Below are 71,465 nucleotides of genomic sequence, written 5' to 3'. Positions count from 1 at the left end.
TAAAAGCACAATATCACTGGAGTGCCAGGACAGACCCAGGAACTGAGTGGGCCTCTGGCCTGAGCACATCCTCCCAGATCTTGTGTTCCCCAACTCTGCATCTTCTCCAGCCAATTCACAATCAACAAAGAAATCTCACACCCTCTCACTCCTTCCTTGTCCAACCCCTGCCTCTGTCCCTGCCCTAGGGACCACCACCACTCTAAAAACATTAAGTCTGGGGCACCTGGGTGGCTCAGTTGGTTAAGCGACTGCCTTCGGCTCAGGTCATGATCCTGGAGTCCCAGGATCAAGTCCCGCATCGGGCTCCCTGCTCAGCAGGGAGTCTGCTTCTCCCTCTGACCCTCTTCCCTCTCGTGCTGTCTGTCTCTCATTCTCTGTTCCTCAAATAAATAAATAAAATCTTTAAAAAAAAAATAAAAAAATAAAAAAATAAAAACATTAAGTCTGTTTAGAGAGGGGGCAAAAAAACAAAACAAGACAAAACAAAATCAGAGAAAAAACTAACCTGGAAGAAACGAACCATTGTAGGAAGCAGGAAAAAATTTCTCTATTATTATAACTACAGATTAAACATGAGAGAGATATAAGAAAATAATGCAGGGGTGCCTGGATGGTTCAGTCAGTTAAGCGTCCAACTCTCGGATTCAGTTCAGGTTGTGATCTCAAGGTCTTGAGAACAAGCCCCTCACTGAGTGGCACCTCAGCATTGAGTCTGCTTAAGTTTCTCTCACCCTCTGCCTCTCCCCACCCCCCACGCTCAAATGCGTGTGCCCATGCTCTCTCTCTCATTAAAATAAATATATAAGTATTTTAAAAATATAGAAGAAAAGAATGCATCCAAGAAACAAAAACAGGATGTCAGGAAAAAAGGTAACAATTAGAAAAAAAGAAAGAGTCTTTGGAAATTAAAATATGATAGCCAAAATTTTTAAATTCAATGGAAGTGGACTTCTGTTTCCAGGAAGATGGTGTAAACATAGTTTTCCCTCTTCTTCCTTCTGCATTTAACTAAAACTCCTGAACATTATATGTAAAAGAAATATAAGAATACTTGAAAGGTAGAGAGAAGAAGGTCTTGGTTTTTCTTGGTTTTGTCTTGGTTTTTCTTTTTGCCTTATATATCCCATAGTTTCCTGAGAAGACCACAACCCAGAAATGCCAACAGGCATCCCTCCCCCCAAAAAAGAAGAAGAAGACCAAAAAACCCTCCTCTTTAGTCAAAGGACTGGGAGAAAAGCAGACTTGCTAAAAAAATTGAAAGATAAAACTATAGAAATTACTCAATCTGAATAACAGAGAGAGAATGGACTTTAAAAAGAACAAAACCTCAGAGCCCTGTAGGACCATAACAACTTGAATCTAATATTTGTGTCATCAGAAGCCTGATGACATAAACCTATAGATTCAAGTTGTAAGGTCCTCACACAAGATAAACCTAAAGAAATTCACACCAGGGCACCTGGGTGGCTTAGTCAGTTAAGCATCTGCCTTCGGCCCAGGTCATGATCCCAGGGTCCAGGGATGGAGCCCCACATTGGGCTCCCTGCCCAGTGGAGTCTGTTTCTCTCTCTGCCCCTCACCCCACTCGTGCTCTCTCTCTCTCTCAAATAAATAAATAACATTAAAAAAACAAACAAAGAAATTCACACCAAAACACACTATAATCACACTTCTGAAAACTAAAGACAAAAAATCTTGAGGGGTGTCTGGGTGGCTCAGTTGGTTAAACGTCCGCCTTTGGCTCAAGTCATGATCGAGGCCCTGGGATTGAGCCCCAAGTCAGGCTCTCAGGTCACCAGGGAGCCTGCTTCTCCTTCTCCCTCTGCCTGCCGCTCCCCCTGCTTGTTCTCATTCTCTCTCTCTGTCAAATAAATAAATAAAATCTTTTTTAAAAAAATCTTGACAGCAGTGAGAGAAATGACATATTATCTATAAGGGAAAATTTGAATGTTACATATATATAATGTAATAACCATCAAAAAGAGCTACTCAAAAAGATACACTCAAAAATACTATAAATAAGTCAAAATAGAATTCAAAAAATGTTCAAGCCACCAACAGAAAGGAAAGGAAACAGAGAAACAAAAAACAGAGACAGCAACAGAAAATAAAAATAAAATGGCGGATTCAACCCCTAGCATATCAATAATTACATTAAATGTAAATGATCTAAATATACCAATTAAAAGACAGAAATTGGTAGAGTGGATCAAGAAACATGACCCAACTATATGCTATCTACAAAAACAAAAAACAAAAAAACTCATTTCAAATATGATATAGGCAGAATGTAAAAGAATGGGAACAGATACATCAAAAGCCTCTCCCCACCCCTTAGAGTTACACTGGAAATGGTTAAAGAAATGGTAGTACATCCATACCATGGAATACTACTAAGTATGAACTATTGGTACAATCAATAACCAGGGTGAATCCCGATTGTGTGATTCCATTTATGATTCCATTGTTGAAATGACAAAATTATAGAAATGGGTTAAGAAAGGAATGCCTGCAAGAGGCAAGGGGGTGTGCTTCCACTAGTGCTACTAGAGAGATCCTTGTGGTGATAGAAGTGTTCTGCATCTCAACTGTAACAATCTCAATGTCCTGACTGTGGTGTTGTACTATAGTTTTGCAAGACATTACCAATAGAGAGAGGGATAAAGTGTACACAAGATCTATCTGTATTATTTCTTACAATTACATGTGTATTTAATTGAAAAAATCCAATAGAAGCATTAGAGGATGAAGTTGATGACATTATCCAAAAATAGAACAGCAACAAAAAATGATAACCTGGAAACCAGGAAAGAAAATATAAGAAAACTACAGCATTAATTGAGATGGTCTGACACCCAGCTAAGAAGAGTTCCAGAAAAAGAACAGAGAAAACAGTGGGGGTTGGAAATTATACAATGAAACTACCAGAATGGAGGGAAGTGATTTTTTTTATATTGAAAGATTCATATAAAGGTAAATCATCACAAAATGTCACAACTCTTGGGTCAAAGAACCTGGAGAGGAGAAAATAAAAGAGCCTTTTGGGGGTTCTGTGGTATAAGTCGTGTAACTTTTCACTTCCCCACTGCCTCTTGTCTGCTAAGTCCATCAACAACTCCTCCATTAGCCTTCCAATTCCATTCTTTCCATCTTTGTTGAATTTTGTTTCCCTTTACTGTCATTTGAGCCAAGATTCGGGAGGGAGCCAAGACTGAATACCTGCGCTAAATCTACCCTTAGCTCAGAAGTCAGATGCTAGAGTTTTACTTTATGTTTGAATCTAAAATCCAGATTCTTCCTTCTGTCTCTGGCCACCTCACAGGGGGCCCATATGCAACCAACCAACTAGTCCCTCTCTCAACCTCTCAGGCTACAACTGGGGCCAGGGTGCCATCTTTTTTATGGGAGTTTGCCCTTCATACTTACTATTCAATTCATAGTGCACCTGCAGAGCAGAGCGGATGGTGTGTTCCTCTCTTGGGAGGTAGGGAAAAGTTCCCAACATTTGGTTTCCAGTGTAACTTTGAGGGGTTGGGGAGAGGCTTTTGCTTGCCTTAGATCAAACTTACCTAGATGTTAAATTTGTTTTAATTATGCAAGTAATATTTAAATGCATTGTTTTCATAAAAATTAAAACATAACAGGGGTGCCTGGGTGGCTCAGTCAGTTAAGTGTCTGCCTTTGGCTAGGGTCATGATCCCGGGATCCTGGAATTGAGTCCCATGAGCCCCCACTTCGAGCTCCCTGCTCAGCAGAAAGCCTGCTTCTCCCTCTCCCTCTGTTTGTGCTCTCTCTCTCTGTCAAATAAATAAATAAGATCTTAAAAAAAAAATTCAACCTTACAAAAGATTCCCCTCTACCTACCATTCCCAATACCAGAGGCATGCATTTCCAGTCCCTTTCTATTATTTTCATTCATATTTATGTACCTATAGAAAATATAGAGTGTTAAAAGAATATATAGAGTGTTGTTTGTTGTTGTCTTTTCCCACTCAATGTGTCTCAGCCACCTTTCCATGTCAAGTTTCATGTCTTTATATTTTACTATTACACAGATTTTACAGTATGAACATAAAATGTTTATTGATAAATATTTAGGTTCTTTTTGATTTTGTTTGTTTTGCAAGAAACACAGCAGAAGAGCTCTACCCAAAGACTGTGATCTAGCACGTGGTGCTGGCCCATGAGCTGTTTATCAGCAGTCTATGATGGGATACAAATAGAAACCGAAGTTAAGCACTGAGGTAAGCACTTTTTTTTTTTAAGATTTTATTTATTTATTTGACAGAGAGAGACAGAGCGAGAGAGGGAACACAAGCAGGGGGAGTGGGAGAGGGAGAAGCAGGCTCCCCGCCGAGCAGGGAGCCCGAAGTGGGGGCTCGTGAGGCTTGTGGGGTTCGTGGAGTTCGTGGAGCTCGTGGGGTTCGATCCCAGGACCCCAGGATCACGACCTGAGCCGAAGGCAGACACTTAACCAACTGAGCCACCCAGGCACCCCAAGCACTGAGAAACTTCTATTTGACAGAGTGATGTTATGTTGAATCCCACAATAAAAATTGCAGGCTTGTATTTTGTAAGTCTTGAATTTAGAATTTCATTCTCTAGTAATTCATTCTTATTGTAAAATAAAAAATGTGCATGTTTGCAGCTGATCGGAAATTAAAAGCCTACAGATGGTTGAGAAGCGCAGCTTTGGTGAACAGCCTCATGCATACCTACTTCCTTATGCTTGTGTGCAAGGAGGGGTCTCTCTGCAGTAAATTTGAAGAAGTGATTCTCTGGGTTTTGGATGTGAACACTTTTTATTGTATGGGCATACCTCAAAGGTATTACTGGTTCGGTTCCAGATCCTGCAGTGAAGTGAGTCAAATGAATTTTTTGGTTTCCCAATATATATAAAAGTTATGTTTACAATATTCTGTAGTCTCTGAAGTGTGCAATAGCATTATGTCTAAAAAAACAATGTGCCTAGCTTAATTTGAAAATATTTTATTGCTAAAAAATGCTAACCATCAGGGAGTTGGGTGAGGGTATGAGTAAAATAGGCGATGTGGATTAAGGAGTCCACTGGGTGATGTATGGAAGTGTTGAATCACTGTATGGTACACCTGAAACTAATATAACACTGTATGATAACTAAAATGTCAACACTTAAAAAATTAAAATTTTTTTTAAAGATTTTATTTATTTATTTGAGAGAGAGAGAATGAGAGATAGAGAGCACGAGAGGGAAGAGGGTCAGAGGGTGAAGCAGACTCCCTGCTGAGCAGGGAGCCCGATGCGGGACTTGATCCCGGGACTCCAGGATCATGACCCGAGCCGAAGGCAGTCGCTTAACCAACTGAGCCACCCAGGCGCCCAATTAATAAAAATTAAATAAAAAATGCTAACCATCATCTGAGCTTTCAGCAAGTCATAACCACTGATCACAGATCACCCTAACAAATATCATAATAATGAAAAGTTTAAAATACTGCTCGAATTACCACAATGTAATACAGAGACACCAAGTGAGCAAATGCTGTTGGAAAATCGTGCCAATAGCCTTGCTTGATGCAGGGTTGTCACAAACCTTTGGTAAAAAATACACTACCTGCCAAGTGTCATAAAGCAAAGCACAATAAAATGAAACATGCCTGTAATACCTAGTGTCAGCTTACTAGCTAGACACCCTCTCCCCATCCCTAGCATCTTGCTTTAATTCCCGTGTACCTGAATACCCATGAGATGGAGCCTCTTTTTATACGCTTATTGTCTGTTTATAGGTCTCTTGAAGCCTCAAGCCCAGGAAGTCAGCCAGGCTCTGGGTGGTAACGATTCTTTTGTAACCTCATTGGCTTTGATGTTCCAGGCATTTCTAGGAGGTGGGCTGGGGAAGGGTAATTTCCCCTTCAACACTGCGATTCCTCCCTCGGGGAATGGAGGCTGGTGTTCCACACGTGTATCTGTTGGCAAAGCCCAGGTCCCCTGGCCCAGATGTCCCTCTCCGGACTCAGAAGGATGGCCCAGGTGCAAAAGTTCACCAGGAGAACGGCTGGGAATATACAGAGGGTCAGGGAGGGCCGGGGAGGGTCAGGGAGTCAGAATAAGAACCAAGAAGTAGATTTGGGCGGGGCGGGGGGGAGGGGGAGAAGGGGGGGGGACAGTGAGAAACTGGGACACACATCCCAGTGCTGGGAAATTGCAGCTCCTGGAGGTGTCAGAGGAACCTGGGACTAGAGATTAAACGGGTTCTCTGTCTGGCCAGCAGTCTAAGCAAACAAAGAAGCCAGGAGTTTCTTCCGCCTATTTGCCTAATCTTTTAACACAGCTTCTTGGTGGGTTGACATAACTCGAGCTTCCCTGAAACAGGACAGGAGCAAGTCCCCATCCAAGTCAAACAATGAATGTACAATTACCAAGACATTAGGCTGAACCAACACTCATTCTGATGGGATGTGACATTGTGCAAACATGCACCCATTTCCGAGCCAGTCCACCTTGTGGCAAGTGAGCAGGCAGCAGAGGAGGAACTCGCCATGAGAAGCAGAGGCAAAGGGAGAAGATTTCAGGGTCGGATGGAGACTTAGAACCATTTAACGCAATCTCTACCCGAATCACAGCGCTCAGTACCGTTTCTGTGAACCTCAGTTTCTTCAACTGTAAAATGGGGATATGCCTGTAAGTGGGAGCTATTGGTGCCCCACCTGTGTCCTGTAGAAGACCCTTACCATCTCCAAGCACAACTTTGCCTGAGGGACTTTCTCTAGTAGCAAGAGCCCACTCTTGCCTGCATGCTTAGAAGTGCTAGAGAATTAACATGCCCAGGAGGAACCCTCAACCGAAAACTGACAGGAGTTGGTATATAAATACCCCAGCTCATGAGGGACAGGAAAACTCTTACATACATGTTCTATATGGTCTCCCTCGAGGTTATCCAGTGGGATTGAGCTCCAGGGGCACGTAGTGATAATGTGCTTGATAATACGACAGCTACCTTCCACTCCCTGTCTCACTTCCCCACACCCCATCGAGATCACGTCCCAAAGCGAAGACTTGCACCTGAATCCTTGTAACAAGGTCAGCTTCTGGGAGAACCCAAACTAAGAAACTTCCCAGCTTTCTCAGTTGTTGGTAAGATCAGGTGAAGCTCTTGGACAAGGGTCAAGTTTATCATCATGAAATCTTGGTGCTATTCTGTATGCCAGGCAAAGGGAGCTAAGGTCAATATGAGCTGGATATTCTGAGGCTTTTGAACTCTAGGTTTTCACTGAACAGACACTAAGGTAGAAGGAACATAATTTGTAGAAGACAGTAGACGTGGAGCCTACTGGGTCCTGCCTGGTTTTACCAGCTCCCAACACAACAATCATAACATCCAAACTCCAAATGGTGGGAATTTCTTCCAAAGAACCAGGTCTGCCAACACACCAGTCAACGAAGGAGTAGGTTTGGAGCACAATCTGGCCCATAATTGATATCAAACAGAAGATGTAATTTGTGACCACAGTAGATCACAGTCTATGCAGAACACAAAGGATACCTAACAGGGGCGCCTGGGTAGCGCAGTCGGTTAAGCATCTGACTCTTGGTTTCGGCTCAGGTCGTGATCTCAGAGCTGTGAGAGGAAGCCCCAAGCAGGGCTCCGCACTCCGTGCTCAGGGTTGTCAGAGACCACTTGACCACAAATCTAGGCCATCACTGTGGAGTCTGATTAAAAGATTCTCTCTCTTAGGGCACCTGGGTGGCTCAGTCGTTAAGTGTCTGCCTTCCGCTCAGGTCATGATCCCAGGGTCCTGAGATCGAGCTCCTCATCGGGCTCCCTGCTCCACCGGGAGCCTGCTTCTCCCTCTCCCACTCCCCCTGCTTGTGTTCCCTCTGTCGCTGTGTCTGTCTCTGTCAAATAAATAAATAAAACATTAAAAAATAAAATAAAAAATAAAAGATTCTCTCTCCCTCTCCTTCTGTCCCTCCCCCCCACCCTGCACTCGTGCTCTCTCTCAAATAAATAAATAAGTCTTTAAAAAAAAAAAGGGTATCTAACAGTTAGCTGAGTGAGGCCAGCAGCAAATTCTGGAACTTCATGTGAAACCATAAAAAGGGGGCCTGTTGAAAGAACACAGGAGCTCTGAGCAGCCAGGGTTGGAATCATCTGAACAATAAAATAAATAATGATGGTATTAGAGTATAACCCACAGAATAAAATATCCATGAGTCCACACTGATATAAATAACTACTTGATTAAATAAATCGATGGAGCAGAAGTGACAGGTCTTTCTTGCAATGGAAACTCAGTGAATAAATGTGGAAGGAAGGAGAGAAGGAGAAAATCAGCACTGGGCAAACAGACACCTGCTATGGACCAGATCTGCTGATAGATGCTAGAACCTGTGGAAGGTTTAAGAAGAAAAGGGATTTGTGTAGCCTCAAGGCATCTCTCCCAGTTTGTTAACTGGGGGTCAGGGGGTAGTGAGTAGATATAATCCTACAGAAGAAAAGCTCCTCAGAGACTACCTGACCACAGATCCAGGCCATCAGTGCAGAAGTAAGAGGCGTCAGTGCCATGACCCCGCAGCATGGCGCCTTGAGCAGCACACTGCCCTTGCCTGCGATGCACGACCTCCACCCAGTTGTGAGAAGCCCCAGACAGGCCTGCACTGAGGGGCGTTCAGCAAAGTAACTGTTCAATAACTCTCTGTGGGCGTCCAGGTCCTGAAAGACAAGGAATGACCCTTGCAGACAACAGCACACCAGAGAGAAAAAACCAAGTGAATGCCAACATGGGGTCCCAAAGGACCCCATGGTCCTTGGAGCAAAAGACGGATGTTAGTGCAAAATCATGGGAGGTTCTTACAGGGGCTTTAGTTTGATTAGATGTTAATACCAAGGTCCATATCCAGGTTGTAATCACTATGCTATGGTTTTGTAAGGTTGGGGGAGGTTGTGGGAAGGACAGAGGGAAACTAGGATTTTTTTTTTAAGATTTTATTTATTTATTTGAGAGAGAGAGAGAGCGAGAAAGAGCACCAGCAGGGGAAGGGGAGGGGCAGAGGGAGAAGCAGACTCCACATTGAGCAGGGAGCTCGACTAGGGGCTCCATCCCAGGACCCTGGGATCATGACCTGAGCCAAAGGCAGACACTTAACTGACTGAGCCACCCAGGTGTCCCAGAAACTTGGATTTTTGTCGATAAGTACAGTACAGGACTGTAAATATATTTCTCTTCCTTATGATTTTCTTTTATTATTATTATTATTAAAGGTTTTTATTTATTTTTTGACAGAGAGAGAGACAGTGAGAGAGGGAACACAAGCAGGGGGAGTGGGAGAGGGAGAAGCAGGCTCCCTGCAGAGCAGGGAGCCCGATACGGGGCTTGATCCCAATACCCCGGGATCATGACCTGAGCTGAAGGCAGATGCTTAACCACTGAGCCAGCCAGGCACCCCCTTATGATTTTCTTAATAACACTGTCTTTCCTCTAGATTACTTTAATTGCAAGAACATAGTATATAGGGACGCCTGGGTGGCTCAGTTGGTTAAGCGTCTGCCTTCGGCTCAGGTCATGATCCCAGGGTCCTGGGATTGAGTCCCACATCAGGCTCCTTGCTCAGTGGGGAGCCTGCTCCTCCCTCTGCCTGCCTCTCTCTCTCTCTCTCTCTGACAAATAAATAAATAAAATCTTTAAAAAAAAACACAGAAAACAAAACAAAAAAAAAGAATACAGTATATTATACATATAACCAAAACAATGTGTGTTAATCGACTATGTATGTTATTGGTAAGGCTTCCAGTCAACAGTAAGCTATGAGTGGTTAAATTCTGGGGGGAGTCAAAAGGTATACATGGTTTTTGACTGCACGGGGGTTGGAGATCCTAATCTGCCACCTCGTCCAAGGTTCAACTGTATTTCAAATTCCAGGAGTGGGGAGGAAAGAGCCAAGGCATTCTCCCTCTGAAACATGCCCCTGAGGTTCAAAGGAGACAAAAATTAGATCTCAGCTGAACGGATTTGGAAAAAAATAAATGCTCAGTGACCTGTGTGAGGGCTTCACACATTTATCCATGGCTCCGTGGCTCCATGGCTCTATGGCTCTAGCTTGGGTCTTCCTGGCCTCTGCCAATGCTGGGATCTGATTTCACAGAAAATGATGCTCACATCTGTCTCAAACCACACAACCTTTCACCACAACGACCTCCCTGGGGCTTGTTCGGACTTGGATCTGGAGCCGTGCTGCAGCTAGGAGATTTGGGGAACATTTAGAATGTTCTGAGTTCTAGGTCCATAGTGCAGACACACGACGCGTATGGAACTAGAGGACAGGTTTGGGGGGTCTCTGAGGGGAAGTGGAGTCAAGGGTGATGTGAGAAAGCTCTCCTCAGGCCTGGAGTCCTGCGCTGGAGCCAGGGGCAGAGGCGGGCTGCCCGGTGAGCAGAACGTGCCGAGGACCAGGCAGCCGCAACAGAACACCAGGAAGCAGAGCACAAGGTGTGCCACGTCTGTTCCTGCCCTTTAAGCAAATACCGGGCTGTTGGAGGCTGGGGAAGAAGTAAATATTGACAAAGGTGATGCCCGAGGCCTGGGGGCTGAGGCCGCAGAGAGAAGGTGGTCTAGAGAGGGTCCCCTGGAGGGAGCTCCCAGAAATCCCCAGGCCACTGAGCTCCCCTCCCCTCCCCGAGGTCCTTGATGCCTTTCAGCTGATGCTCCAGGACCCTGGTGGACTCTGCATCAGGCCTCCAGGATGGGGAGCCGTGCCAGGGGCTCAGCAGCTTGTGTTTGGCAAAGGTGTAGCCTCAAGGGGCCACTTGTAATCTCTGGCGAGTGCCAGGGCTGGGAGGTCCTGGGCAGACAGTGCCCCTGCTGCAGCTGGGTACTTGGTGGATCCCGGGTCCAGAGGCAGCTAGCAACCTCAGTGAGTCAGGAGGAGCTTCTCAAAGCGTGGGTGCAGTGCTGTCGTAGAGGCCTCTGGGGTGCTAGGTGAGCAGGCACATTCCGAGGATGCTTCTACCCCACATCATCCCTCGAGACACTCAGGGATGAAGCCCAGGAATGCGCATTTTTAGCACCTTCCCTGGTGATTCTGATGCCCATTCAGCTGTGAGGCCCATCAGACCCGCTTGACAGAAGAGTAAGCCAAGGCCCCGAGCGGGGGTACAACTTTCTTTGGCCACACAGGGAGTGAGGGGCAGTGAGGGAGGACAGCCCTGGCTTCTTCCTCTCTCCACAGCCCCACCGAATGGAAGAGTCAGACCTGCTTTTGTCACTTTGGCTGGGAATGCTTGCCCCTCCCTCCCACCCAAATTGTCCAGTAACCACCACCAAATAACCACTCCAAGCCATGAAAGTCTCAGCCCCTTCCCACAGGAAGGCTTCCCTGATGCCCCCCGCCCAACCCCTGGGCTTCCCTCTCTCGCTGGAGTGTGACAAGCCACCGACCCTTGGCTGCCCCACAGCAGCATGGTGCCTGGCAGGTGGACACAGGGGCAGGGGCGAGGTCACCAGGGTTCTCTCTGCAGTGGCCCACAGGAAAAGCTGGGGTGAGGACGTTTACTCGGGGTAGGAGGGGCATCACCCAAAAGAGAGATGGAAGATGGTAGGCAAAGCCAGCACACATCAGCATCCAGCCCCACTTCCCCTCCTCCCCTCCCCCCACCAGGGAGCCTCATCATGAGAGCTGTGCTGGTGATCAAAACTCTTCAGGATTGAGTCCACTCCTGTCTCCCTGTCTCTCTTACACCTCCTTCTGCCTTTTTAGGGCTGCCCAGAACAACCTTTCCCTTTGTTGGCCTGATGACCCTTCAAGGGTTTGCTGACAGCTCTCAAGTCTTCCACCAACCACCCAAATGCACTCCCCTCACATGGGTGATTCCCTGGCCCTGCACTCCCACTTCCTCTGCCCAAAATTCCAGACCCTTCCCATGCCAGCTGCCTGCCCAACCCTGGACACTTGCTGTTCATCACACACAGACCACTCCCCCTGCTCCAACCCTCAACAGTACCCCATTCCCTGCCATCCCAACCTTCACTCTAAAATCCATCTAAACCTGGCTGGCCCCCCAAATAGAACTGGCAGTTAGTCATCCCATAAACCTGTTCTGATTATTTATAATGAAAAAGGTAAATATCTCCAAATTCTCTGACCCTCCTGGAGACTGGACCCACTCGTGGGCACTCTTTTCTTGGGCAAGCTCCCAAGACAGCAAGTGGAAGGTCCTGGGAGCTTGCCTGTCTGCTGAGAGCAAAAGCCTGCTCTAGCCCTCTGGGGGGGAAGGGGATCACATGGAGCCCAGGTGAGCCATCCCAGGTGGGGCCATTCTAAACCACCAGCCCCAACCCACCTGGCAGGTGACCTCAGACAACCAAGGGACCCCAGCTACCAGAACTGCCCAGCTGGGCCCATCCATTCAAAATACACAGTGCTATTTTAAGCACTAGGATAGTTTGTTATGTAGCAACAGCTAACTGAGAGCACACTGGAAATGTTGGTCTATGGCATTGCCCCAAGGTCTCGGCTCAGTGAGGTCATCCTGGCAGGTCCATATAAACCACCCCCACTCACTCTCTCTAATAGATACCTCGTTGATAGCCCGCATTACTTCACCTCTTATATTGGCCTATTGTTTATTGTCTCTCCTGCCCCAACGCTCACAGTAGAGACTAAGCTCCATGAGAGGAAAGATACTATTTTCTCTATGCTAGCCCTGGTGCCCAGCACATAGTAGGGGCTCAGCTGTTGTGGAATGAACGAAGGAGTTCGTCTCACACCCTGGTGATTCCAACCCTCTGGGCATGGACCACCATTCTGGGCATCCCTGCACCTGCCCGCCTTGCTCTGGGCCCTCAGCTTCCCTGAATCACAGTGGTCCTTGCATTTAGATAATCCTGTTAGCGTGTAAAAGGGCCCTCCGCACTTCTCTGTTTGGTTCCCCCTTTCCTTCAGTCCGCCAGTGGGGGACACTCTCACTCCTACTTCTCAGATGAGAAACCAGAGGCTGAGCGGCTTGCATAAGGAATATTCTGAGGCTCATCTTGCCTGGAGCTCCCTCAGATCACCAGACAGAGGTACCTCCTGCTACCACCCGGGCCCCCCCCCAACCAAGACTCCCAGTTAGGAGACCTCGCTCTGAGCCTCTCTCCTCCTCCCAGCCTGTGCGGGGGGGTGGGGGGCCTGGCCTGGCCCTCCAGTGCAGACGAAAGCCCGCCCTCCCCCTCCCCCCCGCCCCAGTAGGAAGCCGCTGACAACCCCAGCCCCTGATTAAATGGACTTTCATTTTGTTTAATGCGAAGCGATCAAAGGAAAAGGCAACAGGGGGCTACCAGGTCTTGGCTGTGGGCCCCTCCACTCAGAGCTTGACGGACTAAGAGAGAGGGGAAAGGAGGGGGCTCCCCTGCAGCCTCAGGTGGCTCCCACCTGCATCTCAACCTCCCTCACTCCCTCGTGGGCGCCTCAGGGAGAATGCTGGGAATTTGGGAGGGAAGCCACAGAGAGCAAGTGTCTGGAGTTTGCTGGTAACGTTTGCCTTAGTCTAGGCTCTTTCCAGAGCGGACACTTTGCTTGGGAGGTAGACCCAGGAAGTCCTGGCAGGGTGGAGGGACTGTGGAGAATCCACGGTCAAGTCATCCCACCGAGGGGCAGGGCGAGGACCCACCAGCTCCCGCCTCCAGCCAGGTGGGGTCACTCCTGGGCGCTGCAGGCAGGCGTGGCCTAGGACTGAGAGCCAGGACCTGTCGTAGGGCCAGGCTGCGTGTGCAGGGACAGCTGAGGTGGCCGAGGTGGCCAAGGCCCAGGGGTGGGGTGAGGGGGGGGGACTGAAAACCCCGCGGATGTATCAAAGAATGGCTCCCTAGGGGGTCTTTCTGCAGAGAAGGCCAAGGCTTGGCCCTGGAGGGCTGGGGCAGGTGACTCTGCACCCTCAGGCTGGGAAGTAGTGCATTGTCCAAGCCCGCCGGCCCACAGAGGCACCTACGGGGTCCTGGCTGCTGCAGGAGCTGCCTGCCCAGCCATAGGAAGTCATGACCTGTTGCCTCCAGTTATATTCTGGAAACTTCTTGGGCAGAACTGGAATTTCTAGAATTAGCCCCCAGGTAAATGGCTCCAAACCAAGGGTATGAGCACTGAGGGAGAGTCCGCCTGAGCACAGCCTGCACCGCCCACAGCCAGGAGAGGGCAGGGACCGATCGTAAGACAACAGTCCCATTTATTAAGAACTGTCTGCCGAGTGCTGTGCTTAGAAGGCTTTGCGTTGGGCCCCTGGGTGGCTCAGTTGTTAAGCGTCTGCCTTCACCTCAGGTCATGATCCCAGGGTCCTGGGGTCGAGTCCCACATCGGGCACGCTCCTCTGAGGGAAGCTTGCTCTCCCACTCCCGCTGCTTGTTTTTGCTCTTGCTATCTCTGTCTCTGTCAAATAAATAAATAAAATCTTAAAAATAATAAAAATAAAAACGCCTTAAAAAAAAAGAAGGCTTTGCGTGGACTCCCCCGACTTTTGATCTCACAGCCCCTCAGACTCGTCTGAATTATTCATCACAGAGGGAACCGATATTGCAAATGCCTCTTAGGTGCCGGCGAGGGGGCCAAAAACGTCACCAGAGACCCTCTGCCCGTGCTCACAGTTCCCCCACGTTACGGATGCTGAAAGGAGTGTGTCCCTGGCCACCGCTGCCGGGAAGGGAGACAGCAACCCACCCCTGCAAGGCCTGGATGATTCCAGAACGCCACAGAATCCTTTCCCGCGGGAGCCACGGGTCGGTGGGGAAAACCGGTGGGGAAGACCCAGAGGAGAGCGCACAAGAGAAGTTAAACCCCAACACAGAGCCTTCACACGGGGACGGTGAGCGCCCAGGTGTCCTAGCCGCTTCTCCCCTGGTGTGGGTGGGGGGGGCTGCTCTCTTTACATATTCTGGGAAGTTTCTAAAAAGGTGTCTGAAAGACTTACTCCCGAGTGGCACTTGGTGGACGGAAGGGGTTGTGGCTTTCTACTCTGAAACATTTGCTACCGGATTTTGCCACACCCCCTGTAGGGCTTTAGAGCTGCTACTCCCCTCCCCCTGCCCCCCTCCCCCCACCCCCAGGACAGGCAGCCAGCTGCAGGAAAGCAGCCCCTTTCATTAAGTCAGGGAGGGGCCTCCCGCTGGAAACGGAGCCCCCAGGTCCTGGGAAACTGCTGAGGAGGCAATAAAATTAGAGGGAAGGGTGGAGAGCAAATTACAGAGGGGGGGAGTGGGCGGGGCCAGAGAGCCTCTCATTAGCCTGATTAGCTACGGTTGAGGGCCCGGATGGAAGGGAGGGCCGGCCCTGGGGGAGGAGGTTATCGGCCTCCTGTGGGAATAGAGGGCTCTTCCAAAGAGCTCGGGCCCCTAGCCCCAGGCCTCTGCCTTCTGGTCAGACCCTGTCCAGTCACTGCACCGGGGGGGGGGGGGGGGGGGGGGGGGGGGGGGGGGGGCAAGAGACTCCCAGATGCACCATTTCTCACCCTTGGCCTCCGGGTACGCGGCAGAGCCTCTGAGCCCCATTGTCCTCATCTGTAGAATGGGGCTGGCTCACGGCAATAACCAGGATTCATGTAAACAAGTGGTTTTATTTATTTATTTATTTATTTTTAGTAGGCTCCACCTCCACGCTGGGCTTGAACTCACGACCCTGAGATCAAGAAACGGATTCTGGAGTGGTTGGGGGTGGGAGGGATGGGGGTGGCTGGGTGATAGACATTGGGGAGGGTATGTGCTACGGTGAGCGCTGTGAATTGGGCAAGACTGTTGAATCACAGATCTGTACTTCTGAAACAAATAACGCAACATATTTTAAGAAAAAAGAAAAAGAAGATAACAGGAGAGGAAGAAAAGGGGAGTATGTCAGAGGGGGAGACGAACCATGAGAGATGATGGACTCTGAAAAACAAACTGAGGGTTCTAGAGGGGAGGGGGGTGGGGGGATGGGTTAGCCTGGTGATGGGTATTGAGGAGGGCACGTTCTGCATGGAGCACTGGGTGTTATGAACAAACAATGAATCATGGAACACTGCACCAAAAACTAATGATGTAATATATGGTGATTAACATAACAATAAAAAAATTAAAAAAAAAAAAAAGAAAAGAAACGGATTCTTAACCGACTGAGCCACCCAGGCGCCCCTAAACAAGTGGTTCTTCTAATCCTGCCTGAACGTCGGAACAACCAGGTAAATTTTGTAAACTGCCAACATTTGGGCTGTACCCTGTACCATCGAAATCGGAAACTATGGAGGTGGGCCCAGGCACCAGCTTTTTTAAAAAAATCTTCCATGGTGACAGGCTGGGACAAGACCATGCCTAGGAAAGTGGCTAAGGTGCTGCGTTCATGTCACCAACACCAAGTTAAACCGCGATTCACCCTCTGGGAACCTCACCCTCTTAGAGGAGAGACTACTTGAGGACAGGGCCATCCCCTGTCATGGGCACCTCTGTATCCCCAGGTCCTGGGACAGTACCTGGCATGGAGTGTTTGTTGAATGAATACTCTTAACAGGGAATCTAGGGACAATGAACAGCACAGCCATACCTGAGGGGCATCTGGGAAGATGTCACCCCCTCATCCACTTAACATTCGTTCACTCATTCCACAAATATCTACTGAGTACCCATTGTGTGAAGGGCACTCTTCTCAGCATCTGGGGCACACCAGAAAACAGGAAAGGTGGAGAGTCCTGCCTACCCTCCTTGATCTTATGGTTGAACAGAAATAGTTGGAAAATAAGCTGTATGTATAGAGTCAGGATGGAGAGGTTTGTGAACATTTTTTATATAGAGTAAGGTAAAATGAATCAGGAATTAAATAGGGTTGTCAGGGAAGGCCTTACTGAAAAGTAAGCTTTGAGCAAAGATTGGAAGCAGGTGAGGGAATGAGCCAATATAAGGGAGAACATTCCTGCACAGGAAGGGGATGAAGCAAAGGGCCTGAGGCAGAAGTGTGCCTGGAGTTCCCTAGAGTAGAATGAGGGAGGGGTCTAAGGAGAAAAGGTTGTGGAGAGGACAGGGGAGTTCTGCCGCTATTGCTGAGAGCAAACCACCACGATGTCATTGCTTGAAACCACCACTGTCATGCTTCAAGACAGGGTTTAGTGGTTACACAAAGTCTGAGGCTTCAGCTAGGGAGATGTGATTGTCTTGGGGTGACAGGAGTGACTGGATCTGGAATTCTCTAGAGTGCTCTATCCAATGCAGTAGCCACCAGGCACATGTGGCAAATCAAATAAAAATTTAAGGGGGCACCTGGGTGGCTCAGTCGTTAAGCGTCTGCCTTTGGTTTAGGTCATGATCCCAGGGTCCTGGGATCCAGTCCCACATCGGGTTCCCTGCTCGGCGGGAAGCCTGCTTCTCCCTCTCCCACTCCCCCTGCTTGTGTTCCTGCTTTCACTATCTCTCTTCTGTCAAATAAATAAAAATTTAAAAAATATATTTTTAAAAAATTTAAATTAAACAAAATGTAAAGTCGCTTTCTCAGGGGCACTAGTCACATTCCAGGTGCCAGACTTAGCCAATAACCATGCAGGATGCCCAGGTAATTTGGATTTCAGATACACAATGAATAATTGTTTTTAATGTAAGTATATTCCAAATAGTGCATGGGACATACTTTTACTACAGAAGTATTTACTGTTTAACTCAAATTCAAACTGAACAGGGTGTTCTGTGTTCCCTCTACACCTTAGCTAACATGCGGCTAATGGCCACTGTATTGGACAGCACAGATATAGAACATTTCCATCAGACACGAAGGTCTATGGGACACCGCTGATCCAGAGACTTCTAAAATGGGTGCATTCCTAGAGATGTATCAACTACCAAAATTGAACCAGGAAGAAATAGAAAACCTGAACAGACCTATAACCGCTAAGGAAATTGAAGCAGTCATCAAAAATCTCCCAACAAACAAAAGCCCAGGGCCAGATGGCTTCCCAGGGGAATTCTATCAGACATTTAAAGAAGAATTAATACCTATTCTCCTGAAACTGTTCCAAAAAACAGAAATGGAAGGAAAACTCCCAAACTCATTTTATGAGGCCAGCATTACCTTGATCCCAAAACCAGACAAAGACCCCATCAAAAAGAATTACAGACCTATATCCTTGATGAACATGGATGCAAAAATTCTTACCAAAATACTAGCCAATAGGATCCAACAATACATTAAAAGGATTATTCACCATGACCAAGTGGGATTTATCCCTGGGCTGCAAGGTTGGTTCAACATCCGCAAATCAATCAGCGTGATACAATACATTAACAAAAGAAAGAACAAGAATCATATGATCCTCTCAATAGATGCAGAAAAAGCATTTCACAAAGTACAGCATCCTTTCTTGATCAAAACTCTTCACAGTGTAGGGATAGAGGGTACATACCTCAATATCATAAAAGCCATCTATGAAAAACCTACAGCGAATATCCTTCTCAATGGGGAAAAGCTGAGAGCTTTTCCCCTAAGGTCAGGAACGCAGCAGGGATGTCCACTCTCACCACTGCTATTCAACATAGTATTAGAAGTCCTAGCCACAGCAATCAGACAACAAAAAGAAATCAAAGGCATCCAAATCGGCAAGGAGGAAGTCAAACTCTCACTCTTTGCAGATGATATGATACTGTATGTGGAAAACCCAAAAGACTCCACCCCAAAACTGCTAGAACTCATACAGGAATTCAGTAAAGGAGCAGGATATAAAATCAATGCACAGAAATCAGTGGCATTCCTATACACCAACAAGACAGAAGAGAGAGAAATCAAGGAGTTGATCCCATTTACAATTGCACCCAAAACCATAAGATACCTAGGAATAAATTTAACCAAAGAGGCAAAGGATCTGTACTCAGAAAACTAGAAAATACTCATGAAAGAAACTGAAGAAGACACAAAGAAATGGAAAAACGTTCCATGCTCATGGATTGGAAGAACAAACATTGTGAAGATGTCAATGCTACCTAAAGCAATCTACACATTCAATGCAATCCCTATCAAAATACCATCCACTTTTTTCAAAGAAATGGAACAAATAATCCTCAAATTTGTATGGAACCAGAAGAGACCCCGAATAGCCAGAGGAATATTGAAAAAGAAAAGCAAAGCTGGCGGCATCACAATTCCGGACTTCCAGCTCTATTACAAAGCTGTCATCATCAAGACAGTATGGTACTGGCACAAAAACAGACACATAGATCAATGGAACAGAATAGAGAGCCCAGAAATGAACCCTCAGCTCTATGGTCAATTAATCTTTGACAAAGCAGGAAAGAATGTCCAATGGCAAAAAGACAGTCTCTTCAACAAATGGTGTTGGGAAAATTGGACAGCCACATGCAGAAGAATGAAACTGGACCATTTCCTTACACCATACACAAAAATAGACTCCAAATGGTTGAAAGACCTAAACGTGAGACAGGAGTCCATCAAAATCCTAAAGGAGAACACAGGTAGCAACCTCTTCCACCTCAGCCGCAGAAACTTCTTCCTAGAAACATCGCCAAAGGCAAGGGAAGCAAGGGCAAAAATGAACTATTGGGATTTCATCAAGATAAAAAGCTTTTGCATAGCAAAAGAAACAGTCCACAAAACCAAAAGACAACCGACAGAATGGGAGAAAATATTTGCAAATGACATATCAGATAAAGGGCTAGTATCCAAAATCTATAAAGAACTTATCAAACTCAACACCCAAAGAACAAATAATCCAATCAAAAAATGGGCAGAAGACATGCACAGACATTTTTCCAAAGAAGACATCCAGATGGCCAACAGACACATGAAAAAGTGCTCAACATCGCCCGGCATCAGGGAAACCCAAATCAAAACCTCAATGAGATACCACCTCACACCCGTCAGAATGGCTAAAATTAACAAGTCAGGAAACGACAGATGTTGGCGGGGATGTGGAGAAAGGGGAACCCTCCTACACTGTTGGTGGGAATGCAAGCTGGTGCAACCACTCTGGAAAACAGTATGGAGGTGCCTCAAACAGTTGAAAATAGAGCTACCATACGATCCAGCAATTGCACTACTGGGTATTTACCACAAAGATACAAATGTAGGGATCCGAAGGGGTGCGTGCACCCCGATGTTTATAGCAGCAATGTCCACAATAGCCAAACTGTGGAAAGAGCCAAGATGTCCATCGACAGATGAATGGATAAAGATGTATATATACACAATGGAATATTATGCAGCCATCAAAAGGAATGAGATCTTGCCTTTTGCAACAATGTGGATGGAACTAGAGGGTGTTATGCTGAGTGAAATAAGTCAATCAGAGAAAGACATGTATCATATGACCTCACTGATATGAGGAATTCTTAATCTCAGGAAACAAACTGAGGGTTGCTGGAGTGGTGGGGGGTGGGAGGGATGGGGTGGCTGGGTGATAGACGTTGGGGAGGGTATGTGCTATGGTGAGCACTGTGAATTGTGCAAGACTGTTGAATCACAGATCTGTGCTTCTGAAACAAATAATGCAACATATGTTAAGAAAAAAGAAAAAGAAGATAGCAGGAGGGGAAGAATGAAGGGGAGTACGTTGGAGGGGGAGAGGAACCATGAGAGACGATGGACTCTGAAAAACAAACTGAGGGTTCTAGAGGGGAGGGGGTGGGGGCATGGGTTAGCCTGGTGATGGGTATTAAAGAGGGCATGTACTGCGTGGAGCACTGGGTGTTATGCACAATGAATCATGGAACACTGCATCAAAAACTAATGATGTGGGCGCCTGAGTGGCTCAGTTGGTTAAGCGACTGCCTTCGGCTCAGGTCATGATCCTGGAGTCCCGGGATCGAGTCCCACATCGGGCTCCCTGCTCAGCAGGGAGTCTGCTTCTCCCTCTGACCCTCTTCCCTCTCATGCTCTCTCTCATTCTCTCTCAAATAAATAAAATCTTAAAAAAAAAAAAAACTAATGATGTAATGTATGGTGATTAACGTAACAATAAAAAATTTAAAAAAACAAAAACAAAACAGAGACTTCTAGAGACTTGTCTGGTTCCTGGGCTGGGATGACTGGAAGGCTGGCCTTAGCTGGGACACATGGCCTCTCCCAAATGAGGCTTGGCTTCTCCTAGCATAGCAGCTGGATTGAGACAGAGAGAGGCCCCGGGGGAACAAGGGTCATCCAGAAAGCGAGGCTTCCTCTGGTCTATTTTGGAAAGGTACCTCCCCACGTCACTTCTGTCCCATTCTGTGCCTTACACGTGTCACTAAAGCCAGCTCAGATTCAAGAGGGCAGGGAGAGGAGATTCACTTCCTGTGACAGGGAAGCAGCAAGGTCCCATTACAGAACACATGGGATTGGAAATAACGTCTTAGACGGCTTTGGAAAACACCTCTGCAGGGCAGGGGCAGGGATTCAGGCAGGGCCTTGTCATTGGAAGGACTTCGGCTTTTCTATTGCATCAAATGGAGAGTCATGGAAGGTGGAGGGGCCATAATCGGACTTAGGTTTAAAATACAGGGTAAGGGGTGAAGGTAGGTATGGGGACTTATCTGAAATGGAGCTAGGCTGCCATGCCAGGACCCGAGATGCAGGCACTGCAGGACCGTCCCAGACCTGCACCCCTGCACCCTTCTCCCTTCCCCGCAAGGACCCTTGCAGCCCACCACAGAGCATCTCCATCTCCTGTCCCCAACTCTGAGGCAAGTCACATCTGGCCAGCTCCGTGTCCCCTGCCCCTCCTAGTGGGATGAGCGCTTTAACAGACAATGCAAGAGCTGCAGACACAAACCAGACCTTGGAAAAACACTGCAAACCCCGTAGGGACCCAGCAGGCGTTTCCAGCGTTTCCCTCGAGACCGCTCAGACGGGATTTCCTGTCTTCTGGGGCATTCGCTGAGCAGGCCAAGATCAGCTTCACCGAAGGAAGGAAGGAATGGGGCTTTATCCATCGCCTATCTGCACACGCTCCCTGGCTCCTTCTCCTCTGCCCCCCTGAGGATCCTTTCCCTGTATTCTTCCTCCTCTTGCTGCCCCTTTTTCTGCCCCTGAACACGGGCTCAGCCACATGCCTCCCAGCAAGACCAAATTAGGGGCTCGTGTGATACCAGCAGCCGCTCCGAGGGAGCCAGCTGCAATCCCGAAGGCTGCCTCTGGCTGGAAGCTTCCACACTGAGCAAACCCCTTTGCAGAAACCTCCCTTGCGCTGGCAGGACGGGGCAATGGGGAGTCGCAGCTTCCACCAGCTTTGTCAGAATGACCATGTGTATCGGACCGGAATCAGGACTCACTGGCAGCCCTATTTGCTATTCTGGAATCTTGCCTCATCTTGGGTTCATCATCCAGGGCATGAAAAGTTCCTTCTGTGGCTTTGTGGTGTGGAGGGGACATGGCAAAGAAAGGACAAGCCATCTCCATTCCATCTGCAAACAACTCTAAAGTGACTGGAGAGATCCACGTGGCAGCTAAAAAAACAAGACCAGTCACAGACGGTTCCTGAAACACAAGCAGCCCACCAGCCTCCCACCACGCCCCCAGCGCCCAGATCCCTCCCCTCTGAGGGAGGCTAAAAATTCTCCCCACCCCCACCTCCACCCCCGTGGCTGAGGGCACACCCCATGAATTAATGCAAGGGCTGGAAGGCAACTGTCAGAAACAAAAATGGCTGTGGGCTGGGACTATGGGTCTCCTTTTCCTGAGTTTTGAATATTACAGGTCCCACAGTTTAACAAGCTTTAAAGTTTTGTAAAGCATAAAAATAAGACCCAATTAAAATTAAAACCCTCCTAAAATGACCACAGACTTCATTCACAGTCTCAGTAATGAAGCCTTTGCAGAAGGGGGGATGTCTGCTGACAGAGGGCTGGGGGCAGGGAGATGGGCAGTAAAGACAAGATGCCAAAGAGATGTTCAGGGCCATGGAGACCATTCCAGAGAGATACTCAACAGCTAGGAACCTCCAAAAACCACCCCAACCCTGGCATCCCTAAATTGCTTTCCGTAAACCACACTACATATATGGCTAGGGGGAAAAAAATCAGAAACCTATTTAATAACTTTTAAAAAAAGTTTTTAGTTTTTAGTAACCTCTATAACCCAACGTGAGCCTTAAACTCACAACCCCGAGTAGCACACTCTTCCAACTGAGCCAGCCAGGCGCCCCTAATAATGGACTTTTATGGGATTCGTAAACTAGAGAACTTTTACTTTCTAGTTTATACGTATTTGTATTGTTTGGGTCGTTTCTAAGTATGTATTGCTTTTATAGTCAGAAACAGATTAAAATCAAAAAGTAAATGCCTTTGGATGGTGACCAAACAAATCTCTGATAAGGAATCTGCTCTGCCCACCCAGGCAAGGTGTTCAGGCGACAGGATGGGGAACGGTTCTCCTGGCCTTCCTTCCAGCGAGGTCACATTACCTCATGGCTGTTTGACACCAGTCCCAGAGGCGAATCTCCAGAAGGAGCAGCCTCAGCAAGATGTTGTGTCGTGGGTCACAAGGGATCAGGGGCCCACGTGAATCCTGGAAAGGAATGCCGGTCTGGGAACACACCATCTGGAGTCACTGGAAATCTCGGGTCCCGAAACATTTTTTTTATATGTTTTATTTATTTATTCATGAGAGTGAGAGAGAGAGAGAGAGGCAGAGGCAGAGAGAGAAGCAGGCTCCCCGCCTAGCAGGAAGCCCGATGCGGGGCTCGATCTCAGGACCCTGGGATCATAACCTGAGCCGAAGGCAGACGCTTAACCATCTGAGCCACCCAGGCGCCCCGCCCCCCCCACCCCGTCCCCGTGAGACATTTCTCTTCCTGCCTCAAGATGATCCTTTGAGGGGCGCCTGGGGGGACTCAGTCGGTTAAGCGTCTGCTCAGCGGGGAGTCTGCCTCTCCCTCTCCCTGCCACTCCCCCTGCTTGTTCTGTCAAATAAGTAAATAAAATCTTAAAAAAAAAAAAAATTAAAGGGCTCCTGGGTGGCTCACTCGGTTGAGCGTTTGCCTTCGGCTCAGGTCATGGTCCCAGGGTCCTGGGATCAAACCCCATCGGGCTCCCAGCTCAGTGGGAGCCTGCTTCTCGCTCTCTCCCTGCCCGTGCTCTCTCAAATAAATAAAATCTTTTTAAAAGATTAATTTAAAAAAATGATCCTTTGAGCAACTGTGCAGAACCACCAGGCTTTCCTCCCCCTCAGTTGCACCCAGAGAAGAGGCCCCACAAGAGGGCGTGTGGCCGCCCTGGGAGCCTCTGCCGCCTACAGGCAGAAGGCTGATGGTGCAAGGCGCTTACTTTCCCGTCGGCAGGGAAGGGCTTCCAAGAGAAAATCCTTACAGGGCTGGGTCTAGGCCTTCTCTCAAATGAAACTTTTAACCCCAAAAGGTGGGCAAGGCAAATACTGACACCCAAAAAAATGGGGTGGGTCATGTGGGGAGGTAGCTGTCCCACAGCTTGTGCTAAGTGACCAGAGTGGTCTTCCCTTGCCTGTGCAGGCTACGCCCTGCAACACCCCTAGGATGGCCAGCAAGCAATCTCACTGAAGCTTTACTGACACCCCCACACAGCATTCTGAAGCAACCCCAGGTCACCCAGTGGCCCCTTTCACACTCAGAAGGCTCCTCAGCAGCTAGTTTGCCACTGACTTTCCCCCTGCAGAGGCCCACACAGAAACATTCTTTGCTCTGCACCACGTGGGAGACACACCGGCACCTGAGACACTGCCACGCCTTCAGGTCCCAGGATGTTGGCTACCTCTCTGCGGGTCCGCCTGGTGCCTCAGGAATACTGAGCACGGGACAGCACAAAGGCAGGGATGATTCTGTTGACAGACACCGGTGGGAAAGGACTGGAAACACCCCTCACCCACTCAGAACCCATGGTTTCATGGAAATGACTCAGACCCAGTTGTGACTAAATTATTCTTGAGACCAAGACAGTGCAGAAGGTGCACACCTGGAAATGTGCCCAAGATACTTGGAAGTCACTGGTAGAAAATTGGGGAGTACCTAAAGAATTGCTTCTCTCAGCATGCAGGGCCAGGGCTTAGGACCCCAGCATCCTGGCTGCTTATCTGACACCCCGCCAGACCTAGTCCAAAGTGCAACAAGGCCCCAGTTGAGCGTTGAAGCATGGGAGGCCAGCCGCTGGAGCACCTTAGACCAGTTGTGACCCACCCCAACCACACCTAACACTTGTGCTACCATGAACAGTATAGTATGGGGCTGTCAGGTAAGCAGGAGAGAAATAGGGTCAGGAACCCAGACTGGAGTTTCAGCTGTTTAAATTCATTTTGTGCAGCACCATGCTTCCTAAATATGTAACATGGAGAAGCAAGCGGCTGTGTCTGGCCCGTTTAGTAAATTTAGGTATCTGGCTCCTTTTATTAACTGGCTGGGTGGGGAAGCTAGACTTCAATGACAGTTTAATAGAAGAAAAACTGCTCCCTGTGGTGTTCAGACATCAATATTTTGCAACTCTTTTACCAGCTACAGCTAATCCAAGAACAGGATGAAAGTGGTGGGTAAACATCTCTCACAACTAAGAGAAAGAAAAGCCCACAAAACCAATTCTCAAAGGATCTTCCCAATAGTTACCTACAAAGGATAAGATGTAAAACTTCACAGGGGAATGCCTGGCAGGTACTAGTTATCACCAGCTTAGTTATCACCAACAGGATTGATGCAGCCTTTCTGAGGACATAGCATCACTTATGCTAAGCCTGTCAAAAATGCAAACCCGAATTGAACCCATGAGCAAGCCAGACAAACCCGATCTGGGGACCTTCCAAAAAAAAAATGGCCGTTATCAGTAGTCTCAAAAGATGTTAGGATTAGAACAGAGGCTAGGACTGTGGGAAGAGAGACCTTGAAGCCCTCAGCATCAGAGGGTTAGTACCAACCGCAGTCTTGGGGCACACCTGGGCCTTGTTTTCCACAAAAACACTCCATATGGTAACATGACTTATTATTTTATTATACAAAGTACACACACACACACACCTCCCCCTACGGTCAGGAAGGGGGCTCACATCTTAGACTGGCCATCTTCTAAAGTAGGCCATATTATTTGTTTTTATACCCTAAGATATTTCTCTCCCCTCAAATATTTATATCCCAACTACAAAAAATGGAGCTGCAAAGGGTATATAAATGAGATTTTCTCGCTCTTGTTATAGTACAGTCACTTAAGGTGACTAAAGAACCATGAGTATAAGGGGGGGGGGATCACATTAAGGAATGGAATGTATATGTTACCTGCAACAAGCAGCTGACTTATTTGTTGTCAGTGGCACCTACTCTAAATTACCGGTTTGGAGGGACATGGGCACATGAAACCATGAGACAACATGTGCCAAGCCATTGCTTGTACTTGGTTCCAGAAGGCACATGTTCCCTGCACTCTTTATAACTAAAGACAAATTACAGGAGAACTCAGCATGTAGATTCTGCCCACTTTGAGGTATTAAATGCATAAGGAAAAGATTCGTTATGTCCAATTAGCATGCAATAGAAATATTTTTAAACCAACATGGTTAAGTGTTAAGATTTTTAGAAATAAAAATATTTATTCACATAATTTTAAACTAAAGTCAAAGGTAATAAATCTTGTGATGATTTAAGTGCAAGTGATGCTGGCTTTCTTTCACATTCGTGTCCTTCATTCAGAGAAAAGGCAGATCAGTTGTTCTTGAACAAGTCAATGCAGCTCTGCAGAAGGGAGACATTGTTCTGGAAGAAAGACAAAAGTCGAGGCAGACCAATGAATCTCTCTATATATATAGAGTCCAGACCTACATATCTGTAAGAATTCAACTCAAACCCAGAACTTAAAACTTTTCACAAGAGATTTAAAGCCAGCCAAACTGGGTTGGGTCCTTTTCTTCATTAAATCTCAACTGAACCTCATCCTACAACCTGCACCCCAATTTCATGTTAGTGAGTTCCCTCTCCCTCTGAGGGTCTGGGACTGCCACCTGGAGAGGCTCACAGCTCCACCGCAGATCTGCTCTCAATGCAATCCTGCCCATTTTGCTTACTGTGACGTAACCTAAATGCTATAGAAGAGTTGTTCTTTGAAACTGAAGGCCTTGGAAAGACCGGATAAAAAAAGTGCTAAAAATTAATTGAGATTACAAATGATAAATATTCGTAAAGAACTTAGCACAAACTTCTTTACAAAGAGGAACTGAGAAAACTCAGAACACCCAGAACATTACGGGTATGATTTACATATACAGGACACTCTAAAACCCCAATTTAAAAGGTCATACACAGCAGGACCTGGACTTAATCAAAAAGTAAATAAATGTTGTAGTCAAAATAAAGAAATTCAAAATACACACATATGTTCAAAGTCTTCCTGCTTAACCAATGCTGATGGGCCAGACAGCACTTCTGGGAATCACACGCAGATGTACCTAGGAACCACCGGAAGAGCCATGCCTAGAAACTGAGCCAATTGCTCTGGGCACCAAAAAGTCTTTAAAAGCTCCTTAAGGAGATTCTAATGTATACCCAAAATTGAGAACCATTTTTCTCCATCTTTTCTGTACCAAATTAAGCTACAGACATTAAATACACAAGGAAGTTCTTCCTTTCTAAACAAAACAAGAAATTAATATTAAGACACTAATATGCTCTTCTCCAAAGCAGTATTTCATCATGATGTTGTAGAATTTTGGTTTGCAGCAGAAAAAAATCCAACAAGTGACTCCCACCTACATCACAGGAGATTAATTGCACAGGAGATTAATACCACAAAGCAAAGCTCATCTGCCCAATGATAGAGAGATAGTGAACTGGGAAATAACCTGAGGGGGGGAACCCTAAAAAGCTTCTGGCTTAATTTGAAGGAAAACACTTACCCTGGCATGCTTTATTTCCAGTTCAGACATTTCAATTAGATTCTTTCTAAATGCTGCCACTCTCTTTCGTTTGAAATTGATTAGTTCTATAAAAGAATGTATACCAACAAAAGCTGAACAATTTCCATCTTTAACTTCTAAATATCATCCTTACATATAATATAATCTCTAAAGCTTTGATACATACATTTTCTCATATTCTTACTATTTCTGCAATTGGGACATATACCTGACATTTTATGGACAATGTAGTGATATGCCTGCCATTGCCTTTATTTATTTAAAGATTTTATTTTTTTCAGAGAGAGAGAGAGAGAACATGAATGGGGAAGGAGTGAGAGAGGGAGAAGCAGACAGACTCCTCTGCTGAGCAGGGAGCCTGATGCAGGGCTAGATCCCCGGAACCTGGGATCAAGACCTGAGCCGAAGGCAGACACTTAACCAACTGAGCTACCCAGGTGCCCACCTGTTTTTTAAGATTTTATTTTTAAGTAATCTCTACACCCAACATGGGGCTTGAACTTAGCAACCCTGAGATCAAGAGTCCCATGCTTGACCTACTGAGCCAGCCAGGCGCCCCTGCCATTGCCTTTAAAATGAGCACTAGCACTGCACCCAATTATTGGGCATCAAAATTCAGAGAATGCGACGGACTCGTTGGATAATCAATGAAATGAGCAGTCTTGCCCTGAACTTCTAGCTACCAGTACTTGTAGAAAGAAGGCTGGGGAGGTAGTGAGCCACATATACATACCCACACCAATGGCTATTTCTTTAATGATTATTTTTAAATTTGTGGTGAAACTACTGCTTATGTTCAGACTGCTTTTCTGTAGATATGATCTATACAACATGCCACCTTTACATCTATTATTTCCTATCACCAAACACTATTCAGGATTAATGCCCCATTAGAAATTAGGGTAAACCAAAAATAAGTACTTCCTCCCTTGGACTCCTTTCATGAATGTGTAGTTCTGGTCGTCATTCTGTTGGTCAAAACCCTCCCCAGCTCAAGCTGGCGCTCTAGTCCTCAGGAGCAAACTTACCCTCCTGTACCAGGTCTATACAGCACCGACCAAAAGAAAGATGAAGCAGCCAACATTAAAAAGTGAAAACTTACAAATCTTATCATGAGGGCTAATGACATTACCTCTGATATACTAAATAGGTCTTTCCCAGAGGTCAGGATAAACTCGTCTTTCCTCTAGGCCTGCACCCAGGACCAGGACCCAACGCTAACCTGTCTCATCTCCCGTGATGCCTGTCCACACCCCCACCTTTTGTACTATGCTCCCATTCAATGCAGTATTCTACACAACACAGTACTTTTAAATATAGCATAACCAGGCTTATTTTGAATAAAAAGGATAAAAATCTAACACAGGAACAAACCTTAGGTAAGGACAGGCCTAAATTGGCACCATTTTAAAGCTTTGTGGTTTTTCTTTAATCCCCTCAGAAGTTGTCAGGGCTAGTAAAGTTTGGCCTATGTAATAACCTAAGATTTCAACTCAGGAGTTTTGAAGTTTGTTCTTTTCCTCATAAATTTAAATTAGCTAATTAAAGTGCAAAAATTTATTTTACCGTGGCAGCAAGGAGATTCCTTTGAAAGAATCCAAAAGACAGCCAAGCGAGGATATGTGCATGCCCCTTTCAAGATTTTTGTACAGAGAAGCTCTGTCTCTTACAGCTAAGGAATTATAGTACTGAAAACAATGCGCCAACACACTCACTGCTATTATCAGAACGTTTTCAAATAATGCTTAGATTCCGGAACCATAGGGGAGGGGGAAAAAGTTCTGAGAAAACAAAGTCTTAAAACAACACAGGGGGCGCCTGGGTGGCTCAGTTGGTTAAGCGACTGCCTTCGGCTCAGGTCATGATCCTGGAGTCCCAGGATCAAGTCCCGCATCGGGCTCCCTGCTCAGCAGGGAGTCTGCCTCTCCCTCTGACCTTCTTCCCTCTCATGCTCTCTACCATTCTCTCTCTCTCAATAAATTAAAAAAAAAAAAAAAAAATCTTTAAAAAAAAAACAACATAGGGATTTCTCACAGAAACTCAAGTTTGGGGGTGAATTCGGTACAGACTATCAGTATAATTACATTCACATTCAGGAAAATACATTCTTTACTTTTTGGCGTGTTCCATGTCCCCTGAGAACTGCCAGGTAGTGAGACCCCCCCCTAAGGCGAAGACTACAATTTACACTCCTATTCTGTGGAAATGGAACCCTATCTCCTGAATTAAGGTAAGCCATATTCCCCCCTACTCTGGAATTGGGTAGGCAAGAAACAACCCAAAGGCTATAGATTGGAACTGAATCACCACCATGGACTCATGATTTCTGAAAAGAGAGTTACACACCCCTCCATTTCCTGGCTCTGTCTCCTGAAGGGCCTAGAAGCAAACATACCCCAGGAGGAATGAGCACTTAGTACCCAAATCTTGTCACAATTCTGTAAATAGAAACCCAGGGGCGCCTGGGTGGCTCAGTTGGTTAAGTGTCTGCCTTCGGCTCAGGTCATGATCCTTCCTGCTCAGTGGGGGAGCCTCCTCCTCCCTCTGTTGCTCCCCCTGCTTGTGCTCACTCACACACTCTCTGTCAAATAAGATCTTAAACAAAAACGAAAACCCATGACTCTAATAATGACAAGGAAGGAAATGTGGTAAAGAAGGGAAGGCTTGTGTTTAAAGGATGATGATGCCAAGGCTTGGAAAGAGAATGCTAGAACTGGGGGAGGGGAACTGCCTTTTCTGCCACCATCACCGTAAAGGCTGGCGCAGACAAGAATCAACATAGACTAAATTTAGGGAGAAAGTATGATGAAGAGCAAGCTATCTGCAAGGTCTAAAACTGTCTCCCCACACACTGCTGATTAGTGGCTGGCGGGGGGGATTAACTATACAGTGGAGAAATTGGGCAACACCTTGATTGGGTAATCAAAATTAACACCACAAATGAGGGGAAAATGGGACATAGGTGCCCTCAGATGCGACACCTGAAAGACATTACTCAGACAGTATTCTGCTGGAAACGCATAACCAGAACCTATTCATAAGGGAATAGACATTCCGAAAATGAAGGACACTATTTGTAGAGACTGTGGTCCCCAAAAAGGCAAATGCCATTTTATTTTAATATATATGTATTTTTTTAAGAATTTATTTACTAACTTTTCAGAGAGAGAGGGAGAGAGCACAAGCAGGGAGAATGGCAGGCAGAGAGAGAAGCAGGCTCCCCCGTGAGCAAGGAGCCTGATGCGGGACTTGATCCCAGGACCCTGGAATCATGACCTGAGCCGAAGGCAGACGCTTAACTGACTTGAGCCACCGAGGCATCCCTGCAAATGTCATTTAAAAAAAAAAGGCAGGGGCAGGGGTCCCTGAGAAGGGTTCCTTCCAAATTAAAGGAGACATAAGAGCTATGGTAACCTAATGGCAACCCTAGAGAGCAGGACGTTATTGGGACAAACAAAATGAGAATATAGACAACAGGTTGGAATGTATTGCATCAAAGTTTACCAAAGTCAGTAAAAATACTATAGGGATGTAAGAGAAATACACAACCAAGTTTTTTTAGGGATAAAAGGACAGTAGATACAACTTAATCTCAAATGGTTGAAAAAGGAAAAGAAAATTCCACCCTGTGTGCATTTATAAACATACACGTGCCACTACATGTGTGTGCAAGTGACAAAGCAGAAGAGGCAAACTGGACAGCTAGGGGACTCCAAGCAAACAATGCACAGGTGTTCTAGAACTGCATTATCTGTGCAACTTTTTTTTTCTATAAGCTTGAAATTATTTCCAAATAAAAAGCAAAAAGTAAAGAATAGCCCTGCTCAACCTTCTTTTGCGGATTCAGAAAGCTGTTCAAATTTCTGGCAGCATTCCTGCTGGTTTGCCTCAGCCAACTTAACATCTTTGCTTTTCAAGCGGGCCTTATCCAAGGCTTTGTTTGAGTTCTCATAGTCAGTGAGGGCTTTGGTGCGTCTGTATAAGAGATCCTGAGAAAAAAATTAACAGATAGGAAATAGTAGTTAAAGTTATCCTGAAAAATGGCTAGAGAACAAAACAGGAGGAGTAATTATCTAAACTACTCTAAAATTTCTAAAATTAAAAAAAAAAAAAAAGGCCCAAGTATCACGGTGCCAATGCACTCTCTGAAATGTCAGAAGGCAACAATCTAGTCCACTTCTACCTCCCCCTCTTCCATTATGTTTTTTATTTCAAGATTATCCTAGGAACAGCAATTCTTGCAGCACTGTTGAGAGCTTTTTGAAATTTATATGGATCAAAAAAAAAATCCAAAAAACCCCCCAAAAACAAAACAAAAACAAAAAAAACACCCAACAGTGAAAACTAAAGGATCGAATTTCCATAATTCACTCATGGGAAGCAGTTTCAGAAAATTAACCACCTTCTACCAAAACAGCAGGCACTGCTGGGTGTGTCAAGTGATGCTACTAGAACACAAGTGAGGCAGCAGGAAGAACATTCTTCTAACCTCACCCCACCACAAGCCCTGCCTCAAGTCCGACAGAGGCTCTCACATGCGAAAGAAAGATTATTTGCAATCTCCAGCAATGTACAACTTACCTCCGTATTTAAAACAGAATAGATACGGGAGGCTCAACATACATGATTTTGTGTGCACTCAAAAAACCTGGGTTTATAATCAGCTCTCAAGTCCATTAAAATACTAAATAAGAAATACAGTCTGAAGTATATAAAATATATCCAAATATAAGACTAAGGAAACATGCCAAAAGACAAGTTAACTAAAAATGAAACTATGAGGAAAATCATGAATTTCTACTTCCTAATGACATTTCAGGGCAGTGTTACGGCCAGTGAAAGCATGTTTCATTCCCAAAGGTCATTCTGCTTACCACTTAGTCTTGGTTTTGGTTGAGTAATGGTTTATAGACTCAAAAACTGCAATTCAATAAAAAACTCAAAAAACCCAATAATCTCTTCTCCCTCAGAGCCCTTTTGGAATGTGTTCAGTTATACCCGCATCCAATAACCTATAATCCCCCAAATTACTATCTGTCCACTCAGCACCACTCCTACTGCTCCTGATACGAACTAAGGACACAATGCCAGAAAAAGGTATGTTACTTGTAAAAAGATTTCAATCTAAAATGGAACCAGAGGCTATGAAATAGAGAATCTCACACACATGCCCTCAAATGAATGAAACCTAAGAACTAAGGGACTGATTGCAAATGCCCAATTTATAGAAGACCCAGAAGATACTTATCTCCTGTCTGATCAACTCACTTCTTGGCACAAACATCCTCAAGCCAATGAATTTAACTGCTTGGATGTCCCTCTCTTCACACTCCTACTAAATACAAGCCCAGCCCAAACCCTTAATGCACTTGCCTGTAGCTTGCTACAGCGTGTGTTTCCTGAACTGCAATTCTTCTGCTATTCCCAAATCAACTCAATTTCTGGTCAAACCTGTCTCGGTTTACCTCTTTATTTAGTATTACTTACACAAACAATCCTGACAAATTCCTAACCTTCTTTCATTTTCAACAACACAAACAACAACAACAACAACAAAATAATACATCTCTAACAGGAGACCTCTTCTGGGTCATGGCAAGGTGGTCTTGTATTGTTCTGATGAGTTAAACACCTGCTGCCTTACCTTAGCAGCCTCTATGTTGAGCATGTAGTATCGGAGAAGCTCTGTCAGCTTTAAGTCTTCATCTGAGGAGACTCGACTTTCTACTTTCTATTAAAAAAAGTAAAGGTCACCATCATCTAAGCAAAAATCTACAGATTATAAAATATATAATGAAGACCAACATAAAAATCCTTACCCTAAGTTTTTCAAATAGCTCAGCAACCTTCAATAGGTACCTGAAAAGATACACATGATTTTGTCTTAAGGTCTTAAAATCATGTATGAAACAGGACCTTCTCAGTAAGACATGAATGAGTAAATGCAGGAATCTGAGCATTTGGTGCTTTAGAATTAATTTATCAAAGTAGTACTTTCATCACCAACTGGTCCAACCTAGTAGAGAAGATGGTTACAGAACTGAGCACATCTACAGTGCCACACTCGTGGCTATCAACCTCTCTCAGTGCCCCTCAGCCACCTTGCCATGCCGATACTGTGTCCCTAGATAGTCTTTAACCAACGTCAACGCTGTGTTAACTAAGGGCAGGTTCTAATGAGCTGCCACCATGGGTGTCCCAAAACCATAAATACGCTATTTAAATAAAAAAAATAAAAATAAAATTTTTAAAAAGCTACTGTTTCATTTTGACATTAGCCTGACGTCCATCTTCAAATCAGAAATACCACCACCACCACCTGTTATACCAAGCCTTAAGTGTTAAGTAGAGTGCAGTCTCACACCAGAAATACCCAGGATGGAGGAACTGTGAATTCATATAAAAAAGCTCAAACCAGACTGGGGTCATTGCATTACCCTTAAGACCACCTTAACCAAAACAAATTTCTTAAGTCCAGGGCTTTACCAGGTGAAACACCACTTGCCAGAGAACATAGAAGGCAAACATCATTCAGAGACAACTCCAGAATTGAATCAAAAAAAGGAGACAGTTTGACAAAAATAAGTTCTTTGACAATAGCTACCACGTTTGGTATAGAAGTGCCCTCTGAGTACCCCACAAACATCTTAAACTGTGTCTATGTTCAGATAGTATATAAAGATTTGAGTGCTAGAAACTATACTATCCTCTACTCTTGATGAGCTGGTACTCAAAAGCAGAAGTGAAACTATACAGTCGTTCCTCATTATACCACTCAGGACTTTTCAATTAGGGGAGCAGGGAAAATGCTTTTCCAACAAAAACTTACTTTTTGATGACCGTGGGCTCTTCTAAAGCCAGGCTATGCAGACAGGCTGCAGTGTGGATATAGTCATCTGCAACATCTGCAGAAACAAGGACAGCCCTTTTTATATGAACAGAGCTAGCACGTTAGCAAAGCTACGTGGCTAGTGGGCGAATGGTATTTACTTTTATGAGATCGGGTCATTTTGTCAGCTTTTGCACATGAATCCTTGATCCTATTGTAATAGTTAATAAGGAAATTCTTCTCTTGCTCAAAGAAGTCATCTACCTCCTAAAAGGGGAAAAAAGAAACTTAAGAAGCAAAACTCTTAAAAATACGAATGTATTATGCATTAAAAGAAACATTAAGGAAATAAGCTCATGCATTAAAAACTTTAACTTCTATGGACAAGGAAAGCCAAACTGACAAAAGACAGCATTTCATACCCAAGATTAGCAAACCTCAAGCGCTGGCAGGAAATGTCAACAGAGAAAACAATTAAAGAGCCATTCAACAATGCCCAGGAAAACTCTGGTATCCTAACATCCAGCAATGCTGGCAGAGAAGTGGTTCTGGCTGGCAGGTTGCAACTCAGTAGTGGATACCCACATGTTTGTATGTGGGGGTATATTTGGTGGGCACCAGTCAGAGATGCCAAACATCCCGTGATATGTGGGTATAGGACAGCCCCATACACCTTAAAATGCACCAAAGAGAAATTCCTAGAGTTTCCAAATTCCTGACAATGTCCACTACTCAGCACCTATAGTCTGGGCCCCTTGCTCAAGTCCTCAACAAGTGGCAAAGCTAAACACAAGATGGTAACTCAGTTAAAAAATGGAAGGGGCTGAGACGTGAGAGATAGTATCACCCTGAGGGTAATGAGAGACCTGTTTGTTAGTCTTTTAAAACAGCTCTGTCCAACAGAAATATATGAACCACATGTGCTACTTAAAAATTTTCTAGTAGCCACATTATAAAACAAAAACAAAACACAGATGAAACTACTTTTAATATTTTACATTCTTTTCTTCACATCAGATCCTTGAAATCTGGACATACAAATAAAATTAAAAATCTGGTGTGGCTGGGACTACCAAAATGGACAGTAGTCCTGGAGAATGGCATGAAATACTAATCTTGTAGCTTATTTTCTTCTTAAAAAATAAACTGAGTAACCGCTCTCTGTACAGAAAAGGAGAAAATGAAGAACTAAGTGTGAGACTGTTCTTAACCCCTCACTTAAGAGAACAGGATATTTTAGGAATATAAGCAAAAATTCAGTGAGTAGATAAAAATAACCAAAATTTAAAAAATTATTTACATTTCTGTGAGGTTAATACTAATACCATTTGTTTTACAAATCTCTTGTGAAGAAATGCAGCAGCAGAAATAAAATGTCACATGAAGAGTTTTCTACAAACAGCTAAAAGCCCTTACCTTAACTCCAGAAAAAAGGACCTCATCAGCACTTTTCACCACACTTTTGAAAAAGCCACCAAACATCTCTTTGGTATTTTTCCGCCTAACACTTAGCTGGAAAAAAAAAAGAAAATTAGGAAAAAATAGTTTACGGTATACATATTTCTCTAAGTACTTTAAGCTCTAAGTATCTTCCAAGTGATACTGTGTACTAGCATAGGAACACACATAAGATACCTTTTAATTCCATCTTAGCCACCAAATCTAAATAGGAATAAACAGCAAAACCTAAACACAGGTCATAATTCTAAAAGCGTGACCTAGGGGCGCCTGGGTGGCTCAGTCGTTAAGCATCTGCCTGCTCCTTGGAAAGCCTGCTTCTCCCTCTCCCACTCCCCCTGCTTGTGTTCCCTCTCTCGCAGTCTGTCAAATAAATAAAATCTTAAATAAAACAAAAGCGTTGACCTAAAGATATTTTGGAAATAATACCTGGCACTAAGTCTCAGTGGCTTTTATTTTATACCTTATTTTTAAGTAGGCTCTACACTCAACATGGGGCCTAAACTCACGGACCCAAGATCAAGAGTTGCATGCGCTTCCAACTGAGCTAGCCAGGCATGTGTTAGTGGCCTTTAAATCCTTGGCTGAATTACTATACTGTTCTATGTTGTTCACTGAACTTCACTGGTTAGACGATACTGAGTAACTTAAGTCAGGGCTTGCCTCACACATATTAATTAAAAAAATTAAAAGAAAACAAGGCCAACAGGGCACCTGGGTGGCAGAGATGGTTAAGCATTTGCATTCAGCTCAAGTCACTATCTCCAGGTCCTGGGATGGAGCCCCATGTTGGGCTCCTAGCTCAGCAGGAAGGCTGCTTCTCCCCATCCCTCCTTCCCTAGCTTGTGTGCGCACGCACTCTCTAACAAAATCTTAAAAATAAGGCAAAATATACAACTCCTTCCAACAAACAGGTAACCAGAAACAAATGTTAATTGAAATTCCTCTTAATCCCAAAACTGGGGTGCCTGAGTGGCTCAATCAGTTGGGTGTCTGACTTTAGCTCAGGTCATGATCCCTGCACATCAGGCTCCCCGCTCAGTGGAGTCTGTTTCTCCCTCTCCCCCCACACCCTCTTGTTCTCTCTCAGATAAAACCTTTCAAAACAAACAATCCCAAAATTAACTGAAGGCAAAAACTGGTCCTTTATTAAAAGGGGAGAAAAGTAATCTACGCATTTTATAAAAATGTCTTGAAATGGATCTATGGGGGAGGTGGAAACAGTATCTAAAAAAAGGATTCCATTGTGCCATTAAAAAATTCAGTACTTTAAAAGTCAATTTTTCAGAAAATGTATCAGGCCATCAAGTATATTTATTTTTTTAAAGCAATCTCCACACCCAACATGGGGCTCAAACTCATGACCCCAAGATCAACAGCTGCATGCTTTTCTGACGAGCCAGCATGGTGCCCCTCAAGCGTATTTTTTTTTTTTTAAATAGTCACAAGTGGGGGCTCCTGGGTGGCTCAGACAGTTAAGCATCCATACCTAACTCTTGATTTCAGCTCAGGTCATGATCTCAGGGTTGTGGGATTGAGCCCCGCATCAGGCTCTGTGCTAGGCATGGAGCCTGTTCCGGATTCTCTCGCTCTCCCCCTGCCCCTCCCCCGACCCCCTTCCCTAAGTGGGGGGGATAGAAAAAAACACCGTTATGCGCATTTTCACTGGATCATGGAAATGGAACAAAAATGCCTTACATCCTGATCATATTCCAGGAACACATGGAAGTTGCGATCTTTACTGAGAACAGGGTGAGAAGAGAGCCGCTGTAGAAAGACTTCATGGGAGGACACGGTCTTCTTAAAGACCGCAAGATACTCACTGGAAGAGAAGCACACAAGGCATTCAGCTGGCACCGCTCAACTAAACCAGTATTGGTCCTGATTATCACCATTGTTCTCCTCATGCTACTAAGGGAAAACACCTGAACTGGACCAAAACATTTTGGTATAACCTTTTATCTAATTAGTAATAAGGCATTTGCCATTTGGGAACCTGTGGAATAAACCAAAGAAAGGGCAAAGTAATATTATAACCGGAGTTGAGAGAGCAAGTCTACAAAGCCCAAACCTACATGCAATTACTGCTAGTATTTAGCAGCCACAGAACACTGGTTTCTGTCAAACAATGAAGAAAACGCCTTAGTCCTGCACCCACATACATAGCACTGAATGCTTGGAATTATCACACATTATAAAGTGACTTTATCTCAACCTAGGTATTACAGATCACTCTAAACTTCTCCTTGGTAGGACTTCAGTCTGTTGTGCTGTATCTTATTCTCAGAACAGGCCATGACAGGTACTCTAGCATGTGCGGAATGACTTAGTACCTGGAGGTGTGTGAACACTGGCCCTTGAGAATACGGCCATGGGGCAGAGCAGAGGACAACTGCTGAGATGGGCACCACACTGATGATGGAAGAGGGGGGAGGGAGCCAAGTTAGAGATGTAAGGGTAATTTAGTAATTTTAATGCAAATCCCCAACTGTGATACAGTTTTGTTTGAAATAATTACAACCAAATTAAAACATGCTTCCTGTGAACCTAGGACTTCTTTCAAACCATCAATGTGATTACTATTCAGAGTGCTTCTCCGCAACTGCATCAGTACAGTCTAGTTTCAGCTATACTTTAGTCAGCGAACTTCAGGGAATAAGACTTAGTACACTATCAGCAGCCTGAAGAGTTCTTTATCTATAAAGACACAAAGGCTTACTTCTTCACTATGCCAGACCAGCATTCTAGAACAAGTAGTCCACATGGGGGAAAACAATCAATCTATCCAGTGTCCCCCATCCCCGCCCCCCGCCCAAGGGAATCAACAGCAAAACACAGTTCTACAGGACAGCGCACTAGGCAACTAATTAGCTGCCAAACTTTTAGAAAACCGCCAGCTTCTCCTGATTTCTGTACACATCACCACTTTGGTTCTTCTCAAAAGATACAGCCCCATCAAGAAAACCCACTTACGCTTCCAGCTCTTGCTTCATCTTAGCAAATTCTTCTTTGGTCATAGACCCTTCACCCTCTCCCAATTTCTGCATCTTTTCTCGAGGGCCATCAAAGTCAGGCTTTGTAGGAGCGGGCGGAATCTGTAGGAGAGGCAGGTTAACTCGCAAGCATCCTTGTCCCGGCAGCGATGTTCTACTCAGTGCCTATGCACAAGGAGGCAGCCACCCCAGTGGGGCTAACAGGTCAAGCACTGTTTTTCTCTTAACCTTATTCCTTTTGGCCATATAAAAGAAGTCTCCTCCCCACAACTGGGCACTCAGACTGTAATCATTTGTTCAGGTTATCCATTACGGATGATCTGTAGGGGATAATAGTGTTTAACCTGCTCAATGTCAGTTTAAAATGTATATATGACAATCAGTGCTAAAATGAAGTCTATGAAGCACCATCAAAATTAGTCTCTAGACATCAAAGGCAATTTTTAATTCCACAGGATAAGATTCTAATTTTGAGTGAACAGAATATTCTCAAACACAAGCTTCAACACTACTTTTATTAGCACAAAGACAACTGCTTCCTCTACTCCTTGAGCGGAGGACACTTTTGAGAAATTTATTGTACACCATTACCATTTTGAGGTTTTCCTAGAAATCAATTCTACCTGATGCCTGGAAGTACCAGAGAAATACCAAACCCAAAGGTAGAGAAGATTCAAACCATGAAACCATTTAGTCTATCATACAGGTCTTAAGAGTGTATGTACGCTTCACCTCACAGCTACAATACGATTCTCATGTAGTTCAGCCTTACCAATAGTACATCGTCTAGTTGGTAGATGAAATCAGACAGTTTTCACAATCCATTATAAAAAAATGGGTAAAAGTCTCAAACAAAATGAGTAAGAAGGTAGAAGAAACTGGCTTCAGTGATTATTTGATTTTCCAAAATGCACTTACGATAAGCCCAGCATAGTCTGCAGTTTCAATAAGAGTGTCATGTAGCCACACAAAGTCTTCATGTTGCCTTGTAACAGAAAACTCTGGGCTCTGAAACGTGGGCAGCGTGGTCTGTGAAGAACAGAGTAAAAAGTTAACTGGTAACCACCACTTTCTGATATAGCAGTTTGGGTTTCCTGGGCTGTGCTATGGGAAAATTCTGTGTAACAAAACAGCTCAGTGAGACCCAGTCAAGAACAAAAGCAGCAACACCTGATCTCCTCACTATAAAAGTCATTGCTGAAGATTCAACATGTTCTTTAAGGAATTCTTTTCACAAAACTCCACCTCTCAGGTCAACTCAGGCAGATATAATCACATAGTCGTCACACTGTCTCCTGAGCGAGGTACGCTAATCAAGCCACCAAGGTATTAAAAGAAAACCACATGGGGGAGGACTGTACAGACAGCGTGTCTATATGCGGGAGATGGCATGTAACCCAAAAGCTTTGTACAGAATCAAACTGCTCAATTCAAATTGTGCCTCAGCCATTTATTTTACTTAAACCTGTGGCTCGGTTTCCTCACCCATATAAGGGAATAATACGATACTATCATAACGTTATTAAGAGAAAATTAAATCTATGTAAACTCTTTACAATGCCTGGTGTAAGACAAGCATTCAATACATTTTAACTAGTATGGAAGGAGAAAGGATACTGAAAATGTTCCCGAAAGGATGGATTCTGAAACATTACATTTACTCTCCACATTTTTCAGATTGGCATTATTGCCTTTGTCAAGTTAAAAATTTGTACATGTGGGCGCCTGGGTGACTCAACTGGTTGGGCGACTGCCTTCGGCTCAGGGCATGATCCTGGAGTCCCGGGTTAGAGTCCCGGGTTCAAGTCCCGCATCAGGCTCCCTGCTCAGCAGTGAGTCTGCTTCTCCCTTGGACCTTCCCCCCCTTTCATGCTCTATCTCATTCTCTCTCTCAAATAAATAAATAAAATCTTAAAAAAAAAAACTTGTACATGAGGCATCTGGGTGGGTCAGACTGACTCGATTTTTGGCTCAGATCATGTTCTCAGGGTTGAAGATGGAGCCCTGCATCAGGCTCCAGGCTGGCTCAGTGGGGAGTATGCTGAAGATTCTCTCTCCCTCTCTCTCTCTCTGCTCCTCTCCCTGCTCATGCTCTTTCTCTAAAATCTCTAAAATAAAATCTTTTAGGGCACCTGGGTGGCTCAGTCATTAAGCGTCTGCCTTCGGCTCAGGTCATGATCCCAGGGTCCTGGGATCGAGTCCCACGTCAGGCTCCCTCCTTGGGGGGAAGCCTGTTTCTCCCTCTCCCACTCCCGCTGCTTGTGTTCCTGCTCTATCTCTGTCTGTCAAATAAATAAATAAAATCTTTAAAATTAATTAAATAAAATCTTTTTAAAAAATTGTATAAGGAAAAAAGTGTTTTGATTACAAGAAACAGGAGGGGCTAAGGCCAATAACTTACTAAATATGGGAAAAAGCAAGCACTTCTCACTCATGCAAATAAAAACAAAGGTGGAAGATCTGAGCTGTGTAGGAGGTAGTGGCTCCACACATCACTATGCCTGGTTTGCTTCCTCATAGAGCAGAGTATATAAGCCACACAAACATCAGCAATACCCACACCCTAAGGCTCCACCACAGTGGAAAATGCTGAAGCAAAAGAGCACTTATCTGATGCTCACTACAACCAAGATGAGGGATGTTCTCAGCAGTAGTGCTATACTGCAAACAAACAGCAACCATTTCGGTTCAGGACATCTCTTCTTGCCCACTGTGAATCACAAAGCTACAACATAGCACTGCTTTGATTACTGAAGTCATTCTGTCACTTACCTTGGTGTGCACTGTAAATTTGACCTTATCTCTCTCACTCAGTGCATCGGGTATGTCAATCTGAAGCGAGGGATCAACATTCAGGTCCACAGATACAGATCTCAGCTGAAATACATTTTTTGGCTATTAGTCTCAATTTCACTGTAGTGTTAAAAAGTATCCTTCCAAAAATGGAAGCTAGGAATTAAAAAGCATTCTATATAAGATCATTTATAACAAAGTCAGTTTAGATATCTCTGAAGTTTATTTGAAATTGTGGGGAAACCTCTTTAAATGAATGGGTAGGTCCAAAATATTCCTGTATTTCTGAACAAAGCAACCACATGATTTTAGGTCTACACGAAAAATACACTTAACCAAATATTTCAACTAAAGCGGCGTGGAAGCAGACAGAATGAGATCTTGAACTTCTCACATAAATGCCCCAACTACAAAGAAGCATTACCAGATAGTACACAGAACTGAAAGAAGTTAGAAACTAAGAAAAAGAGAAGATACAAGAGAACAGGCATGCGGTATAGGGTTCCTAAGTAGAAGGATAAGAAAGAAGGATAAGAAAAATCAGCTCGAGAAAACAATTTATAGTCAGGGATTGTTTCAAAGAGATGAGAAATCTAGACACAAGATGTGATTTATTATAAAAACAAAGGTCTCAATTAGGAGAATCCCACTGTGGTGACACATAAGGACAAAAGTGTGAACACTGCCCTGGAAGCAAAAGTAACAGATTTGGTGATCCGGAAATTCAGAGGAAAAGAATCTCAATTTCCTTTTCCCAGTTTAAGAAGAATTTTGGAAGAACTAGACCGTTGGGGGTATGTGGTTAAAATGGCTTTCCTATTAAATTTAAAACATAATAAATTTCCTAATTCTGAAAGCAGACAATGATGGTCAATCTGAAGATCTGACACAAACACAGCATGGCAGTGTATGTGGAATAAGCAGCTCATCCCCCTCTCACCCAACTAGTAATCTAGTGCTGAAGCATCACAACACTGATTAATGAACCCGGTGAATGCCAAGTGAAGACTGGCATTAAGGGGATGACAGAGCAAATTCCCTCTGAATTTCCTTTTGGATTCTTTGCTTCAAAATTTGAAGTTCAACACCAAGGTTTAACTTCTGAAACTAGAAAGTCTGGTTCAATCAGTTCTATAAAGTTTAAATATATTCACATACAAAAAATGGATTATTTCTCTCCCCTATCTTAGAAGCGATCATTACTCTCCTTTCCCAGTGAGCACTGCAACTAAAAATTTTAAACTGTAAAAACCAGTCAGCCCTAGAACAATGGCTTTCCTCTAAGAAAGAAGCTTCGAATAATAAAGTTATTATACAAAGAAAAGCTTCAGGTATTAATAAAATACAGTATACTTAACAGTCCCTGACATCTCAACCCCATACTTCTTCCAAATGGATTCTTGATGACTCCTAGGAAATATTTGCTTGTTTGGCTCAATTTCCACATGTCCATTTATGAGATCTCTGCAAACAGAGATAAAGTTTCAAGGTCAGGGATACTTCATTTTATCACAACTGGGACTCCAGCTCTGACATTTCTGATAAAAGCTTCCTTCCTTCTGTTCATTTACCACTGGGCAAATACAGTGTTGGAAAAGACCTCAAAATACACACAAAATTTGATTGCAGAGAATACTGGCCATCCCAACTATCTTGTGTTTTTATCTGGTAGTCCAGGAAATATAAAGTAGGCCAGGTACAAAAGAGACAAGAGATACTGCTGGGAAGATAGGGTAGCCCATGGGACAGGTCTAAGGTGCATTTAAACTGTTCTTTCCTAAGATTCCAACTCCCAAGTAACAAATCCTGGTTTCTAGCCAGCTCTCAATTTCTGAACACTGACAATTCCATTTTGGCCCACTACAAGTGAAGCAAACTCCATGAGTCTACAAACTCCACATGGACTACATTTTGAATTAAGATTGAAGGACCCAAGGGGAACATAATCTAGTAAATGGTTCATTTAAGCACCTCAGTCAAAGCTACAATGGACTTTCCCAACTGCTTTTTGTTCCACTCAACAAATTATTCTCGTTTCCTCTCTTCCCATACTTTCAACCATGGAGAGGTAAAACCCCAGACTATTTACTATTATTACCACCTTCCTTTTTTGTCAGCACAGAAATAACGGGTTTTGGTTTTTGTTTTTTGCAACGAGGACATAAATAAATAGCAAAAACCACTGGAGGTTTCGAAATACTTTCCATCATAGGATACCAAGCATCCAAGCTTCTTCAGCACGTCATCATTTTTTGCAGAGACAAGGGATTCAAACAAAAATCCAACCACCTGACATGATAGTCTTAACCACCAAAAAACCCCAGATAACACAGTAAGTCTGCATTTGAGCCTTAAAGAATTGTTGTCTGAAAAAAAGATACTAGCAGAATTCTAAGCATTCAAGCCATCACCAACTCAAAGAGTTCTCATTCACAAGTTAAATGAACTTTCTTGTACTGAAGAAGCATATAACCCTCCAGATAATGAAGCAGATACATCATCAAGGAGTAAAACACTGTGAAATGTTCAAAGCTTCTAAGTCAGCACCGTATCCTGACTCGAGAAGCACAAGTGTGAATGAATAAAAGGTCAGCATTCCTTCTGCTTAGTCAACAAAAACAACACCAGACAGCCCCATGCCACAGTACTTGCTAAATAAAACACCAGGATGGAGGGTATAAGGATAACACCCCTCCATATATTTTTCCCACTCATGCACCTCCATCCCCTATCCTAAATAAGTATTCAGACTACTGCTTAGCACTGCAGGCCAACACTGTCAGTCTAACTTGGGCCACAGAGGCCAAAATGCCTAGAATGGCTGTTTAAATCAGCAAGGAAACGGACTTCAGAACTATCTGACCTTAGGCATATTAATTTTTGTTTCCCAGTTCCCTTAGGTACCTCCTGAGAATCGAATTCAAAACGTTATCTACTCTCAACGAAGTTTTAAAACTTTCTTCTGGGGCGCCTGAGTGGCTCAGTAGTTAGGCTTCTGCCTTCGGCTCAGGTCACAGTCCTCGAGTCCTGGGATCAGAGTCCTGGGAACCTGCTTTGCCCTCTCTCTCTCAAATAAATAAAATCTTTAAAAAAAAAAATCTGAATGCTTGTAAGAGAACCTGAAAAGGAGAAAAACTTGATACAGAATTCCTGTGCATTTCCTCACCTGTTTATCACCTTTACAGCTGAGACATCTGATACTGCTTGCAGAGCTCTGAGCTGCTAAGGACCACTTTTGGTCCAAATCTTACTTATGACTCACCCTGGTACAAGACAATACCACTGCAAAGCTCTCTCTTCAAATGGCTTAATGGCTTACAGATGGCAAAGGGTACCTACCTCTGTGACTGGACAACACAGAAGGCTAGATTCTGAAATTCAGAATCACCAAGAGGAACAGAGAAATACTTACATAAGGTATATGTTATGGTGACTACAGACTCCAGTTTACACTACCACCATACAACCAAAATGACAAGACACAACACAATGGGAAGAAATTTATCTCACAGTAACTCTGTTCTGCTATAATGGGGGCTAGCTGAATAGCCATTTACATCGAACTTTTAGGGCAGGGGATGGGCTAAATAAATTGATGGGTATTAAGGAGGGCACTTTCGATGAGCACTGCATATTATACTAAGTGATGAATCACTAGATTCTGCTCTTGAAACCAATGTTACACTGTATGTTAACTACAATTTAAATAAAATTTGAAAATAAAAAGTAAAACCAGTTTTGCACACAGGAAGAAGTTGGATATGCTAGCACATGTGACACTAGTGAGTCTTCCCTTTAAACTGTTTCTATCTCCTAAGGATTTTGCCTTGTTATCCTTCCTACTGCCTAGGAACTAAGACCCCTTTCAGGGAGAGGGGCAATATGACATGTCATCCATGAATGGTCTGTTAACATGAGCCAAAACAGGCAAGAAGCCTGCCTTGTAAAACAGATTTTCATTTTGATCACAAGAACCAAGAAACGAGGGATTTCAGATAGAAAAGTATGTATACCTTGCTCAGCCCAATATTCATTATTGAGGAAATAAAAAAAATGCTCAGCTGCAGACTTACTCTAAATTTGTATTAGTTCTGAAAATAAGACTCACATGATCCTACTTATGAAACACTTTGCCATTTCAATTTGTAAGACGTGCTCTATTAGAAATTCTAATACCATATCCTCCTCCAAACCCCTCTTTATGGTTCAAGTATTGCTACTCCAAGTCTTTGTTACGTTTTCCTCCATCCTGAAAGGTAACCACAAGCTATTTATTATCTGAATTCAATTCCAGCTTTTCATCATAGCACTGGTGCATGAAAAACAATTCAATCAACTATAAGCAATGTATGAGCTCTACTTTTACAGATATTTGTCCTCATCTCCTGCCTCCCTCCCCCCACACCAACTGGATCTCCCCTTCCTATAATTCAGGCCTGCAGTATCATCTTAGTCCTCAAAGATAACAGAACCACAGACTTCTGGAAAATTTCAGTCTACAAACACAGTAACAGCTATGGAAGTCATATGCTTTTAAAACTAAATAAAGGGATGCAGCAAGTGATCAGATTTCCACCACTCATCTTGGTGAGATGGGACCGAGAGGGACCCATCCCTGCTGACACCAACCATTCTAACCGGTAGTCTACCAACACACAAGCTGCCCACGGTAGAACACCGCAGACTGCAGGGCATTTGGAGGCTACGTAGCCCCAAGTTCCTAGAACAGGAACCGAGGCTTGGAAGAAGGTCAGTGCAGCGCACTCAGCGAATGGATAAACTGAATCATCACTTCACAAAGCTGCAAGCCTATGAACTAGTCAAATTCCAACAAGGAACCAGAAAGATTAAGTTGAATTACTGGCTTAAATACATTAATTTCAAGAAATCCATCTATATGCCAGATACCTGAAGTATTTTGAAATGAGCTCACAAAACAAATAGGTTGAACTATATGATCTGTAATGATCTTGTAGCACAGAACTTTTACTAGGAAGCAATAAACCAACACTACAGAGGAAGTAGCTCCAACAAATCCATTCAGAGCTCAAGTCCTTTGCCTCCCCACCAAGGCTGCTCCCAGCAGTTTCCTGGTCTATCAAGTCCAGGGCCCTCCTGAAACAAACCTGGCATTTTACACGCTAGTTATGTTGACAGGGTGTTTAGAAACATTAACTACCATGCTTGCTTAGGCAGCACATATACTAGAAACATTCACTACCCGATCCTCATGAACTTACTTTATGATCAACCCAAGATGAAAGACACAGGTTTGAGAATAAAATTGACCTTTACAACCAATGAAGGGGTAGAGCAACATGGACAGAGAACTGTCTGAAGTTAAGCTTGTGTCATCTAAATTTGAGACACAAATGGTAGCATACAAAGAGAAGGCAGCCTGCTTTGTGGTGGTGTTTCTTCTGCTTTGAGTCAGAGGTAAGGCACATTTCCCAGATCATTCAGATGCAAAGAATGCAATACCAGCTTTTAAAAATTTTATCATTTACCAGCTCTCTGTATCCATCAACACAATGTTCAAGCTTTGTAGTGCTCTCCGTGAAAGGTCAAGTGAAAGCCTTGGAAGTTGGTGACATCTGCATTTGTACTCTTCACGATTTACATGGACTAGAATGAAAACTTTTGAGTCTGCCCCACCAAAACAAGTAAACCGTAAACTCTTCGGGCAGAAAACGCACAGCGCAGGTTAACATAAGCAATTATCTTGAGAAAATTACCCTTTCTCTCCAGACCATAGTAGTACTTTAAAAAATTACACCAAATTTGTGAAAGGAAAAGCAGGAGGGAATCAAGCCAAGGACACAATTTCTAAAGTGAAGTTCAGTCATTTCTCTGCTCCTCCAACTACAACTTACACACTCCCCCCTGTGGTATTTATGGTTTGCATTTGGGGTGTGAAACAGCTGATGATTTCCACATTCCTCTTTTGGGGGAAGATCTCTTTTTAAGAGTTAACTCATTGGCCAATTATAAATAGGTGTAAAGAGGTAAAGAAATAGCTTTTTGGAAAGCTAGATCATGCAAACTTCAATTTATACTTGTGAGAAGTTTGCCACATTCATGTGAGACAAGATGTCCTGCAGCTGTCTTCCTGCCGTTTCAAAAAGTAAAGGCAGAATTTTACAAAGCTCTGAAATACTTTCCTCAAAAGAACCGGGTTCATTATAAGTTAGGTCGTTTCCTTAAATACTGCCTAACTTCACTGCATGAGCCTTTCACCACTGGCTATTTGAAGCATTCGGAGTACTAACCTAAAGAACTACTCTTGCCTAATTTCCTCAAGCACTCAGGCCCTGACAAAGCAAGATGTTCAAAAAGCAGGATTTTACAACAGTTCTACCCACAGCACACTTCTCAGTGAGCTTGCATCTCGGCCCACAACGCTCTGCAAGTGCTGTGTCAGAGCCTCAGCAGCCTCAGGTTTCCGAAGTGGCACTGAACTCCACCATGGTAAACAGAGCTGCCCCTGTAACCTTCAACTGCCCAGAACCTGCTGAAGAAAACCACCTTTTTTACCATCTTTTGATATGGTTCCTCAATACTGGTAAGAAAGCTAATTCCAAAGATGATCAATAATGCTTATGTTTTTATACAGCATATTATTTCCTTAGGATTTATCAATCCTAGACCTGACAAAATTTGAAATGGGCTTACTAAATATTAACCTCTGTAATACAACCTGACCCACACATACTACACATTTTAGGGAGAAAAGTTACCAACTGATTCTCAAGGGACCTTTGACAATGCATAATTTTACTCTCACTACTGGAGGGAAGGGAGCGATCACCTAATAGAGGCCAGGAATACTGATGAACACCCTACAATGCACAGGACAGTACACCACAACAAAAAATTATCAAGCAAAAAATGTCCACAGTATTTAGGTTGAGAAATCCTGCTTTAAAGTAAAGCTCTGTATTAGATGGTTAGGTCTCACCAAATGAGAATCTCAAAGTGTAGAAAATTCTCCTCTAGCCATTTTTTCCTCACAGCCATAAAAAAAAATGAGAGATTATGACCTGCCAAAGTAGTATTCACAAATAAGGATCCTAAGACACAGTGTACAAGTTACTGATCCAGAACTAAGGTTTGGGCAGCTCTGATTAAGTCACACTTCTGGGGTGTAGAAAACAAGGGAAAAAATGAAGTCAACCATCTAGTATAAACTTCAGTCCGGAAGAATTAGTAAATTTGGACTTGTAATATTATTAAAAGTTCAAGACTGTTCCTGTAACAAATTGTAGGTCACTCTTCATTCAAGCTGAAAGAGGACAGTGTCCCTGCAAACGTCCACAAATAAATAAAATCTTTAAAAAACAACCAAAAAACACAGGGCGCCTGGGTAGCAGTCTCTTAAGCATCTGACTCTTGGTTTCAGCTCAGGTCATGATCTCAGGGTCCTGGGATTGCACCCCCCAGTCAGGCTCCACTCAGGTTCCACACTGCGTGGAGCCTGCTTAAGGTTCTATCTCTCCCTCCCCGTCTGTCCCTCCCACTCGTGCTGTCTCCAAAATAAAAATCCTTAAATAAATAAAATAAAAACAACTAGTTGTAAACCAGAGCAGCACCATAAACATTAATGACTGGCTGAGAAGACCCCATTCAACCAAATTCCACATAACCAACTAGTTAAGGGGCCAAGCTGTAATGGCAGTAGATGGGGAGGAGTTATCACCACAGCTTTTGTGTGTTAAACTTAACTACACTCTAGTAGCAATTTGTCATTAAAAAAAAGTCCAAGAGGCAATCAGGACCCACAATTCAATTTACCATAGGTTTGCTAGACTAACAGGAATGAGACTCATCAACTTAGAAAGATACAAAATGACACTTTAAGTAGAAACTCAAAAACATGCTGTCCACCTATTTTAATGAATTTTTGGCAAAGGGAAGGCCCAGAAAGCCTAGAAAAGCACAAAATGACTGAAGGCCAGGGTAACTAATTTGTAAGAACAAGGTGCTGCATAATCTCCAATTATTTTTGCCTATCTATGAAAAACTCCAAGACACCAGAGAACTCTGGAGGAATGGGGAATCTCAGTACTAGTTTATCATGACAATAAGGCCTAAAATGGTGTTAATATTTTAACCCTTTCAGGAGCTAGACTGGGTAAAACCTTACTTTTCTAAAGATCAAAATACAATCTTCTTATCACTAAAGGTGGAGTTAAAAACAACAAAATTAATCATGTATCTCTTTTCCTCAGCTGTTTTCTGGGAAAGGAGACAAATCCCAACACCCTCAACTAACGGATGTAACTAAACGGAAATATCAGGCTACCAGATACAAACCAATACTCCTTTTAGTTTTGCTGAACAAGCTGAAAAAAGTACTTGCTGCATGAGCATTCAAAATCCTCAAGAGTCTTGGGGCGCCTGGGTGGCTCAGATGGTTAAGCGTCTGCCTTCGGCTCGGGTCATGATCTCAGAGTGCTGGGATCGAGCCCCGCATGAGCCTCCCTGCTCGGTGGAGCCTGCTTCTCCCTCTCCCACTCTCCCTGCTTGTGTTCCCCCTCTCGCTGTCTCTCTCTGTCAAGTAAATAAATAAAATCTTGAAAAAAAAAAATCAAGAGTCAATTACGTTCCCTACCTTACTAGTGGACCTAAACCCCATGAACCCTTATCCTCATGTAAATCCCTAAGTAAGTGGGAGGTTTACACTTAAAACATTTTCTGTAAAAATGTAAAATACTTCACTTGACTAAAAGCTATATTATGGCAAGAAAATAGTTTGCCCAAGATTTGACTTCCTGTTATTTCACATTTGTCCCAAACTCCCTTTTGCTTAACAGTGAAAACCACCTAGACTCAATCCATAGCACAGGGCTAGCATCACAGACATAAGAAAGCAAAATGAGGGTGCCTGGGTGGCTCAGCCGGTTAAGCGTCTGCCTTCGGCTCAGGTCATGATCCCAGGGTCCCGGTGAATCCCACATCGGGCTCCCTGCTCAGCAGGGAGTCTGTTCACCTTCTACCTCTGCCCCTCCCCCTGCCTGTGGCTTTCTCAAATAAATAAAATCTTAAAAAAAAAAAAGGGTAAAACAAAGCTATGAGTTAGAGTAGTATTTTATTAAGTTTTTTTATTTCCTGATTTCTGTAACTTAATAATGCTGTATAATCCTTTCCTGTATCCGCTAAAACTGGGAGGGAATAGCCTTTATAATCTTCCATGGAGTTCAGAGTGGTGGGAAAATTACTTTAAAAGCCCGCTACAATATAGTGCAGTAACATGAGAAGGTCAGTTGAAGGAGTTAAGTCCTTTTAAATAGCTGTATAAAACAGATTCTGGATCAAGAGATGAGGTACCAGATGGGGGGGCTCGTCAAATTGCTGTCAAAATTCCTATTCAGCGTCTAAACTTCTATAGAGAAAACTCTGTCTATAGTATTCTAAGAAGAATCATGATCAAGCTCCCACTTTTAGTTAAAAAAAAAAAAAACACTTCAACTCTCAAAAAATAAAAAATACCCCAATCAAGAACCCTACCTCACAAAGTTGCATTTCAATAACTAACGCAGCAATGATACCCTTGTTGGAAGAATTCAGCTAGCTGTGTGTTAACTTCGGTACTTCCTAGATGAAAAAAAGGCTCTCCACACGTGCTGTGTGGATCAAAGCCTGCCTTTGACTTCTAAGTAGACGGAATTCTGTAAGATGCCCTCCAGGTTACTTACTTGAGAGAGCTTTGTATTCTTAAATTTTATTTTCTGTCAGAAAAACTTTCACGGTGATGATTCGGCACTTAACCTTGTGGCTCGAACCCACCTCTATGAATTGCGAAATAAGTGTAAACGACCAATGAAAGATAACCTGAACTTACTGCGTTAGTTTCTAGACCTCAAGATTTAAGAAGCCTAGGGCTAGCTTACATAAACATGCAAGTTTTTGGAGGGCAAAACTTAAGTTTAACAAGTATTTGAGTACCTACTAAAAATGACACAATTCCCGCAGTGACGCATTTGGCGTTTATAAAGTTCTAAAGAACATGCTTCAGATTTGACTTGATGGAATTTCCTCAGTATATGGGCCAAAAGGGGGGGGGGGTGCAGTTCGAAGGCAACAAAACCAAAATACACCATTTACTCCATGTCAAGTGGATTTCACGTTCACCGTCAAATCTTTACAAAGCTAGAGTTCTCACAACTTTTTACGTGAGAGTACTTTCTCGAGTCTCCAGAGAAAAGCTCCAGAGACTCGCCGCGCGCCCTCGGTACCGGACACGCCGACGCGTGCTACCAGGACCGGCCCCGCGACGCTTGCTCTCGCCTTGGGTCCGCAGCCCTCAAAAAGGAGGAAACAAAGGGCACAAGGGGTCCGATGGGTGTCTCCGCGTGGCGGGGCGGGTGGATTTCGCGGGGAATGAGAACTGCAGGAGTGGCCCCTGAGGAATAGGGGAAGGAATGTGGGGCTCCGGGAGGTCGGCGGGGCCTCCCGTCCTGGGGCATGAGGGCGAGGAGGGCCTCACCTTGCTGCGGTCCTCCTCCTGCTGCTGCAGCAACTCGGGAACCGCGGCCATGGCGACGCGGGCCTCGAGCGGCGGCCTTCTGGCTGTGCGAGGAAAGAAGAGGCTGGGCCGCCGCCGCCTCCGGGGCGCCTCTCAGGGGCGGCCGCGGCCCCGCCTCCGCCAGCCTCCCTGCCCGACGGCGGCGGGAGGCCTCCGGACTCCGCCACCATCCCAGCAGCCCCGGGAAAGGCCAGCAGCGCGCCACGTGCTCCCCCAGAACGGCCTCCCCCGTCCCCGCTGCCGTCCATCTTGGAGCCGGGCAAAAAAGCTACGCGTGGCCTACCCTCGCTCCGGGCCACGCGGAAACGGCCGATCGCAGGGCCGCGACAAGGACTCGGAGCAACGAGTACTCTCAGCAACGCCCGTCTCAAGAAATCCCGCGCTCTCGTGCGGGGCAATTTATTACTCAGCCAGAGTCCAAGATGGCGACAGGCTGTGACGTAAACAAGATATCGTGAGAGCGTAAGGGCGCGATTTGGAGGAGCCCGCGCTAACGCCCGAGGGGAGGGACTCCCCAAGGATCTCGGGAGTGTCAGTAGCAGTGAAGAAGAGGTAGCGGCGCCGCAATGCATGCCGGGACCACCGCCCCTTAGGCGGAGCCTAACTCGAGATCAGAGCGCGGGACCGAGGAAAGTACGGGTCCCGAGAGGTTGACGGCGCTCTGGCAGTTGAGTGAAGTCTGGTGGCTCCTGAGGTATCTATCCGGGCCGTGAGCTGGGCTTCTATTTAAGCCATCTCTTCCTAATCCTGACTCCCACGCCAGGGGCCCCAGCCGTCCTGTCCCCACCGTGTTTCCCCACGTATGGCGGAGCGGGAGGGCCCCTTCTGGGGATCACGATGATGGGCCCCGCTGACCACTGCTTACCCGCTCTTTCCTGGTGGGACCCTTCAGAAGCTCAATTTCCACGTCTGTAAAACGGTGTCGCAGAAGTAACCACCTTAAAGGGTGTGAGAGTTTAGTGAGAAGTCTTCTCCTGGAATACTTAGTAGGGAGCCTGGTATCTAGGAATCAGTGGTTCACCGTGACCGTCGTGGCCGGTATAGGACGGGTTGTAGCGTTCTGTTTTTCTGTCTCACACATGCCTCCCCTCCTAGGCTTCCCAATTCTTCTGATTGAATATTGGGGACGTCTTGCCCCAAGCTGTACTATTTCACATTTAACAAGTGCTGGTCGTTCTGGCTATTGAAGAGAGTCTTTCTTTGGAAATAGCTTTGTCCAAACATGTTGAAAAAGCTTAATGGAATGCAGGTTAATGCGCCTTATCGTACTGATGCAGCTTACATTTTAGCCGTTCAAATATTTAATACATTGGTATCTAACTCCACTTTTCTCTTTACTAGGAGTGCAAAAATAAAAAGGCCCTCAACATTGCAAGTAGCCTAGAGGGAAGTGAGAAAGCATCTAAAAATGAAGGCTTTTCAGACCATCTGCAGACAGCTCAGAAGTTCAAAGGGGTTTTCTCTAGAACCAACCGCCCATGTGGATTTTTCCACTTCCTCTTACTTTTGTAGCCGGAAGAAAAAAGTGAACCCTTATAAAGAAGTAGACCAGGAAAAGTACTCTGATTTAGTACAATCTGTCTTGTCATCCAGAGGCCTTGCTCAGACTCCAGAATCATTGTTTGAGGAAGATAATTTACTCTATGGACCTGTGAGTAAGTGTAAGCCCCAAAAGCAAGATGAGGAAGCAAAAGCTCCACGAAACTGGTGTCCTCTCTTAATTCCAGAGAGAAGCGTAAAACCAAATGCAACAAGCACTCCTACAATTCCTTTGAGAATCCCTTTGCAAAGAAATACCATACCAAGTGTGACCAAGATCCTTCAGCAGACCATGACATCAGAACAGATTTTCTACTTGGAGAGGTGGAAACAGCGGATGATTCTGGAACTGGGAGAGGATGGCTTTGCCGAATATTCTTCAAGTAATTTTCTCAATCCTGGTTCTGTATGGTTACTGTGTTTTCTAGAACATAGAGCAGTGTCAAAAGACTGAGGGTGTTTTTGACCTGAACTAGTGAGGCACTGCTTTCTAGTGATAATTAGCATCAAATAGCAGTTTATGTGTATTAACTCAATCATCATAACAACCCTATGCAGCATATATACTATTCTCATTTCACAGATTAAACTGAAGCACAGAGAGCAAGTAGTTTGGCTAAATGATGTGGGAAATTTTCATAAGCTACAAACTTAAGTATTAAAGTTGCCTGTTTTCTTTAAGGAAAAGAATCAGTCACCTGATAATGGAATTCTGTTTGTTTGCTAGGCATTCTATTCAGAATGTAGTAAATACCCCTTGCTCTGCTTATCCTTATTGACATGTAAATTTAAGACTTGGAGTAAACTGGAACACATGATTTGTATTTAGATTTTAGTAAATTGAGATAATCTGATGCTCTTAATTAGTAACTGAGAATAAATAAACTTTAGCTTTCAACTCCTAATTTACTAACTTCTTAGGTAAGAAGAATAGCTTCCTTAAAACAGGCTCCATTCAGAAGCAAGGTGAAGGACCATTGGCACAGGTGAATTAGCTGGTCCCCATCAGGATCATATAGTTGCCTTTTATTAAAGCTAGGTTTTTTGTTGATCATTCCTTAGCCCGTGCTTCCCTAGTGGTTGGTAGAGAGCACTTTTAATTTTAAGGGTAATGCACTTATTTTGTGGCATCTTAGAAAAAACTGTGTGTGGGTAACACATTAAACGTGTCACATATATTAAGTATATAGACAGCACCTGGATATGGCAAAAAAAGGTCAAGGTCCTCATCCTTTAGAACATTCCTCAGCTGTGTGGGGGGAGGAATATATGCGAGAATTAACTGCCTTTAGGTAATAAGTAACAATACTAAGCTATTCTTTGCTTTCTAAATAAGCAACATAAAATGAAATTTTTTAATGACGTCTTATGTTTTTTATTTGTACCACTAGAATTTAGAATAGATGTTGTTTCCTCAGGGGAAGTTGTTTTTTATTTTCCTTAAACCTAGAATGTCATAGTTTATGGGGATCCTGAAATCACTGATAAGAAAAGTAAAGGCAGAAACCTGCTAGGAGTGTGGGAACCTAGGACTTGTAGCCCTTGGCACAAAGTAAAAAAGTACTCTTGGAGGCCTCCTTGATAAAGGAATTTCTGTTGGGAATGTGAAGGTGCTCCACTATCCCAAGCAGAGATAAAACTATGGTTGTTTTCCATATAATCAGCTTTGTTGATCTAGATTATTACTCTGATGTGTTTCTCAGTTAATTCAGGATCAATTTTAAGAAACAAGCAGAATCACTTTTTTCTCATAAGAGGCAATCACAGGATTAGTGTCATGCTCCCCCCTACCAACAAAAAAGAAGGGAAGAAAAGAATGAAAAAGCATGTCATTGCCCACTAAATTGATTAATGGGTCAGGAGAGGCAGTTTTTTAAAATACTGTACTGATAAATTCCTTTCTCCCTGCTCTTCCAAAGGCTAGAGCACAGAGATGTGCCCAGAGCTGGCATTCTCCACATTTGGTCAATTTCTCAAGCATCGGTTTACCTTCTGAAGATTGCCAAGGATAAGAAAGTCTGACTTGGATTTATATTTAAGTGTTGATCATAGTGGAAAGGGATGGGGTTTATTTTTTCCAGTTTATTGCTGTAGTGACTTTTTAATCTTAAAATATTATCCATCCTGCCAGTTTATCAGTCAGAATCTTGGAGACTCATGGATTTTTTTTTTTAAATGCACTTTACATACTGGGACTTGAAAACATTTCATTTTCATTGGTCAATTTAATTTACTGAATGAATATTCTGACTTGATGCTATCTGCAATAAATCTTGTGCTTTTTAAAATTTACTTAGATGGGGTGCCTGGGTGGCTCAGTCAGTTAAAGGTCTACCTTTGGCTCAGGTCATGATCCCAGAATCCTGGGATCAAGTCCCGTATCAGGCTCCCTCCTCAGTGGGGAGTGTGCTTCTCCCTCTCCCTCTGCCCCTTCCTCCTGCTCATGCTTGCTCTCTCAAATAAATAAAATCTTTAAAAAATAATAAAATTTACTTAGACAAATTCAATGATATTTAATGTTCTGAGCCTTACAATCTAGGGGATCCTATAATCTAGATTCCCATGTTTGCTGCCTCTTTTTTATTTTTTTAATTTTTTTAATTTTTTTGTTTGCTGCCTCTTTTATGTGAAGAACCCAGCCAAGGGTTAAGTCTGCAGTGGAAAATGAATTGTTTATTTGCTTGGCAATTGATAAAGCAGTTTGTTTTTTTCCTCTTTTGACCAAGCTTCATTAAGCTTGTCTATAGATGAATGCTGTACTTTTACCTAGATTTTAATTCCATCTGTCTTAAAAATCTTGTAGGCCTTTCATATGCTAATAAGTCCAATTGAACCGAGTAAATTTGGAGTGTAATAGCTCAGTTCTTCAGGTGAATTTCATTTAACTCTCCAGGTAATTTCCCAGAAGTGATTCCATTTTTTGACAGTGGTAGAATTGACCTTTCAAAATCCTGGTAAAATAGTATTTGACAAATGTAAAATATGGTTTAAAATTACCTTATTAGATCAAATTTTCCTCATTTTCTATGGGTCTATCTCTATGCATGTATATTTCCTACTTTGCTTCTGTGTATATCTAAATGATGGTCCCTAATTTTGTCTTACTCTGTTCTATGATGGACTGGAATTGAACATGGACTCTGGTGCCAGGCTGCTAGTCTACCTTTTTTGCCTTGGGGCAAATTAACAGCATTGTGTAGGCCTCATTCGTTAAAGTGGGGGTAATGATTCTTATCTTGCTGGTTTGTTGTGTTTGGAAAGTTAAATATTTTGAAAGCGCCAAGGCCACTGCTTAGCACAATGCCTCCTCTTTGTTTCCTTCCCTTATCAAGGAGGAAGTGAATTTGTCCAATTTCTTGGATTTGTTTGTGTTTTCTTAACTTAAAAGTGTGTGAGGATATACAGATAGCAAATCGTTATGTTGTATATCTGAAATGAATACAATCTCAATTATACATCAAATTTTTCTTAAGCATATGAGGAAAATTTTCAGGACAGAGCAACTGTCTTAAGCTGTTCTAGCCCCTCCAAAAAGTGCAGAAGAGTGTTACATATTTCCTCTTGCCCCCAAGCCCAAAACATCCAATTTGTTTTTGATATGCCTTGATTTTCATACCTTGCCATTCATTAAGCCTGTTAGTAAAAGGATTCTCCCACCTATATTCATTAATTCAGTGTTGGTTGTAAAAAAACTGAAAACTGAACAGAAGTTACTAAAATGGATACTTAAAATCACAGTATGGTACACTAGGTGTGGTGCTATTGCCCCCAGATCTTCAACTGTAACTTTGGCCTAATTCTACTAGAAATTCTTTATTTTAATTCATTTTATTGTTCAAACTATTTTAGTTCCTTTGCTTTTCAAAGTGCATTCTTAGATTTCACAAGAGGCTAAATAAAATGTGGTATCTTAGCAGTTGTCACTTAAAGGTAACTTAATATTATTTCTAATTTTATTGTTCAAAGGTTTTTAAGTATTTGTTTTTTAGTACTAGCTTTGTTCTTGTTTGTTTTTCTTTTCCCCCTGATTTTCTTTTCAGATATATTTTTACAAGGGAAACGGTTCCATAAAGCCTTGGAAAGCATACTTGCACCCCAAGGGGACTTGAAAGAGAGAGATGAGAATCTCGAATCTGGATATATCGAAAGTGTCCAGCATATCCTGAAAGATGTCAGTGGAGTGCGAGCTCTTGAAAGCGCTGTTCAGCATGAGACCTTAAAGTATGTAGGTCTACTGGACTGTGTGGCTGAATATCAGTAAGTATTAGATTTTTTTTTTCTATCAAAGTGTGGAGATAAAGTAATGCAGGTCTGTCAAACTCTGTTTTTCCTCTGAACTCCTGCTTCAGGGTGCAGCCCTGTGAAGTCAAAACCTCTACGATACATAAAAGAATTGGGTATGGGGCAGGAGGTAAGGACAGATACAGGAGGAAGAGCCTCATAATTCTTGTAAATCTGTGTTCCAGAATCAAAGTGTTTGGTGGAGAAAAGGTATAATTTTTCAATATCCAGCATGTTCCTTCTTCCCTACCCCCAAGCAAGCTACTAACCACTAGATCCAATTTGATGGGGCACCCAAGTGGCTCAGTCGGTTAAGCGTCCAACTCTTGTTTTTGGCTCAGGTCCTGATCTCAGGGTCATGAGATCGAGCACTGGGTCAGGCTGTGTGCTAAGTGTGGAGTCAGCTTAAGACTCTCTCCCTCTCCCTCTGTCCTTCCCCCTCCCCCCTGCAACTCGCATGCATGCTTTCTCACTCTCTCTCTAAAATAAATAACTCTTAAAAAAAAAAAAGAAAGATCCACTTTGATTCCTGCATTTTCTTTCCCATTTCCCTAAAAATAGCACCTTGACCTGTTTGCCCTGAAAATCATTTCTTTTTCTGACTTCCAGGCTGTGTTTGACATGGATAGGAACCCTGAGCTTACTAAAGCTTCCTGTGGTTTTTAAATAGCTGCTCTGTTACTGTTTTCCCCATTTACTCCAGATTCCAAGGGGAGATCTAACCTGCAGATACCCCTATTCCAAAAAGATGTGGGCGACCCACAGGATAGGTAAAAACCTGTAACTCTTGGGGCGCCTGGGTGGCTCAGTTGGTTAAGCGACTGCCTTCGGCTCTGGTAATGATCCTGGAGTCCTGGGATGAGTCCCGCATCGGGCTCCCTGCTCAGTAGGGAGTCTGCTTCTCCTTCTTACCCTCCCCCCTCTCATGCTCTCTCTATCTCATTCTCTCTCTCAAATAAATAAAATCTTAAATAAAACAAAACCTGGAACTCTAGTCAAAATTTAAATTTTAAAAAAATTGACAATATTCATTAGTCTGGAAACTGTTCAGGCCACCCAGCAGTTCTGTGCCATAATTGCCTCATATCTGAGAAGAGCCCTGTGTGCCTAGAAATTTAATAGGCTATTTTTAGCTGCCCTTTAGTTAACCGAGGTAGCCATACAATCAATTCTACCCAAGGCCTTCCAGAAGTTCCTGACACCATGGGTACCTGGGGGCCTCAGTCAGTTGGGCATCTACCTTCGGCTCACGTAATGATCCCAGAGTCCCTAGTTAGAATCCTGAGCAGAGAGTCTGCTTTTCCCTCTAACCCTCCCCTCTCTTGTGCTTTCTCTCTCTTTCTCAAATGAATAAGTAAAATCTTAAAAAAAAAAAAAAAAAAGTTCCTGACACCAAACACTTCACAGTGATGTCCACAGTACTGATGTTTGTTTTCTGCTCTTTAGGTGGAAAGCATCAACATTGAGAATATATGCATTGAATATTTTTGAAAATTAAGGTTTCAGAAATTTTAAAAACTTTTTTAATAGGTAATATATGTGTTTGGTTAACCCAAGCTACTAAAATAAGTCTCCCATCTCCACTTTTTCTTTAAAAAAGGTTTTTAATGTGGTAAAATATACGTAGCATAAAATTTACCATAAACTTCACCATTTTTAAGTATACAATTGAGTATCATTAAATACATTCATAATGTTGTACAGCCGTCAACACCATCCATCTCCAGGACATGTCATCTTATAAAACTGAAATTCTGTGCCCATTAAACAGTAATCACTGTACTCTCCCCTACTTCCAGCCCCTGGCAACCATATTCTACTTTTAGTCTCTATGAATTTATTCTTTCATACCTCATGTGGGTAGAATCAAAGTATTTGTCTTTTTGTGACTGACTTATCTTTATCCTTGCACTTTACACACTTTTTTTTAAAGTTTTTCCTGTAAGCCAATTTGTTTATTTTGTTGTTGTTGCCTGTGCCTTTGGTGTCACATCCAGTAAATCACCACCAAATCCAGTGTCATTAAGCTTGGACCCTATGTTTTCTTCTAAGAGTTTTATGTAGTTTTAAATCTTACCTTTAGGTCATGGATCCATTTTGAGTTAATTTCTGTATATGGTGTTGGGTAAGAATCCAACTTCATTCTTTTGCATGTGGATGTCCAGTTTCCCCAGTACCATGTGTTGAAAAGACTGTCCTTTCCTCATTGAACAGACTCGGCACCTTTGTCAAAAATCACGTGTATGTGAGGGTTTATTTCTAGGCTGTCTATTCATTTATATCGGTCTATGTGTCTGTCTTTAAACAAGTACCATACTATTTTAATTATTAGAGCTTTGTAGTAAGTTTTGAAATTAGCAAGTGTGAGTCCTCCACAGTTTTGTTCTTTTTCAAGTTTGTTTTGGCTTTTCAGAGTCCCTTGAGATTCCATGTGGATTTTAGGATGGGTTTTCAATTTGTCCAAAAATCGTCATTGAGATTTTTATAGATTGTATTAAATTTGTAGATCACTTTGGGTAATAATGAACATCCTAACAATATTAAATCTTCCAATCCGTGAACATGGGGCATATTTCCATTTCGGTCTTTAATTTCTTTCAGTAATGATTTGCAGTTTTCATTGTGCAAGTCTTTAGTCTCCTTGGTTAATTCCCAAGTATTTTATTCATTTTGATGTTATTATACGGAATTGTTTTTGTAATTTCCTTTCCATATTGTTCATTGTTTATGTATAGAAATGCTCTTGAATTGTGTGTTGACTTTGTATCGTGATACTTTGCTGAATTTATTTATATAGTCCTACTAGTTTTTGTGTGGATTCTTTAGAGTTTTTAACATAAAAGATCATCCATCTGTGAACAGAGATAATTTTACTTCTTCCTTTCTAGTTTGGATGCTTTTTTATTTGTTTGTCTTGCCTAATTGCTCTGGCTAGAACATCCAGATCTGTTGAATAGAAGTGGTGAAAGCAGACAGCCTTGCCTTGTTCCTGATCTTAGAGGAAAACCTTCCAGTCTTTCAACATTGAGTATGATGTTTGCTGTGGGCTTTTCATATATGGCTTTTATTATTTTGAGGTAGTTTTTTTTCCTATCCCTAGCTTGTTGAGTATTTTTTTCATAAAGGGTATTTCATTTTGTCAAATGCTTTTTCTTCATCAATTAAGATGATTTTAAGTGGTTTCCTTCATTCTGTTAATAAGGTATATCACATTGGTTGATTTTTGTGTTAAACCGCCCTTGCATTCCAGTAATAAAGCCCACTTTGTGATGGTGTATAATTCTTTTAATATGTTGCTGAATTTGATTTGCTACTATTTTGTTGAGGAGTTTTGCATCTGTATACATAAGGATTATTATTCTGTAGTTTTCTTGTAGTGTCTTTGTCTAACTTTGGTATCAGGGTAATGCTAGATTCATAGAATGAGTTAAGAAGAGTTCCCTACTTTTCAATTTCTTTGGAAACGTTTTTATTATTGGTATTAGTTATGTAAATATTTGGTGGCATTCGCCCATGAAGTTATTGGATCTAGAGCTTTTAGTTGCCAGGAGATTTTTGATTACTGATGAAATCTCCTTTTTAATTATAGAGCTGTTCAGATACTCTATTTCTTCATGATTTAGTCCTGGTAGGTTTTGTGTTGTTAGGAATTTGTTTATTTCATCTAGGTTATCCAACTTGTTGGCATATGATTTTTCATAGTGCTCTCATCCTTTTTATTCTGTAGAATTAGTAGTAATGTCCCAGTTTCATTGCTGATTTATGTAATTTGAGTTGTCTTCCTTTTTTTCTAAGTCCATCTAGCTAAAGGTTTGTCAATTTTGTTGATCCTTTCAAAAAACCAATGTTTATTTTCATTGATTTTTTTTTCCTATTGGTTTTCTATTCTGAATTTCATTTATCTTTAATCTCTCTTATCTCCTATAAAGGTTTACTTTGGGGTTGTTGGTTTTTTTTTTTTTTGGTTCCTTAAGTTGTAAGATTAGGATGTTGATTTGATTACTTGTTTTTTAATAGAAGTATTTATTGTTGTATAGCTTCCTTAATACTGTTTTCACTGTGTCCTGTAAGTTTTGGTATGCTGTGTTTTCATTTTTATTCACCTCTAAGTATCTTCTAATTTCCCCTGTGATTTCTTCTTTGGTTGATTATGTTAATTTCCACACATTAGTGATTTTTTTCCAATTTTACTTCTTTTATTGATTTCTAACTTCATCTTGTGATTGGAGAAGATACTTTGTGTAATATCTGTCTTTTTAAATATATTGAGGCTTAATTTATGGCCTAATAAATGGTTTGTCCTGGAAAGTGTCCTGTGTGTGCTTGAAAAGGTGTGTATTCTGTTGGGTAGAGAGTACTATATGTCCATTAGATCTAGTTGGTTTATTGTGTTGTTTTAAGTCCTTTATTTCCTCACTTCCTTCTGTCTGGTTCTATCCATTATTGAAAATAGGTATTGAGGTCTCCAACTATTATAGAACTGTATTTCTGGAGGACCTGGCTTGCTCATTTGGAAGAGCATGTGACTGTTGATCTCAGGGTCAGAGCCCCATGTTGGATATAGAGAATACTTAAATAAAAGTTAAAAAAGAACAACAACTGTATTTCTCCCTTCAATTTTGTCAGTTTTTGCTTCATATATTTTGCTAGTCTGTTACTAGGTGCACAAATGTCTATAATTGTTATATCTTCGGGCACCTGGGTGACTCAGTCGTTGAGCGTCTGCCTTCGGCTCGGGTCACGATCCCAGGGTCCTGGGATCAAGCCCCGCATCGGACTCCCTGCTCGGCGGGGGGCCTGCTTCTCCCTCTCCCACTCCCCCTGCTCCTGTTCCTGCTCTCGCTGTGTCTCTCTGTCAAATAAATGGATAAAATCTTAAAAAAAAAAAAATTGTTATATCTTCTTGATGTATCGAACCTTTTATTAATATATAATGTCTTTCTTTGTCTCGTCTTTTTCTATTTAAAGACTATTTTGTCTGCTATTAGAGCCACCTTTGCTTTCTTTTGGTTATTATTTGCATGGAATATCTTTTTCTATCTTTTCACATTCAGCCTATTTGTGTCTTTGAGTATACAGTGAGTCTCTTGTAGACAGCATATAGTTGAATCATGTGTTTTATCCATTCTGCCAGTCTCTGTCTTTTGATTGGACAGTTTAATCCATTTAAATTTAAATTAGTTATTGATAAGGGGAGGTGTCATTTTATTTATTTTCTATAGGCATTATAGCTTTTTTGTCTCATTTCCTATATGTTACTGTCTTTTTTGTGTTTTGTTTTCCTTTTTTGTAGTGAAACATTTCAATTTCTCATTCCCTTTTGTGTATATTCTATAGCTATTTTCCTTGTGATTACCAGAGGGATTACATTTAACATCCCAGTTATTAACACTCTAATTTGAATTTGTACCGACTTAACTACAATGACATACGAAGACTGCTCCTTCACAACTCTATCCCTGTCCATTTCAGTTGTTGATGTCACAAAATTGTCTTTATATATCAGTGCCTCAAAACATAAACTAATATTTTTTTTTAGGCTTAGATTTATTAATCTCTTAAATTATGTAGAAAACAACCCACTCACCCATCCATGGGCCCCTCCCTCTTTGCGGCATGCGGTCTCTGGCACCTGAGGTGCATGGCTCATTGCCAGCAGCAGGATGCTGCTGGCAGGTTAAGGCTAAGAGTTAGAAAGGGAGTCAGTATATCTTTAAAAGTCTTGCAGAAGTGGCAAGATTGCTTGGTGGATCCAATAGAATGTGTAATATTGTGGATTTACAAATATAAGGAAATGTGACTGCAGAGCAACTGAGACAAAAGGAAATGGCCAACTTGGAGCATGATTGAGAACTAGCTCTGATGGGGCAGGAAATGATGGAGAGACCAAAGTCAGAGGAGCTCCTGTTTCAGCAGCAATAGCTAATATTCCAGCTAGAGTTGGAAATGCAAGACAAAGGTTAGGAGAACTGCAGAGAGCTCAAGAACAATCAGAGAAGGAGATGAGTGGGTCAGCTGGGTGGCTCAGCCAGTTAAGCGTCTACCTTCCACTTAGGTCATGATCTTAGGGTTCTAGGATCGTGCCAGCATCTGGCTCCCTGCTCCTCAAGGGAGCCTGCTTCTCCCTCTCCCTCTACCCTTCCCACACAACCCCCCCGCCCGCCACACTCTTGCTCACAACACTCTCTGTCTCAAATAAAATCTTAAAAAAAGGGGGGGGGAGATGAGAATGAGTATAAGAAATAAGAGTAAAGATGTTTCCCATTCAGAGGATATAGCAGCAGACTCAGGCAAGACACTAGTTGAAATTAGTGCTCTGTATGGGGCAGCTAACTTGAGCAGAGTGGAAGAACATGATGAACCAGTGCTATCTGATGTTTCATTAAACATTGATCAAGATTTGTATGATCAACCAACCTAAAAGCAATAATTTCTTCTGTTTGTTTCAAGTTTACAAAAAAAACTGTAGAAGATAAAAAGTGGAGTTATAAATCATTGTTACAAGAATGCTTGCTTTTATAATCGCCCATGTATTTACCTTTATTGAGGTCTTTAGGCATCTTTAAGACTAAAAAGGTCTTTGTCTAGTAGAACTGCCATCACATCTTTTTCAGGGACAGTTTCTGTTGATTTATTTTTTTCCTTTGAATGGGCCATACTCCTGTTTCTTTGTATGCCTTGTGATTTTTGTTGTTGTTGAAAACTGGATATTTGAATCTAATATTAATGTAATTCTGGAAATCAGGTTCTCCCTCTGCCACAGGGTTTGCTGGACTTTGTTCATTGTGGGATTTTTTTTGTTTTGTTTTTTTGTGGGGTTTTTTTAATTTTCTTTTTTTTTTAAGATTTTATTTATTTATTTGACAGGGGGATGCGGAGAGAACAAGCAGGGGGAGTGGCAGGCAGAGGAAGAAGCAGACTCCCTGCAAAGCAGGAAGCCCAATGTGGGGCTGGATCCCAGAACCCTGAGATCATGACCTGAGCGGAAGGCAGACACTTAACTGACTGAGCCACCCAGGCGCCCCTGTTCATTGTTTTTGTTTGGGGTTTTGTTATTGTTCTTGTAGGCTATCTCTGTGCTAAGGATCAGCCTGAAGTATAAACTTAAGGTCTTCTCAAGGCTTTTCTGAGCCTGTGTCCTTCCCTGGACATGCACAGTCACTTTCTAATTTTCCCCGTAGATGCAGTTGCTTTTGGATGTTGTAGTCTTTAGTATCTAATTCCCAAAAGGGGAAAAAGAGAAAAATGAAGAGTTGGAAAAAATGGGCATCGGCCCTTTAAGTCCTCTGGAAGTCATTCAGTTGGAGGGTGAGGGGCTTATGGCAGTAGGGGGAGGTGCAGTAACAATGGCCACCCTGCTCTTGTCTTCACCTCTGTGACCAGTGATCAGTGATGAGAGCACAGATCCCTGACATTTGGAGAATGGGGCCCTTTTTGTCCACTCATTCCCACAAGCTGTGTACCGTGCTGTTCCAAGATCATGTGTACAGCTGCCTGCCCCATGAGAAGGAGCGGGGGAATGGGTAGCTGTTAAGAGCCGAAATTGACCAAAATTAACCAAGAGTTTACCATCTAAGCCTTCAACAGGCTCTAGATTTCCAATAATTAGACAGATTCTGCCATTGCAGTTGTCTAGGTGGGCCTACAGATTTCTGGTGCTTCCTACTCTTCCATTTTCCCAGAATCCTCCACCCCCACTCTGGTTTTAAGTTCTTGGTGACCCTGGGGTGCCTGGGTAGCTCAGTCGGTTAAGCATCTGGCTCTTGATTTTGGCTCAGGTCTCGATATCAGGGTCGTGAGATCAAGCATGGGGCTCCAGCATGGAGCCTGTTTTAGATTTCCTCTCTCTCTCCCTCTCTCTCCTCACCCCCCCATTCCTCCCTCCCTCCCTCCCTTCCTCTCTCTTTCCCTCCCTCTCTAAAGATAAAGTTCTTGTGGTCCTGAGATATTTTATGACTGTATTTATAATCATTTGTCTCCACCCCCACTTACTAACACAAAGTGCCAATCCCTGCGTTTTTTTCATTCTGAAAATATTTTAGAGATCTTCCCTTATTAGTTTATGTAGATCTGCAACATCCTTTCCTCTTTTAATAATTCTCCACCACTCAATTAACAGTTATAAAACTTAGTCACATCTGCTTCCGATTTTTTTTTAAATATACCATAAATTAAGCTCACATCACCTGTAACCACATCTTCCCTCCTCTCAGTCCCCTGGCCAAAGACAATCACTGTGAGAAGTTTGCTGCTGTGTCCTAGGCTACTTCCTATACTACTTAACACGCCCACCATACCGGATAGTGCATATACAACACATTGCCAGTGTGCTTTCTACATACATACACAACACTGTGTATAGTACACATACACAGAATACCATGTATTGTTACCTCCATGTCTGTGAGAGTCACAATATATAGAAATTTCTATGTACCTAGTATCACAAAGCTGGTAAGATATTAGGCTCTGGAGCCAGGCTGGCTGGGTTTGGTTTCTGGCTTTTCATCTTAACCTTAGGCTAGTTAGCCTCTCTGTACTTCTGTTTGTTCATCTGTAAAATAAGACAAAAGGACTTACCTTATAGAGTTGTTATAGAGTTTAATGAGACATTCTCTGTATAGTACTTAAAATGCAAACTACTCAATAAATGTTAGCATGATGATTTTGATCTTGTTCTCTCTTTTTAACTGTTGTTTAGTATTCCTTTGTATTTTTTTTTTAAGATTTTATTTATTTATTTGACAGAGAGACACAGCCAGAGAGGGAAAACAAGCAGGGGGAGTGGGAGAGGGAGAAGGGAGCCCGATGTAGGGCTCAATACCAGGACCCTGGAATCATGACCTGAGCCAAAGGCAGACGCTTAATGACTGAGCCACCCAGGCGCCCCTGGTATTCCTTTGTATTAATGAACCATTTCCCTTTTGGGAACATTCAGGTTATTTCTAGTTTTTCATAATTACAGATTGCAGCAGTGTACATGTCTCCTTGTATATGGCTGTGAGGTTCACTTGTTGGTTTGTTTTTGTGGATCATATATATAGTTTGGATAAATTCAGTTGGTCTGAAGTAGGCCTGGATCTGAATATGTAGATTTTCCAGGCACTTTTCATTCACACCCAGGGTATCAAACCATTGCTCTCCAGTGCATACCGAAAAGGGAAATTGCTGGCTTAAAGGGTACAGGCATTTTCAGTTGTCCCAGGTGTGAGTGTGCTTATTTGTGCACACCTTTAATGACACAGTATTAGACACAATTGATTAACATTGTCTCTCATGGTTTCAGTCTGCATTTCACTTAAGTTAGGCTGCATCTTTTTTGTTCTGAACTGTCTTAGTGCGGTTTTAATTTAATTTTTTTTTAAGATTTCATTTATTTATTTGATAGCAGGAGAGAACAGGGAGGGGGAGCGGCAGAGGGAGAGGGAGAAGCAGGCTCCCCGCAGAGCAAGGAGCCCGATGTGGGGCTCGATCCCAGGACCCTGGGATCACGACCTGAGCCGAAGGCAGATGCATAACGACTGAGCCACCTAGGTGCCCCATTAATGTCTTTTTCTGACTTTGTTTAGAACTCCTTCCAGAATGCTGGGGTAACTCGGGGCTTTCTGTTTCTGGCTCTATGATATTGAATCCAGAAAGACTTTTCTGTGGATAGTAAACTCATTCACGTTTTGGAGGTATGGGGTAACACTTAGAGAAGGAGCCAGAGGGACCACATTGAGCTTTCTGTTCCCTCTTGGGCGGTCACCTACTACTAAAAATGTCTTTTCCACATTATTAAGTTCTGCAAGTTATAGTGTGTTGCAAGAAACAGTGGTCCATGTCGGAAATCTTTATTTTAGGGTATTTTGATTTATTCCAGGTTGAGAACTGTGAAGCCCCCTGGTGATACTGGCGCCCTCTCTTCATTTGCATAGATTATAATTGTTTTGTAATATTGCAAAGTTTGACAGACAGTAAAACTACCTCTGACCTGCACTGTCCAAGAGAGTACCCACTAGCCACATACGACCATTAAATACTTGAGTGTGGCCAATCTAAAGTGAGGTATGCTGTAAATATACTACAAAGTAGGTTTCAGTGACTTAGTACAAAAAAGAATGTAAAGTATCTCATTAATAACATTTTTATATTACATAATGAAATATTTTGGGTATGTTTGGGTTAAATAAAATATTAAAATTTCACCTATATTTTCTTTTTTGATGTGGTTACTAGAAAATTTGAAATAACATATATAGCTTGCATTTTATTTCTTTTAGTGCTACTCTAGGTTGACTTTATGAGTACCTTGCATAAGTTGTAACTCTAGAGCTGTGGCGACAGGTAGGTAACATGCATACTTTGTACAGAATCTCCCTCTAAACTGCTGGTTTTGAAATTGAAGTTCATGAAAGACAGAATGAACAGATGGTCACCAGTTATCAGTCTGCTCACCCTGTGATCCTTCTGATATCTGCACTTGGCAAGTATAAAATCCCACCAGGAGAGGGGTGATAGGAAGGAATGTACTGGTTATTTGACTTTTTTAAAGTGGCAGGAATTTTTTTATTTTTTTCAATATCCCTAATAGTAAGACACCAACCCTGTGTGTAGACTTTCAGGGTAGGGACCAAGTCTTCTTATTTGTATTTTTGCATTTGTATTTTGCACTGGTGCCTATTAAATGCTGATAGATCTGAACCCCAGCTTTGGTTTCTGAGCAAGAGAATTTCCGGAGCAGCGTGATGCTTTTGTCGTTTATGATGGGGACTTTGCTTTTGGTCTGTTGTGGTTCATCCTGATAGATATTTGAAATAAGATCAACTAAGATAATGATAGACATAGTTTCAATTCCCGTGTCAACTGTTAAATAAGGCCATGGAGGTCCAAAGGACTTTGGAGAAAGTTTAGAAACTGGAACTGTGGGAAAGTTCCCCAGCACTTCTGCATGGGTCCACACCTGTAACTCTAGCCAGTGTGCTTCCGGAAGCATTTCCCATCATGCCCCTGACAGGCCTATTACTGACCTGAACGTAGAACTCAAAGGAAAGAGAACATCACACTTCTCTGATTCCCAGAAGTAAAGCTCAGAGGAGCTGTCTTTTTGGAAAGTGGAGAATAGAAGCAACAGTCATTGAGTGATAAGTAGTAAACCATACCTAAGAAGAGGCTTAACCTCTTACAGTTTCTCAGTTTGAACCATTACCTACGAAGACTTCCTTTGGTTTCTCTTTAGGGGCAAGCTGTGTGTGATTGATTGGAAGACATCAGAGAGACCGAAACCTTACATTCGAAATACATTTGACAACCCGCTGCAGGTTGTGGCCTATGTTGGTGCCATAAATAATGATGTCAACTATAGCTTTCAGGTCAGGACACTGAGCCTCAACTTACATAATGCCTTGCTTCGTGCTTATTTATGGCTACTCAACTCCTTGTGATTTTTACTCTGTTTGTGTCCCACTGCTCACTCTGTTCCTTGTCCTTCTACCACCTTAAAAAGCACTTCCCGCTGTTCTGAGCTTTCCGTCATCGCTAATAGTGCTCGAGTGTTTACAGTCTGTTCTTCAATATCTTGTCATCTTTGTGTTCTTATGTATCCTGGTGCAATCTTTTATCAACCCCTCTTAGAAACAGTTAGGAGCTATTACTATAGATTGTTTTGTTCTGAGTTTGCCATAGAGCAAGAAGGAAATGAACCTCAGCTCTGGTCCTATATTGTACAAATACCGGAACTGCCCTGTGTTTCTTCCTAGGTTCAGTGTGGCCTAATTGTGGTGGCCTACAAAGATGGATCCCCTGCCCACCCACATTTCATGGACACTGAGCTCTGTTCCCAGTACTGGGCCAAGTGGCTTCTTCGACTAGAAGAATATACAAAGAAGGAAAAGAACCAGAATATTCAGAAACCAGATTAGGGGACAGAATGATATCTGGGAACATTCACTAGTTCCTCACAGTTTGGGAAGATCTATTGATGTTTACGGTAGAGATGCCACAGGATCTGAGAGCTACATAACCCAAGTGGAAGTATTTGTTGAAATGTATTACAACTAAAAAGATCAAAAAGTCAGAAAAGTTTAGATTTTAAGGGTTGGACTTGAGCACATAAAAGAAGCACAAGTAAGGATGGTCTATCATTTACCTGGAAAAGGGAAGCAGGATTCACACAGCATTGGTGGCTCTTGGACTCCCCTGTAGAACTTTCTGTATTCCAAGCAGGACGCCCAGTCCTTGAATTAAGATTGGAGGGCATGAGGCTTGGTGTGCAAGAAGTTCCCCAGGGTACCCCAGGAGGGAAGGGGTCACACGCCCCCACGGTGTGTGTGGTGGGAGAAATCGCATCGGCCAACTCCTACTGCCAACATGGTTTCCTAAAACTGGTTTTAATATGTTGAGGTTTTCTATATATTTCACTTGGGGGAAAAAAACTTCCATTTAACATTTCAAAAAATTTATTTTTTTCATATTTAATGTGATTCCTTAGCCTCAAGTAAACATTGCTCTCTGGAAAGATGGAGCTTTTTCACATGGTTGATAATCCCCCTTAGCATACCAGTAAATAACCCCCAGGAGTAGCCAGACCCCAGTCTGAGATTCATAATCATGGATATTTTAGTAGCTCTGTTCTGGTTTGAGTCAATGAACCATGTACATAAAGAAAAAGTATCATGTGTGAGATTTTTAAGCTAGGGGGAACAGTAATTTTTGTGTGTTTGATAAGTAATAAAAAGTACTAGTTGTCACTGGGATCGGGAAACTTAAATAAATGCCCACTATAGCTTTGGGGGAAGGCTCCTTGTTTTATGGAATGGGATAGCATTTAAGTTACAGTTGTGGTCTTAAAATAGTAAGGTGCTACAATTAGTTTTTTTCTTTACTTAGCCATTAATTATAAGAAATAAAATATAACATGTGAGTAAAGTAATGAGACTGTTGGTTCTGTTTCTTTTTATTTAGATTTATGTGTTTATAGAGTTAATTTCGTAAACCTGGAAATTGTTTAGATTTTGTATTTAGAAGTTCAGAATTCACAGTATTGCCACTGGCCCAGTAGCTTTGGTGTGAGTTCTACCTAAGTGCGAACAAGAAGGAGGCATCCTTTGCCATGGTCACCTGGCAAGGAAAGTAAGCTTCAGGTAGGAAGAAGCAGGATTGCGGGGGACCTTTCACTGATATACACCTCTCTGTTCTCTTCAAGCAGCAGATATTCACGTAGCCTGTCATTTCCAAACTCAAAAATCAAGTGAGATCATTCAAAGTT

The 71,465-nt window shown here is 43.1% G+C and overlaps 2 protein-coding genes and 1 non-coding gene across 4 annotated transcripts; 1 reads left to right on the top strand and 2 right to left on the bottom strand.

The window, feature by feature from the left end:
• Positions 1–25,868: 25,868 nt before the first annotated feature.
• On the bottom strand, positions 25,869–52,840 carry SNX5 (sorting nexin 5). 2 transcript variants are annotated; one of them, XM_028112949.2, is made up of 14 exons: positions 52,683–52,840; positions 52,361–52,443; positions 41,854–41,958; positions 40,000–40,110; positions 39,062–39,183; positions 37,787–37,910; positions 36,047–36,142; positions 34,792–34,897; positions 34,631–34,706; positions 33,621–33,660; positions 33,446–33,532; positions 31,631–31,790; positions 27,781–27,866; positions 25,869–26,644 (listed from the first exon to the last, which is right to left on the bottom strand). In XM_028112949.2, exons 2-14 carry the CDS (start codon positions 52,409–52,411, stop codon positions 26,594–26,596), a joined length of 1,215 nt encoding a protein of 404 aa, XP_027968750.1. In that variant the 5' UTR covers positions 52,412–52,443; positions 52,683–52,840; the 3' UTR covers positions 25,869–26,593. The 2 variants fall into 2 exon arrangements, with proteins under 2 accessions (XP_027968750.1, XP_027968752.1); XM_028112951.2 differs by having other exon boundaries at positions 52,361–52,439.
• On the bottom strand, positions 46,435–46,671 carry LOC114216443 (small nucleolar RNA SNORD17). The gene has a single exon (XR_003610782.1). It is a non-coding gene; the product is annotated as a small nucleolar RNA SNORD17 (small nucleolar RNA).
• Positions 52,841–53,011: 171 nt separating the features above from the next.
• Positions 53,012–71,115, top strand: MGME1 (mitochondrial genome maintenance exonuclease 1). Its single transcript, XM_028113005.2, has 5 exons — positions 53,012–53,093; positions 53,741–54,321; positions 57,979–58,195; positions 69,438–69,570; positions 69,958–71,115. Exons 2-5 carry the CDS (start codon positions 53,808–53,810, stop codon positions 70,117–70,119), a joined length of 1,026 nt encoding a protein of 341 aa, XP_027968806.1. The 5' UTR covers positions 53,012–53,093; positions 53,741–53,807; the 3' UTR covers positions 70,120–71,115.
• Positions 71,116–71,465: the final 350 nt, after the last annotated feature.

The sequence above is a fragment of the Eumetopias jubatus genome, unplaced genomic scaffold, assembly GCF_037043125.1.
Source record: "Eumetopias jubatus isolate StellerSeaLion01/CBP00866 unplaced genomic scaffold, mEumJub1_p1.0 scaffold_9, whole genome shotgun sequence".
In the NCBI taxonomy this organism is placed as follows: domain Eukaryota; kingdom Metazoa; phylum Chordata; class Mammalia; order Carnivora; family Otariidae; genus Eumetopias; species Eumetopias jubatus.
The sequence above is the reverse complement of the archived record's forward strand: the minus strand, read 5'-3'. Positions and strand labels throughout refer to the sequence as shown.

Bases quoted from the DNA above. Each gene is read 5' to 3' on its own strand.
- MGME1 (XM_028113005.2), top strand. From the start codon at position 53,808: ATGAAGGCTTTTCAGACCATCTGCAGACAGCTCAGAAGTTCAAAGGGG. The intron at 54,322-57,978 runs GTAATTTTCTCA...TTTTCTTTTCAG, and splicing joins CTTTGCCGAATATTCTTCAA to ATATATTTTTACAAGGGAAA. The intron at 58,196-69,437 runs GTAAGTATTAGA...GTTTCTCTTTAG, and splicing joins GACTGTGTGGCTGAATATCA to GGGCAAGCTGTGTGTGATTG.
- SNX5 (XM_028112949.2), bottom strand. From the start codon at position 52,411: ATGGCCGCGGTTCCCGAGTTGCTGCAGCAGCAGGAGGAGGACCGCAGC. The intron at 36,143-37,786 runs GTAAGGCATTTT...TTTTTTTTCCAG, and splicing joins TCCTGGAATATGATCAGGAT to CTAAGTGTTAGGCGGAAAAA. The intron at 33,661-34,630 runs GTAAGTTTTTGT...GTATCTTTTCAG, and splicing joins GAGCCCACGGTCATCAAAAA to GTACCTATTGAAGGTTGCTG.